Below are 60,948 nucleotides of genomic sequence, written 5' to 3'. Positions count from 1 at the left end.
CCCAGGGAGCCAGCCCCTATATCCTGCAGAGTTCAGCAGTACTTATTTCCAGTGCTTTTTTTTCTTTTAAAAAAAATGTTTAGGGGTACTCTCATTGTCACTCAAGAAAATTGCCATTTTATAGTTCAAATTGGGAAAAATAAATACAGCAAATGGACAAAAGCACAAAGATTCACAAAATGTTTAGGTGTATGTGTACGCCTGTGTCACCCCAGAAAAAAAGCTTATTTCCTAAAAAGCTTGTTTAGGATTGCACCCAGAAACCCACACTGGTGGCTGCAAGCATGGAACCAGCTGACACTGTACCTCCAAATTTGTGGTAACTGTAACATTCAGTCTGCAATTGTAACACCATGAAACAATAAGAGGCATGTAACTATGAATGGACCTTTAAGCAAATGTTCCCAGGCATGACACTAATGTGAGAAGTTAGCATTGGCTCACTTAAAAAACACCCAACTATTTTGGAGCAGTTTCAGGGCCGGATTTGGTTTGATGAGGCCCTAAGCTACTGAAGGTAATGGGGCCCTTTATAAGTCCAGCTGTCCTTTGTCAACAACAAATTGTCCCTGTTTTTTTGTGTTGAATATATGCTGTATGGTAATTTATGGACCTAATAGGTATCTATGCCTGTTGTCTTTGTCCATGGAGTTTTCTTGGCAGGGATACTGGTGTGGCTTGTCCGGATGTATGGAAGTGAGAGCTGGACCATAAAGAAGGCTGATCGCCGAAGAATTGATGCTTTTGAATTATGGTGCTGGAGGAGACTCTTGAGAGTCCCATGGACTGCAAGAAGATCAAACCTATCCATTCTGAAGGAAATCAGCCCTGAGTGCTCACTGGAAGGACAGATCCTGAAGCTGAGGCTCCAATACTTTGGCCACCTCATGAGAAGAGAAGACTCCCTGGAAAAGACCCTGATGTTGGGAAAGACTGAGGGCACAGGGAGAAGGGGACGACAGAGGACGAGATGGTTGGACAGTGTTCTCGAAGCTACCAGCATGAGTTTGACTAAACTGTGGGAGGCAGTGGAAGACAGGAGTGCCTGGTGTGCTCTGGTACATGGGGTCACAAAGAGTCGAACACGACTAAGCGACTAAACAATAGGTATCTAAAGCCATTTGCACGTAACAAATAGGAGCCTACACAACACAAAACACTGTTGCTGTATGTAGGTTTTATTTTATTTGTTTTTATCCTATATTTGGGCAATGTACATCCAGGTTTTTTTCTCTTTAATTTTTTTTGGGGCTCCCAAGAGAGAGGGGCCATAAGCTATAGCTTGTTTAGCTTATACGTATATCCGGCACTGATTGCACCCAGAAACCCACGCTGGTGGCTGCACCCACCTGACACTGTAACTCCAAATTCACTGTAATTCAGCCTGCAAATGTAACACCACGAGAGAGTAAGAGGCATGTAACTACAAAGGGTGCTTTAAACAAATGTTCCCAGGCATGACACTAACCTAAGAAGTTAGCATTGGCTCACACTAGACAAGAGTTTCAAAAAGCATGGGGGAAATGCAGAGAATACTTCACAAGACAGTGCCCTAAAATACATACCTGGACTTGTTTCGATTAATGTCTGCAGGAGACTTTGTGGATATTTAAGTTACGATTAGAAAAATCTTAATAATTATTCATAAAGGAAACAGTTTATAAGAAGTAAATAAGGAGGTCAGATACAGTATAAAGGAAGTCTTTTATTTCGTTGTTTGTATTGTTGTATGTTATGCTCAATGTATGTTATGTTCACGTTTAATGAGGGTGGGTTGTGTATTGGGGGGGGGGAATGTTATGTTGCAAATAAAATTCCAATAAAAAATATTTTTTAAAAGAGAGAGAGAGAGAGAGAAGTTAGCATTGGATCGCTTAAAAAACACCCAACTATTTTGGAGCAGTTTGGATCAGCAACCGAAGCGCGCCGAGGCTGTTTGCAGGCGACGTCTCCCAGGTTTGCTCACAAGCAAGTCCCACCGGGGGCTTAATGCTCCCAAGGAAGTTATTATGATGAGAGCTTCTTCTGCTCTGCTCGCCTGGGACACAGCAATTCCTCCACTTCCGTAGCTCCAGGTTTGCTCAAAGACTTCCAGCTCTGGGCCAGGGAGAAGCGAGCCCTCCGCCCGCGCTCCCGTTGCTAGGATGCCTGCAAAAGCGCCAGGAAGTCGCTTTGACAGCGAAGGAGGCGAAGGGCGGGAAGCGCGCCGTGTCCTTCCTCCGACTGAGAGAGCTTTTTTTTTTTTTTTTTTTTGCTTCCCCCTCGGTGCGCGTGCGCAGAACAGCAGCCGGAAGCCGGAGTACGGCCGAGTGCATGGGGTACATGAGGGTCGGCGGAGCTTCCCACCGGTGAGTGGATGGAAGGGGAGTGACGCCAGGGGCCGCAAGGGGGCGCTGTGGGCCGGGATGCTCCGGACCCCCCTGCACTTGTGGGCAAGGGGAGGCAAAACTGGGAGGTGGTGGGAGGGAGGGAAGTGAGGAAGGGGAGGGGAGAGTGGTGTGGGGCCAGGTTCTCCCTCTCCTTCTCCCTCTCCCTCTTATTCTTCCTCTCCTCCCTCTCCCTCTCCCTCTCCTCCTCCCTGTCCCTCTTCTTCTCCCCCTTCCCCTCCTTCTCCCTCTCCTTCTCCTTCTCCTCCTTCCTCTTCTTCTTCCTCTTCCTCTCCTCCTCCTTCTTCCTCTCCTTCACATCTGGGCAAGGAGAAGTCTCGCTTTCCTCCACCACCAGGGCCATCTGCAAGCCCAGTGTCCCTCACCACCACCTCATGGTCCACAGAACCATCAAACATGAACCCTTCTTCCCAAGCTTGGAGCTGGGAAGGGGTTGAGGAACACACACCCTTTTGACACTTCCATGGAGCTTGTTGGCTTGCAGTTGAGGAGATCGGCCAGGCAAGGACCTATAAAGCCCGCTTGAAGGGGTTACACTGCCTCTGAAGGAGTGGGCACGTAGCTTGAGGGTGCTTCTGGGTCATCGCTGTCCCTTGACACTCAGGTGGCCTCAGTGGTGGTGTGGAGTGCCTTCAATCAGCTTCGGCTGGTGGTTCAGCTGCTCTCCTATCGAGTGAGCCTAGCCACCAGGTTAGATTACTGCAACACATTATTTGTGGGGCTGTCTGTGAAGACAGCTGGGACACTTAAGCTGGTGCAGAATTTGTGGTTGCTCACTGGGGCATGATGGCTTGAGTATACAACACCAATCCTGGCTTGACTACACTGGCTACCAGCTAGTTTCCGAGGCCAATTCAAAGGGCTGGTTTTGACCTATAAAGCATTAGACGGCTCAGGACCGCAATATCTCAGGGACCGCCTCTCCCCATATGAGCCAACCTGGACCTTGCAATCATGACCTGAGGCCCTTCTTTGTGTGCCCCCTCTGCGAGAGGTTCGGAGGGTGCCTACACAGGAACCTGGTCTCCCCAGGGAGGTTCGGTTGGTGCCAAGCAAAAACGTTCCTCTTCTCCCAGGCCTTTGGCTAATTAAACAATCTGTGTCCATTTAAACTGGGGGGAGGTTTTTATTGTTTTCGTTTGTTGCTATGTTATATATTTTTGTGTTTCTATATTGTAAACCGCCCTGTGCTGCTTGGCTGAAGGGGAGGTATACAAATTAAATTAATAATAGTAATAGTAATAATACTGTTGTGTTCCTGGCTTCTCCGTATCACGTGTTTAAGAAAGCCCACTGTTTGCTCTCCTGGGAGGCAGGCCTGAGACTTCCTGGCTCTCTCTATTGCTTTGGAACAGAAAAAGGTGGTGGTTGGCCAACCAGTTTGGCCAATATCTTTCTATTACATCTGTGATGTGTAGGGCTGGTGCTAGGAAGCTGCCATCTCATCATGGGCGTAGCCAAGAGGGTGGGGCCTAGATCCACAAATATTATTGAAAAGCATTGCAAGTGCTCAGTTATCTAAGGTTCTGCCTCCCCCTTTGGCTGCTCCCCGCTAACAAAAATCCTGGCTACGCCCATTCATCTCATACCTCCAAAAATGCATTGCCTGTGTTGGGCATTACAGTTTGGGAGATGAATGGTGGTGGCTGCCCAATTTGCATACAAAGGCACTGCCAATGCCTAGTAAGTATGTTCATGGCGAGGGAATAACTGGCAGCACCAATACCAGGGCAGATGTCCCAGTGACTGGCAGCACCAGTTCCTGGTAGGGTCGGAGGTTGCAGTGCTTAGTGAATGAAGCAATCACCTGGGGCAGTTAAAAGGCAGTAATTATGTAATTGTTAGGGTTTTTTTAAGTAACCAAATTTATATACCGATTACTCAAATGAAAGGCTTCTGGCCCTCCTGTGGCACAGTGGGTCAGTGCGTCTGGAAGGTTGGTGGTTCGAGCCCACCCAGGGACAGTTGTGGGCAGGATTCCTGTATTGGATTTGATGATCCGTGGGATCCCTTCAAATTCTATAACTCTAATGACTTAATTTGAAATATTAATTTAAGATACTGAAAAAGAAAACACAGGTTATATACAGTGTGTTGTATAAGTTAAGTTATTTTAAAAATAAAGATCTTTACCAAAATCACAGGTTGAAAATTGCATGCTAAAATTACATGCCTGGGAAAACTTGCTGAAACAAAGGTGTCTCCAAGTTCTACTTCTTCAGGTGAATTGTGTAGTCATTTGGTGCCTGTGGTCTGTCCCATGTATGTAACTCGTTCCTTGAAGAGCTCACATTTATCACAGTTGATTCATAATCCACATTCCTTCAGCCTCTTGAAAACATGTTCCAGATTCTTCATATGATCCTCATCACTAGGTGATGTCATCCAGATTGTATCTGTAACTGGTCATAGTATCAATGTCTACCAAATTGTGAGTGAAGGTGCCGCTCCAAATACCAACTGGTTACACAGGAACAAACCCTTTTCAGTGTTGATGGTGGTCAGAAACTTGACTCTTCTTCTTCTTCCATTTGGAGATGAACCTGTGCTACATCTGGTTTACTAAACTCCTTTCCTTCAGATAACAGTAAGAAAATATCCTCAGTTTGAGTCAGGGAACCATTTTCCGCTCTTAGCAGTGGGTTAATGATCTCCATGAAGTCACCGCAGACCTGTTTCAGCTCATATTTTTTTGCCCATAATTAGATCATAAAGTTCAAGCTACCCATTGAACCAATGGCTATGAATTACTGGTTTGTGGCTGTGAAGTGCCTGGATGCCAATATAAATGTTAAGTGATTGTTATATTCCCTGGCAGAAAATTCAGAAAATTATTAGAAAATATAGTTTTAATAGTTATTTCTACCTTAACCACAGTTGTGCTCCGTGTGTAAGCTTGTACCAACTGATGTAGTAGGTCTGATGGGAATAATTTTTATTGGCTGTGTGAAAGCATGTTCTTTAGTTTTGGAGTTGGCTGAGATTAGCAATATTTGATATAGATAGTACAACTGAGGGTGTGAAATGCCTGCTAAACGTTTGTGTGGCACGCCGGGATTAGCTTTTAAAAAATAGATTATTTGTTTAATTAAATTATTTACAAATGGATACTTGTGCTAAAAGGGCTGGTTTACAGCAAGGTTACTTTGGAAACATGCATACACCAAAGAAAAAGTTAACAGCACCCTGAAGTTCCCTTGGTTTGATTGCACATAAACTTGTTGAATTCATTTGTTTTTAAATTAATGTGTTAATTGCCTCAAAGGCATTTTACAGATGTACCACAAAAATGGCTAAGAATAATTTCAAAAACAGGTTTGTTTATTTTTTTAAAAAACAATGCTAAAAGCGAATAACTAAAGACAGGTTTAAAAACACTACAAAATTAACACCTAAGGCAGCTGGAGAAGCTTGTTGAAACAAAAATGTATCCAACTGTGGCCAGAAATTACAGCTAACCAAGTATTCCTCCTGTATAGCACTTTGACAGCTATGCAAAGTTTGATAGCAGTATAGCAGTCTTTCCTCTGTAATGCTTGCATTTTTCTTGATTCTGTGGCGCTTGGTTTCACAACTCATGCTCTTTTTATTACGTTAATTATTTGTCGGCTTAATCACTCTTGCTGTCACTAGGAGGCTAATTGGCAGAGTTCTGCTGATAGACAACTTGCAGCGTGTTCCCAGCCATTCTTACTTTGAATTCAGTGGTATTTACTTTCCTGTTTAGGATCGTCACAGCCGTACAGGGGCCTACCTGAGTGTAGCTTGGGGTGGAAAACCTGTGGGTGCCCATATTCTGTTGTACTACAACTCCCATCATCATTGCCCATTGGCCATGCTGGTTGAGGGTTGATGGGAGTTGGAGTCCAGCAATATTTGGACAGCCGCAGATTTCCCATCCTTGGTATGCCTAGCTGTTATGATGTTCCTTCCAATGATTAATGGCAAAACTGCAATAATGCACCCAAGGACAGCTGTGGGCAGGATTCCTGCATTATGGGGGATTGGACTAAATGACTCTCAGGGTCCCTTCCAACTCTACAGTTCTGTGATTCTATGGTAGTAAAAACGAGAACCGATGAAGCAGTGATGCTGACCTTTCCCACAACCCCCCTAGCAACATCATTGCCATCTTACCCAAATGTAAGCAACTGCTCTTAACATGTGGAGCATCTTTGTAAATAAAACTTTTTTAACTATGGCGAAAAAGAAAACACCTGTGCCAATTTTCTGATATGGCAGATATCATAAGGGATGCAAAATCTGTTAATCTGAGCAACAACACAATATGCTAAAACAGCACCTATCATTGCACATGTTGATGAAATTCTCAGCACTTATGGCACTGTACAGGAAAATGTGTCGGGCAACCTGCTCTGTGTTTGGTTTCCTGTGCTTGATGGAGCTCACAGAATAAAAGGGGTTGCAATGGCTATTTAAAGCTAGTTGTGATGCGATGTAGAAGATTAAGAAAGGCTGTTCATGCAATCTGTGATATTCAAGGATAATATTTTTGTGTTGTTCTCCAAAATCTCAGATTGAAATCTAGAGTTTTTGTCGGCATAGCCTTTGTCTTTTACGTCTTTTCTGAACATATCATTTATTTGGTGGTAGTGTAGCCAATCGTATACTTGAGATTTGACCTGATCGTACGGCCTCATTTTCCATTTTCCTTCCTCCTTCATAAGCAATTGTTCGTAAGTTGCCCAATTGGTTCCCATATTGATCTTTTTGATGGCCATTACCTCTAATGGGGATAGCCATTGGGGGGTTCTGGGTTCTAGCATCTCCTTATATCTTTCCCAGACCTCCAACAAGGGGCCCCTGAATACATGATTCCCAAATCCTGTGTGACCCTTCTTCCGCCCATGCCACAGATAAGCGTGCCACCCATATCGATTATCGTGGCCCTCTAGATCTAACACTTCCCCATCTTCTAATTTTATCCACGTCTTTATCCAACATAGGCTGGATGCTTCGTAATAAATCCTCAGGTCGGGGAGGGCGAAACCTCCTCTTTCTTTCGTATCCGTCAAAATTTTAAATTTCACTCTTGGCTTCTTTCCTTGCCAAATAAATCTGGAGATGTCTCTGTGCCAGGCTTTAAATATCTTAATACCCTTAATAATCGGGATATTTTGAAAGAGGAACAAAACTCTTGGAAATACCGACATTTTAATTGTGGCTATTCTACCCCAAAATGACAATCTTAACCGACTCCACGTTTCCATATCCTTCTTGACTCCTTTCCATACCGCTTCGTAATTATTTTTGAAGAGATCTATATTTTTTGACGTAACCCAAATCCCTAAGTATTTCACCTTCTTAGTTACCTCTATTCCTGTTTCTCTTTGAAGTTCCTCGGTTTCGGCTGCCTGCATGTTTTTAGCTATTATTTTTGTTTTTCTCTTGTTTAATCTTAAGCCTGCAACCTCCCCAAATTGGTCAAATTCTCCGAGTACCTTTTTTATTGATTCTAATGGCTCTTCCAACGTTACAACCAAATCATCAGCGAAGGCTTTAGTTTTGTGTTCGAATTAGTTTTGTGGTAGAATTAAACTCTGGAAACAACATCTAAAATTTACGGCCTGTGTGACACTTAAGGAGAACCTAATGAAAATGTTTTATCGCTGGTACCTGACTCCGGTTAAGTTAGCCAAAATGTATGGATCCTGCAACAAATGCTGGAAATGTAAGATAAGGGAAGGTACGTTCTACCATATGTGGTGGGAATGCCCAAAGGTCACAAGGTTCTGGGAGAGTATATACGAGGAAATGAAAAAAATGTTAAGATATACCTTCAATAAAAGACCAGAGGCGTTCTTGTTAGGTCTGGTAGGGAAAGAAATTAAGAAAAAAGACCACAAATTGTTCCAATACGCAACAACGGCAGCAAGGGTCCTAATAGCAAAAAATTGGAAGCAGGAGAGTATCCCAACAACGGAGGAATGGAGAAGTAAATTATTAGAATATGTGGAGATGGACAGGATGACATGTAAAATTAGATATACAAAAGATCAGAGGTTTGTTGAAAACTGGGAAAGTTTTACGAAATATCTGAAAAGTCTAATCGATGAACAGACAACACTAGTAGGTTTCCAAGAAGCTCTGTAAGAGAAAAGGGTAAAGCTAATAGAAAATGGATAGATGAGAATGACTTATGGCTTTGCAAATATGGAAATGCGGATTTATTGTTTAATGTTATTTCGGACGATTCGTGAAACGACTGAAGGAAGTCAACTCTTTTCTTTTCTTTAAGTGACAGATACGAGTTTTGAATAAGTTTGTTATGTATTTTGACTTTTGGAAACTAATAAAAATTATGCATAAAAAAAAAAAAAAATCTGTGATATTCAAGGAAGAGAGGAATTTAGGTGGAGTTCAGTGGCAGTGTGTAGGTGTAGCAGAAGAAATGCGGTTTGACTTGTAGTATTAGTAATAATAATGTATTACCTTGCCCATCTGGTGTAGGACTTTAAATATGACTACCTGAATTCTTAATTGGATGCAGGTGCAGAATTTATATAGGAGAAGTTTGGGGTTGCTTGAGAGAGATTTGAAACACATTTGGTTGGCCTATACTTATGGTTTGGAGGCAAAGTGTGAAATTAGGAGTAGAGTAAAGCCACCGCTTAGATACACGTCTGTTTTGTTTAAAGTTTTTGATCATGTACAGCCTGTTCCTAAACACGTTGATCTGAACCTGTGGGAGTTTGATTCTATGTCACGATCAGATCATTTCCCAATGAAGTTTACACTGGCGGTCGTCTCCACAGGGATGATGGATCTATGAGTATTTGGCTGATGGAATCCGAGGGATTTTTTTTTAGTTTCCTTGCCAAGTTCTCTGTTTGGCAGAGCAAGTACTTCTGTTGAAAACCTAGTCCAGGAACGTTCATGTTTGCCTTGACTTGAATGCCTCCGTTTTTATAGCTCAGTCAAGGGAGATGTTGAGAACACCTGTTAGTCTGGTTTAGTAGAGTATAAGACTCTTAATCTTAGTGTCATAGGTTTGAGCCCCATGTTGAGCAAAAAAAGATTCCTGCACTGGAGTTGTTGACCCTTGTGGTTCTTTCCCACTCTACAGATCTATGATTCTCTGACCAGAGGATGTGGATGAGTTGCTTAGAGAGGCGCAGCAATAACACACCGTATTTTTCGCTCTATAAGACGCACCAGACCATAAGACGCACCTAGTTTTTGGAGGAGGAAAACAAGAAAAAATATATTCTGAATTTCAGAAGCCAGAACAACAAGAGGGATCGCTGCGCAGCGAAAGCAGCGATCCCTCTTGCTGTTCTGGCTTCTGGGATAGCTGTGCAGCCTGCATTCGCTCCATAAGACGTACACACATTTCCCTTCCCTTACTTTTTAGGAGGGAAAAAGTGAGTTTTATAGAGCAAAATATAAGGTATCTTGCAGACCCTTTCCTGGCATGGCTGATACCAGGATGTGGATGTGGTTAATGCCTCTTTGCAAGAGGGAGTAATTCTGGCCAGCTTGGAAAAGCTGTTTGTGATAAGATTACTAAGGAAACCTATACCAGGACCCCCCCCCCCAAGCTATAACAAGCCCTGGCCAGTTGCAAATATCTTGTTCTTAGGCAAAGTGATCAAGTAGATGGTGGCTGTGCAACTTTCACCTTTTAAAAATAAAATAAAATTGATCTGTTCTATAGGAATGTTTCTCTGTTATTTTTCTTAGGGAAATATTTGTAGAGAATGCTTTATGTCACAAAGCCCCCATCGCTAGTTGGTAGTAGAAACAGGATAATAAATCACCTAACTCTCTTTCTTTTTTAAGTCTGATTTCAGGTGAAGTTGCAGAAGTGATGAGTCAATGACTGGAATCAGTAATGGGCTTCATGAGAGCCAACAAACTGAAGCCTAATCCTGATAAGGCACAGGTTTTGTAGGTACGTAATATAGCTACGCGGGTGGCGCTGTACGTAATATAGCTACGCGGGTGGCGCTGTGGGTTAAACCACAGAGCCAATCAGAAGGTTGGCGGTTCGAATCCCTGCGACGGGGTGAGCTCCTGTTATTCGGTCCCTGCTCCTGCCAACCTAGCAGTTCGAAAGCACGTCAAAGTGCAAGTAGATAAATAGGTACCACTCCAGTGGGAAGGTAAACGGTGTTTCTGTGTGCTGCTCTGGTTCGTCAGAAGCGACTTAGTCATGCTGGCCACATGACCCGGAAGCTGTACACCGGCTCCCTTGGCCAATAAAGCGAGATGAGCACCGCAGCCCCAGAGTCGGTCACGACTGGACCTAATGGTCAGGGGTCCCTTTACCTTTAATATAGCTACCCTTCCCAGGTAGAATTGCCTGGCACCTATGTTCCTCTCTTATCAACACCAAGCAAAAAACCTTATTGTTACAATTTCCCCCCAACTTTTGAAGCTTTCAGCTGTTGCCCTCTTTTTTTTTAAAAAAAGAAGATACTGTTTTATTGTTTATTTTAATGCCGATGCTTTTCTTAGTGTGTTTTACTCTCATCTGTTTTGTAAACCACTCCAGGAACTATGTGCTGAATGCAAAGCCCCTAAAAATAAATAAGTAAAAATAATGATAAGCAATGTTTGTCCAAAAGAAATTGCTTTTGTGTTTCATGTGACTTGGTTACCCAAGAAAGTGTGTATAGGATTTCAAACTTAGTGGACAACAAGAAATAGAAGACTGGAAGCCTGTCTGGCTAAAGGTCATTCAGTGATGTGTGGAATCCTATTTGATTTACTAGTGTGAACCATGTAGTGGCATCTCTTTCATGAAAGGGCAGCTTCCCTGGCTTAACTTCTTTTTCACCTACAGCTGAAGGTTGCTTCCGTCATGTGCGGTGCCATTCATTTGTGTGTTACTGACACAGCTTGGGAACTTTCATAAAATTGTTAAACTAATTAATGTTTTTTCCCCCTCCTTAGGCTTAGTCCCCCCCCTTTCTGTGTGGAGCAAGCTGCCTTCAGATTATGTACAATGGGACTACGGATTCACTTTGTTGTTGATCCTCAGGGCTGGTTCTGTATGGGCCTGATTATCTTTGTTTGGCTTTTCAACACGCTCTTCATCCCAAAAATTATCCTCTTTCCACACTATGAAGAGGAGCATATATCACTGGTTACACTACTGTGTAAGTCACATTTCTCACTAGTTCTTTTATTTCACTCGGACTGAGTATGCCACTGCAGTCAGTTAAAAACTTTTAATTATTATCTGTTTGACTAATTGGGTAATTAGTTAAAAGCCAATCAAATGGACATATTACAGCAGTTAAATATATTGTATGCAGCTTTTTGCTTTTTTTGAGGCTTCTGAAGGAAAGAGTCAATTTCTTTTAATATCATGATTAAAGGAATAAAAAAGTTCCCAATAACTGCAGAGGGGGGAGAGGGTGATCATAGCAATATTTTCATTGACTTTCATAAACAAATCCACACTTCTTGTAACTGTGTTCAGGTAAGCTAATTTGATACTTCCATAGCTTTTTTCCCAATATGTTCTGCATTAACTTTGTGCACTGGCTATATTCTCAAGACAGGAGGCATAGAAACCGGTTTAACAGATTGTATGGAGATACAAATGGGAGAAGAGAGTGAGAAGGGAGCTGGCAGTAGGTGAGCTTGTGCAGAACAGATGGAGCAAAGAGACAAGAGAGAAGGAATAATCTGGACGGAGAGATGAATAGCTTTAAAAGTAAAGATCAGATGCTAAAGTTGCAATAAATCCGGACAGAAAAGTTGTTGAGCTTTTTTCATACGTCCACATTTTGCCAATTTCCGCCTGACTACAGTATTCCGGGAATTTCCAGGTGCATGGCAACCCTAACTAAAGGAAAGGGGTGATTGAGAGTGCTCTCCTGGTAATTCTGCCTGCAAACAAGTTTGGGAGTGCCTTCAAGAATATCGAAAGGTCACCCAAAACGTCTACATTGTACTCTTTTGCACATTTCCCCTTTCCTCTTCACAGCAACATAGTGTTTCTTGAGTGTGTGTCTCCCACTGTGCTCCATCCGCACATGAGCAGTGTTTATCCCTTCTGCTTTCCTCCCAAAAGAAGTAACTTAAAAAAAATATGTTTAGGTATTAACCCTCTAAAGATGTACCAAGTAGTACCAGGGATGTATGATTTCACAAACAAGATTAGTCTTGACTGGGGTGTTTTGAGATTACTGATCCTAGCATGAAACGTACAGGAAATATTGACTGACTCTCTGAGTAATCGATTTGCCATTTCCAATCAATGCCACTTGTATCAGTAAGATTATATTTTAACAAATATTTCACAAGTAAAAGTCCAGCGGTTGAGGTAGTACCACTCTTATTATGGGCTGCAGTACCTCTGCAGCCCTTTAATATCTTGGAGTGGTTATACCCATAGTCCACTGAGCTGGGGAGCAATATGAGGGCATAGGAGAGGAAGTTGGTAGCATAGACTAGACTCTCTGCCATGCCCATCAGTCTACTTATTCATAACCAGAAGTGCCACAAATCCTCACTGCTTCTGCCATTTGTGCGGCAGGTCAGTCCACCTGTAGGTTATATCATTGCTGTGTGTGTTGCAGCAAGACATATTCTGTATTCTCCCTATATTTTCTTTTGCTTCCAAAAAGTGGAGCAGTTTGCATTTGAACCTTCAGAGACGTGCATGTAATTCATTTTCTTCAGTAATTTGAGAAAAGCCCGTTAAAATTTCCGTTAAGAAGATTGCCGTTATATTTTACAGGTTACTACCTAGTTGCATTTTTCTGTGTTGTCTCATTACTGAGAGCCTCAGTAGCTGATCCAGGAAGACTACCTGAAAGCCCGAAGATACCAGTTACAGGTACAGTTTTGGTTCGCCTTCCTTTATGTTGCTGGTGTTGTTGTTGTTGTTTTTAAAAAAGGTGCAGTTTTGAATGTATTCCAACTAAAGGAGGTTCTGCCTAAACATCAGAAAAAACTTTCTGACAGTAGGAGCTGTCAGAATGGTCTCCCTCGGGAGATTGTGGGCTCTCCTTCCTTGGAGGTTTTTAAGCAGAAGTTGGATGGCCATCTGTCATGGATGCTTTAGCTGAGATTCCTGCATTGCAGGGGGCTGGACTAGATGACCCTTGGGATCCCTTCCAATTCTATGATTCTGTGATTTCAGTCTGAGTTTTTGCCAGGGTTTGTGGTAGATATTGCCTTGGTTACCCTTCGCAAGACATGTGCTTTGGTTGACTCTCCTAGATTTCTCAGCAGCTTCCAATGTGTTCATAGAATCATAGAGTTGGAAGAGACCACAAGGGCCATCGAGTCCAACCCCCTGCCAAGCAGGAAACACCATCAGAGCACTCCTGACATATGGTTGTCAAGCCTCTGCTTAAAGACCTCCAAAGTAGGAGACTCCACCACACTCCTTGGCAGCAAATTCCACTGCCGAACAGCTCTTACTGTCAGGAAGTTCTTCCTAATGTTTAGGTGGAATCTTCTTTCTTGTAGTTTGGATCCATTGCTCCGTGTCCGCTTCTCTGGAGCAGCAGAAAACAACCTTTCTCCCTCCTCTATGTGACATCCTTTTATATATTTGAACATGGCTATCATATCACCCCTTAACCTCCTCTTCTCCAGGCTAAACATGCCCAGCTCCCTTAGCCGTTCCTCATAAGGAATCGTTTCCAGGCCTTTGACCATTTTGGTTGCCCTCCTCTGGACACGTTCCAGTCTGTCAGTGTCCTTCTTGACCACAATATCCATCCAGTTTTTGAGCTGCCTTCATGGACTGAGATCAGACAGTGCATTGGTGTGGTTCTGCTTTATCTTACAGCGAGGTTCCAGAATGCGGTGAAAGGAGAATTAAATGTTACCCAGCGGGTGTGAAGTTGTATGCAACCAAGTTTTACTCATAGCAAACCCATTGAAATTAATGGCCCTAAGATAGCCATGTTATTTTCAATGGGTCTACTTTGAGTAGAACGTACATCCATGGTGGTTGGAGTCTGTCTTATCTCCCCTGCTCTTTAATCTCGACATGAAACCACTTGATGTGATTTGTCAAGGGATTTCAGTCATGGCGCTATCATTACGCTAATGGCATCAAGTTCTATTGCTCCTTTCTGTCTCTACCAGGTGTGATGGTGACATTTATTTAGCTGTGATAATATAAAGTTTAATATAGTTTTTAAATGAAATAGTGGTCATAGTTTTTGTATCTTATATGCTACTTAAACTACTTGGAGCAAAAAAGGGGTTCATACATCAAAAGATAAATTTTTAAAAATTGCAGCACACTAAACAACCAGTGTCCTGGATCTTTATCAGGGAGATAGAAATGTGTGCTTTGATAAGATATTTAAAGGAATGAAGGGCATTAGAACTGTCATTTTTGGGGGCGTTTGGTCTTAATTGAATGAAAATTCAAAAATAGAATTGTCCTGTGTGTTTTTAAACTACTCAGTTATAGCGACAACACCAGGAAGTGTTATTGTAGTCATAGATATATGTTACTTCTACCCATTGCTATTTTTCTAGAAAAAGAACTTCATAACTCAGCATAAAACACTTCTATTAGTGTCTTAGAATGGCAATGGCACCCACCTGAGAGGTGCCAAAACTGAGTTCCAGCTGAAAAAAACCCTGTTCCTACCTAGGGGTAGGGGCCGTGCATTGCCCAAGTGTAGAGTTAAAATGCGTGGCTTGAGCTGATTGGGAGATGACTAATTAAGCAGCAAACTGTGTGTCTGTTCATTGGGTTGGGGGGAAGGATAGGAAGGGCAAAGGCTCTGGGGTGGGTTAAGAGTCACAGGCTAAAAGCAACAATAATGCAAGACAGACAGAAAGGCGAGATAGGTGGGTGTTCAGTGTAGGCCCTATCTGAAGGAAACAGATTCTAAAATTGGGATACAATTATATAATTGCTAGAATTGCTGTAGACAGGAGCAAAGTGTATTAGTCAGTAAGCTACTACAGTGGTACCTCGGGTTACATACGCTTCAGGTTACATACGCTTCAGGTTACATACGCTTCAGGTTACAGACTCCGCTAACCCAGCAATAGTGCTTCAGGTTAAGAACTTTGCTTCAGGATGAGTACAGAAATCGTGCTCCGGTGGCGCGGCGGCAGCAGGAGGCCCCATTAGCTAAAGTGGCGCTTCAGGTTAAGAACAATTTCAGGTTAAGAATGGACCTCTGGAACGAATTAAGTACTTAACCCAAGGTACCACTGTATATATTTCTTTTAGGGGTTTAGCAGAAGCAAATAAATGTTTTTGAAGTCACTAGTCTTGCATCAGTACCACTAGAAATGGTTCCAAGAAACTTTGCACCAACATATTTAAATCTATCAGATTTGCTTTCTGATAAAATGTAATGTACTTCATGACTTCTTCTTTCTGGTATGCACATTCCTTTGGATTTTGCTGAATTAAAAGCTTTAGGTACATACATACATACATCATTTTACTTGTATGCCACTTTCCCACAGTTCAAACCTTGCTCAAGGCAGCCAACTTTGGGGTGGGGGGGGAAGCATAACTACAACCTAACAAAAGTGGTCCTAAACGGTATACAAGACATACACAACAATTAAAAATACACAACCAAACTGAACAATTGCTACATAAATCATGAGATCTATAATAAAGATACAAAAAAACCAAACAAACAGCAAGAGCAACAATCCCCTCCAATGAAACCCAACCGACTCCACAAACTTTGTTGCAAAATAAAACTAAAGGAGCTTTGATTATTTTGTTATTTTGTATCTGTTAATTCAGACTGTTTTGTACCATTTCAGAGATAATTTTATCTTTGTTTCTGTATTATTGCACAAACTGGTATGGTCAGATTCATTTGTTGCCTGTTTTAAATCACATTGGAAAACTTGCCTTCTGTTAATGGTAACTCTCTTATTAAAGAGTAACACCTTTGTGACATTGGCTTTATGGGAACAGATTGAAAATCAGTTTCCCATCTGGCATTATTACTAGTTTAATGATCTTGAATATTGGGTTTCCATACTGCCAATGTGCAAATGATGTCATTTTTCAACAAGATGAGAAACATGGCAGCTCTCCGACTTAAAATTGAGCCTACATAAATAAATATATAAATGTTTCCGTATAAGCAAATTCAATAAGAAATGGTTGAAAAACCCTATAAAATAATTCTATATATGACTTGTGTATTAGTGAGAAGCATACGACCATGCAAATGTCACCTCGCCTAATTCCATTTCCATTTCAGGGGTCACCTTTCCTTTTGTCTTCCTCAAATATGAAAATCTAATTGTGTCTCCTCTTCACTTAAAGCAAATAATCAGGCTTGTGGGTTGTCTCCTTCCAGAGGGGGAAGTCTTTGGATGCAAATCCCTTTCACTGCAAATGCACCTTTCCAAAACTAAATGCATTATCAGAAGCCAAAGTAATTTAAAAATAGCTGTACATATAATGTATTTTTCGCTCTATAGGACACACCCGACCATAGGACGCACCTCGTTTTAGAGGGGGAGAACAAGAAAAAAATATCCCCCCCTCTCTGCTCAGCGCCCCTTCAGCGAAGCAGCAGGAGAAACGGAGCCCCTTCCATTTCTCCTCCCGCTTGGCTGAAGGGGCGCTGCACAGTTCTCCTACTCTGCTGAAGCCAGGAGAGTCTTGCTCTCCTGGCTTCAGCAAAAGGAACCCGAAGCCTCCGGAATGCAGCGGGACCTCCTGCTGCGCTCCGGAGGCTTCAGGCGGCTTCAGCGAAAGCAACGCGAACCCAAGGAGTGCGGAGGGAGCGCTCCCTCTGTGCTTCGGAGGCTTCGCGTTGCTATCGCTGAAGCCAAGGAGCCTGCATTCGCTCTATAGGATGCACAAACATTTCCCCTTAATTTTGGGAGGGGAAAAGTGTGTCCTATAGAGCGAAAAATACGGTGCTATTCAGATAGTGTTAGGTGCACCTTAGTTAATTTGAAATAAATGGGACTTAACAGTTTGCAATTCCGTTCTAGTGACCTAATGTACACTAAGAACACCATTTAGAGGTTATTTCCATTGTAGTCACTGCATTAGTTTAATGAAGGCAGGTAGTTTGATCATGGCAGGTGTCACTATCCTTTTCACAAACCAGAGAAACTATCATAGGCACCTCTCAAACAAGCACCCACCACAAAATATTGTATTGGACGCAACAGATTGCTTGATGGACGATTGGTCTGACTTAGTATAAGACATCTTCTGATGTTTGTAAAATCTATAGTCGCATTACCTAAAATTCTGTGAGCATTCCATTTTGCATGATGAAGAGTTCTGTGAAACTGAAAGCTTGTATATGCTTTGATTAAATTAAAAGGGGGCGGGTTTACTTTTTATCTTTTGTAGCCATCACAGTGGTCTTCTAAAACACCTGGAGTGTTTTGGCTTATCGGGATGCAAACGAGGGACATTTTTGTACGTTCGTTTCTTTTCCTGTAAAATCATCAACTACACTAAGACTTTATGGGTCTTAAAGAAGCAAAAACATAATGGCAATTCTGGGAAAGGGGAGAGTTTGTAATAACCGACTGTGCATTTTCTTTCTTTAGAAAGAGACTTTTGGGAATTATGTAATAAATGTAATATGATGAGACCAAAGCGTTCCCACCACTGCAGTCGATGTGGACACTGTGTTAGGAAAATGGATCATCATTGCCCGTGGTAAGTTTATTGCCTCGCCACATCCTACATAGGCACACTGACTGCTAATGTAATCATTGTTTGACATTGTTTCCCAATAGTTGTGTATTTCACAGTAATGATATCACCATAAACATCAGGTCCCCCCCCAAAAAAAGTGACTTTAGGATTCAAGGTGTAAATGTTGGTTTTCAAAATTAAGCCTTGGAAATGGATTATTAATACTAGAATATAATTTTGTTTCAAAATACTGTGCCAAGATCCATATAAGCATTTGCTCATGCACTCAACCTTTTCTCTTCTCCCTTTACGTTAAACCAGCAACGAAACCCAGATGTTTCCAGTTAACCATGGCTTCCCATTTCATAGAGTCATAGAATTGTAGAATTGGAACTGAAATCGCTTGTAGGGTTACAAGAAGTTTTGTGAGGAGAATTATATAAATTACTGCAAAAGGGATTAAGTATGAGTTTATTTAGGATTTGGATCTATAGCAAGAATTATAGTAATGCAGAATTAGAAATGATTTTAGAAAACCATTAGACGGTTGAAGGAAGTCTTAGGCTGTGATACCCAAAGATTTGATTTGATGTTCATGAGATGTTATGCTGGAAAATATGTGTAAAGACCAATAAAATATTATAAAAAAAAAGAATTGTAGAGTTTGAAAGGACCACAAGGGTCATCTAGTCCAACCCCCTGCAATGCAGGAATCTTTTCGCCCATCATGGGGCATGAACCCACCACCCTGAGATGCTCTACTGACCGAGCTATAATCTAAACAGGAAAACTATGCTTACGAGCCAAGATTTTGAAATATGGTTTGAGGTTGAGTTAAGATGGCAGGTTGTTCTGAGCCTGTAAATCATTGTTCACCGGTAGGGTAACTGTGGTTAATTGGAGACTTCCATGTTTAATCGGGGATTTCCATGTTTAAAAGGGACGCGGGTGGCGCTGTGGGTTAAACCACAGAGCTTAGGACTTGCCGATCAGAAGGTCGGCGGTGAGCTTCTGTTGCTTGGTCCCTGCTCCTGCCAACCTAGCAGTTCGAAAGCACATCAAAGTGCAAGTAGATAAATAGGTCCCGCTCCAGCGGGAAGGTAAACGGCGTTTCCGTGCGCTGCTCTGGTTCACCAGAAGCAGCTTAGTCATGCTGGCCATATGACCCGGAAGCTCTACGCCAGCTCCCTCGGCCAATAAAGCGAGATGAGCGCCGCAACCCCAGAGTCAGTCACAACTGGACCTAATGATCAGGGGTCCCTTTACCTTTACCTTTTATGTTTAATCACTGCATGCTATGAAAAGGAGGAGAGAAGAGGTTGCAAGAGCAGGCAAAAGGCTTGTTCATATCTTATTGAGTCAATATATGATCATCTAAACCCATCTAAGCCCATGGTATGACTATTTTCCACCTTCCCATTTCGACTCTCTGGCACCCTATCTGCATAACGTAACAATTCTAAAATATAGACGCCCCTTTACTCTCGCAAGATTGAATGTATTGCCCTTGGCTGTACTTGAGGGACGATTCCAACAGATTCCACACGAAAAACGCTTATGTCCCTGTGGAGATGGCAGCACCAAATCAGGGGCGCATGCCCTTCTGGCTTGCACTCTTTATAAAGACTTGAGGAATGAGATTATCACCCCTCTGTTATTGTCCATTCTGGGTTGCCCAACCACTGCCACAGTGTCCTTTCTCTTGGCAGATCAAGATGAGCAGGTGACAGCAAAGGTTGCAAGGTTTTTAGCTGGGGCAATCAGAACAAAATCCACTATTGGACTATTGATTCAAAACCATAAAATATATTTTATATAACAGACTTTTAATTTCTATTCTTTGTAGATCGTATTGTTTTATTGCTATGGCCGATGGCTGTCGCAAATAAAGATTCACTCATTCATTCAACCTGTCCTATGTGGTGATTCTAGTTACAAAAGCCAAGCAAAATTTAGTACAGAATCTTCACCCCCTACTTTTATACTAAGAATGTTAGATAAAGAGTGGAAGAATGTGTCTCCCTCAAATTCCCCTGTTTACTAAAAGCCACATTGCCTTGGTGTATAAAAAGCCAAGATGACTAATAGAACCGTACAGCTGAAGACTGTGGACAGAGATAGATGAGGAATGAAAGTACAAAGAGATAAGTGGTGAACATTTTCCCTTCTGCCCTGTCCCCAACTGGTAGGTCATTGGTTTGGCTTGAAAGGCTTATTTCATTGTTAAAATTTAGAAAGCGACTAATGCTCCATTGTGTGTGTTTACACTTGTTTTCTGCAGGATTAATAACTGCGTTGGTGAAGATAATCACTGGCTGTTTTTGCAGCTGTGCTTCTACACAGAACTTCTCAGTTCTTATACGCTGCTACTTGATTTCTGCCACTGTTATTACTTTGAACCACTAAAAAAAGTTAATTGGGTAAGAAAAAAAATTATGCTTGCAAGGTGTGGATCAATGTTAACATAATCACAGTTTATTATTCGTAGTTAACTGTATGATGAATTATTTTAAGGTAGGTGTGTGTGTGTGTGTTTGTTTGTGTTTTACCTGTTCTTGCATTGTAGGGCAGAGATGTGAATTTGGTTTGACATATGTAAATGTATGGATTTGTTTCCATTGATCTAGCAAATAGGAAAATAAGGAGGGGGCCAAGCGCCCGAAAATAGCTCTTACAAAACCAGAAAGTTGCTGCAAAATGCAAAGGCTCTTAAAGGAATCTATAGTGAATCTATAGGGAGAAAATAAAGCAATGTGGACCCTTGACATTGATTCCAATGCCTGACAATTCTTAACTGAATTTAAACACAACAGTTTTGTTTGTTTGTTTGTTTATTTATTTATTTATTTATTTATTTATTTATATTTATATATGGTTATTTATATGCATTTCTGGTGCCACTCAGGGCACCTTACAACAGTTCAAAACCACAATACAATGTTAAAATACAAATGCACAACAAATAAAATACACAACATTAGTGTTGGGCCAACTATCACATGCTATGCAGGAAATACGATGGTTACATGTACACCAATGGTACAAGTTGTTGTTCTTTTCCATACCAGCTTGGAGATATACTTGAGCACCTTTAAATGCCTAGGTAACATAACATCAGGGCATACCAATGGTCAAGCTCTCCAGATGTGGCAACCTGGGTGTTTACACAGATGTAAGCAAGTCTGTTTTGGGGGGGGGGCGGGTTGGCAGAATCTGAGTGTTAACACCTTCCTTCACATGTGTAATGTTCATAGTGTCCTACTGAATTAGGACCTCTTCAGAAGACATGTACTTGCTCAGAGGTATATCAAGTATTAAGAGCCAAATGCTGAACCACCCTGATGTAGGATGTCTTATACATGAAGAACCATGAACGTATATTCTCCCAGGAACGTACAGTCTTTGGGGTTGTTATATTCCCCAGATAAAAAGTGGTCTAGAAGTCAGACATGCAGTGCTAGATTTACGTTTAAGTTAAACAAGCTATAGCTTAGGGCCCCACTCTCTTGTGGGCTCCAAAAAAATTTAAAGGAAAGAAAACCCTGGATGTACATTTCTAAAATATAAGATTAAAAACAAATAAAATAAAACCTTCATACAGCAACAGTGTTTTAATATACTTTTTCTTAATTGTATTTCAGTTCAACAATTACTTTGATAAAATACAGATTTTGTTATGTGCAAATGGCTTTAGATACTCATTAGGTCCGTAAATAACCATATAGCATATCTTCAACACAGAAAACAGGGACAATTTGTTGTTGACAAAGGACAGCTGGACATATAAAGGGCCCCATTACCTTCAGTAGCTTAGGGCCTCATCAAACCTAAATCTGGCCCTGCAGAAATGTATTTTTACAGGACCTCGGGCTCTGTCATAAAGGACCTCACAGTTAAGGTGTAGGCATTGTGTACAAAATCGATAGAGAGGTGCAATATTAAATAATGGAATATATCAGCTTTTGAAAACAATTTTTTATGTATAAGGAAAATGATCAAGGGAGAAATGTCATCTTTTAGAGATGGGAACACAGATAAGGGCCTCAGGTGATTAATGTGGTATATATCTGCAGGAGCGTCTCCACCCCCATCGTTCTACCCAGACACTGAGGTCCAGCACCGAGGGCCTTCTGGCGGTTCCCTCACTGCGAGAAGCCAAGTTACAGGGAACCAGGCAGAGAGCCTTCTCGGTGGTGGCGCCCTCCCTGTGGAATGCTCTCCCACCAGATGTCAAAGAGAACAACAACTACCAGACTTTTAGAAGACATCTGAAGGCAGCCCTGTTTAGGGAAGCTTTGGATGTTTGATGTATTACAGTATTTTAATTTTGGGGGGGAAGCCGCCAAGAGTGGCTGGGGAAGCCCTGCCAGATGGGTGGGGTATAAATAATAAATTATTATTATTATTATTATTATTATTATTATTATTATTATTAATCATCAGTTTTTGGGCAAACCAGGATTTTAAACCAACTTAAAACCATGGTTTAAGATCCTGACTGTTTCCAAAGCTGGTGGCCACACTTTTGCAGTTCAGAGTCTTGGGAAACTATGGTTTATTATATATTTTTTGGTTTAATCATTGATCGCACAAAGGGAGAAACAGAGGGTCTGTATATGTGGGCGAAACTTGTTGATATCTCAACTTATTAAACTGATTATAGGTCCCAAATTATAGATTTTGATGTTTTGAGAGCCTCTTGCTTCAAAAAAAAAAATCACGCCTTTGGCATTCAGTGTTGTTTGCATATTGCAAATGATTTGGTTCAGATGATTTGATAGCCGCAATAAAAAAAAAATCTGCAGAATTGGTAGCTGAGTGAAAAATATATGGGAATTCAGCCAGATCTGCAGCTTCAGTAATGACATGAGTGTACTATTTGGCTCATTTCTGACTGTGTAGCTGAGGATTTGATATCCCCCATAAATGTGTGCCACCCAATCACTCATTCTACTGTTTGATACTAAGGGACACAAACAGCAAGCAAAATCCATTTAACTGTCCTATAAAAATTACGTACAGTTTAAGACAATAGCTTAGTACGGTCAACGTTTTGCAGTAGAATATGTCCACTGCATTGAATAGATGTTTCTAAGAATTTGATCCAAAGCAACTGCACTGGCGCAACTGCTTCTTGTGAATGTTTAGCTTCTCCATAATGCTAATGATGACAGGAAGATGCACAGTGTACAAGGGTTGTCACAGATCCACATACTTACTCCAAGTTGTAGGATCACACTGTTAATGACTTATCTGCCTTCTGCTCATTTTAAAAAAAACCTGAATGAAACTAGCATTTACCTGTATTGCAATTTGTAAAACCGCACTTAAATTAAATCTAAGATTAAGCATTTACAGTGGTACCTCGGGTTACATACGCTTCAGGTTACATACACTTCAGGTTACAGACTCCGCTAACCCAGAAATAGTGCTTCAGGTTAAGAACTTTGCTTCAGGATGAGAACAGAAATCGTGCTCCGGCAGCGCGGCAGCAGCAGGAGGCCCCATTAGCTAAAGTGGTGCTTCAGGTTAAGAACAGTTTCAGGTTAAGTACGGACCTCCGGAACGAATTAAGTACTTAACCCGAGGTACCACTGTATTTTTATCCACCCCATCTTCTCTGACTGATACCCACAAGGCATTTCAGTTCCTTAGACTTCTGTTATCTTTGTAAGCTACTGAATAAGATTTAATTTAATGAAAGAGATTGTTATTTGCATGACCCACAGGAACCATTTTTTTTTTTTGCAGGATAAAAACTTAAGTATTTAAAAATTGAAGTCCTTAAAAGTATAGTATGTACTCTCATTCGTTTAGTAGGTTGCAGATAATGTACTTTTCCCTCCAGTAGGAGGAGCAGTGTTACTACAAGAACTAAAAAGAAACTGCACAAAGCTATTAAGGGACTGTTGGTTTTTGTATCCTGGCCACTGTCAGAAAGGATTGCTTATTCATATCTGACAGGTATAACTTTTCCCAGGGAGTGCTGTACTTTCCAGAAAGTATGAAAACAACATCTTGTACTTGACCAGCTTACAGCAAGAGTGGCTAGCATGGGTCTCCATCTCTGTACATTTTGTGTCTTGTTAAATCTGCTGGAATGATAATATGCCAAGTGGAGTCAGACCACTGTCTCATTTAGCTCTGGCAGAAGATTTCCAAGGTCTTGTTCAAAGCAGGATCTGCTACTTTGGATCCTCTACATTGTAACTTGGGTTGTGCCCTGATGCTGGCCAGTTGAAGCAACTTTTAACTGTGCAGAAAAGCAAGTTGCGCCTGCACTCTTTCCCAAATATTTTTTGGTTTAGATCCATCAGTTCAGCGGGAGATGGCAGCACTGCATGGATGAGCAGGAAAGAACCTCTGAAATCCTTGGGCTCACACAGCCAGGAGGAGAGCTTCAGGAGAGTTTAGTGTAGATCAGGGACCCATGCTGACACTGGTTAGCCGAACAAGGCAACTTCCTGACCCCTGGTTTGAATCTGACTTGCTGAGAAACTGACCGGATCTGGTTGTAAACCACAGCGTCTGGTTTGTAGGTTAAGACAAGCAGTGTCAAGCAGATCATCCTGACTGATGGGAGGAAAATACGTTGATTTGGTTTGAGGAAGGAAATCTCTAATCCAGTGGTTCCTAACCTTCACAAATAAGAGGACCCCTTCTTAACTTCAGAAAATTTCAAGGCTCTCCTTATGCTACTTGTCAGGGCTGGTGGAAGCCATAGTCCACACCAGGTCTACTCCTTTTCCAAATCCATTTAGACCAATCAACTAGATCATGTGAAAACATCATGGGTGTGCACATGAGTGTTGTTCTTAAGCACCCTTCAAAGGGAAGTGTTCAATCTGGGATTTCAAGTGGTAACAGTTCAGAGCCCGTGACTGTGGTCAGCTTCTTGTATTATATTTTAAGGACATGTTGCATGTTTTTGAATTATTCCTTGGTTTGAATGTAGGTGATTCCACCACCACCCTTTTTTGAATGTTCACATGAGCAAACATATCTTGGAATATGTGCAGCCATATGTTAGGGAAGATACATGAGTGCTTACACTCCCTTGTGACTGTATTTAGGAATTAGGGCATGTTTCTTATTGTTAAATATCTAATAAATTAATGGTTCATATTGCAATCCTTTTGGGTTAGGATGTACTGAGGAATCTAGATAACATTTATTTATAATCCACTTGTCTGCTTAAAAGTACTCAGACTGGGGTGTGTGGCATCATCATGGAGCTATATAGTACTAATAGAAGCACAACTGCAACGATTTTTAATGTGATATAGCCAATGCTTAGAAATCTAAATGGTATGAAGAGTGTGCCTCCTGTTTTGACAATGCATGGGAGCTAAGGTGTGGCTTGGGGGTTTATGAATCTTGTACTGCAAGAGAGCAGGAGCATAGGTGGATTTAGGGCAGAGGGACCAGTTCTATGATGTCACAACTATGATGTAGTAGGTTGATCAGAAGGCAAGAGGCAGGGGAGTACAGAATTTTGGCCTTGGAAAGGGCACTGCTGAAATTTGCAAAGTCTTCCTCTGGCAGGAGCAAGTGGTTGAGTAGGAGTGCATTATACTTACTCATAGTAGTAGTAGTGGTATTTATTATTTATTGAATTCATACACCGCCCTATACCCGGGGGTCTCAGAGCGTTTCACAGAATAGTAGTAGTAGCAGCAGTAGCAGTAGCAGTAGTATTACCAGCCTACCTTCACCAGTAGGTCCCAGGTTTAGTTGCAACAATTTAAAATTCAGAAACAGTAAAGTCACAGGAATAGGCTGAGTCCTGAAAATACACACCTCAGATGTCAAAGGCCAGGAGGTGTGCCTTCATTAGTACGTCTGACAGTGTGTCCACATGACAGGGTTTTAAGACTCTGGTATTAGCTTTGCAGTCCAAACAGTGACCATTTTGGGTGGGGGTTCCATTCCTGACCCCCGTGTGCATTGGTGGAACATGCATAACTCTGCCCCATTTGGGGGCCACTTCCGAGTCGGCAGTGCCAAGCATGCATGTGATCACTCATTAGTCAGACCAGCGCAAATCGGTCACTCCCTGTATTCAGCCTGGGCAAATGTATTCTCATTGACTTGTACAGTGGTACCTCGGTTTAAGTACTTAATTCGTTCCGGAGGTCTGTTCTTAACCTGAAACTGTTCTTAACCTTAAGCACCACTTTAACTAATGGGGCTTCCCACTGCTGCCGCGCCGTCACGACGCAATTTCTGTTCTTATCCTGAAGCAAAGTTCTTAACCCGAGGTACTATTTCTGGGTTAGCAGAGTCTGTAACCTGAAGCGTCTGTAACATGAAGCGTCTGTAAACCGAGGTACCACTGTACTTTGCTGTGGCAGATGAAGAGCAGTCAAGGTGGCCTGGTACATCTGATTGATCTTGCCCTTAAGCTCTCAGCGATGTGCCACTTTTGGCTTGCTCCAATTTCTCTTTGTGGAATACTGTTCATCCAAAACTTTTCTTCTGCTATTTGCTACCTAGTTTCCCTTTAAACACAAAGCTGTATGGTGTGCATAAATTTTTGCTCATTCTCTGTAGGCATCGGGGGGGGGGTGAGTCTTTCAGTGAGAATGAATTGGGAATATAGAATCTGGAAGTGTAGAGCAGGTTGTACTTAACTGACATTCTGTAGCTTGAGAAGAGCTGTTCAACAGCTGGTCTCCCTCGGGAGGTGGTGGACTCCCCTTCCTTGGAGATTTGTAAGCAGAAGTTGGATGGCCATCTGCAATTGATGCTTTAGCTGATATTCTTGCATTGCAGGGGGTTGGACCTTGGGGTGGCTCTGTGGTCTAAACCACTGAGCCTTTTGGGCTTGCCAATCAGAAAGTTGGCGGTTCGAATCCCCACAACGGGGTGAGCTCCCATTGCTCTGTCCCAGCTCCAGCGAACCAAGCAGTTTGAAAGCATGCCAGTGCAAGTAGATAAATAGGTACCGCTGCAGTGGGAAGGTAAACAGCATGTCCATGCATTCTGGCTTCTGTTACGGTGTGCCATTGAAGCGGGTTAGTCATGCTGGCCACATGACTCGGAAAGCTGCCTGTGGACAAACACCTGCTCCCTTGGCCTGAAAGCGAGATGAGCGCTGCAACCCCATAGTCACCTTTGACTGTACTTAACAATCCAAGGGTCCTTTACCTTTACCTTCCAACTCTACAACTCTATGATTCTATAAGTGCCTCTTCCGGTGCCTGATTTTAACTGCAGCTTTTGGCCGCAGTAGTTTTCTTAGGAAATTTGTTTTCCATCACCAGTCCACAAGCTAGTCGAGATTTATGCTCTTGATGTGAGGGACAGTCTGTTCTCTGCATTCTTATAAACACAGCTCTCCATTATTCCATAAGTAAAAAAAGCATGAGTCTGTCTGCATGGACCCTTTCAAAAGTGCATGTTTAGTACATATAGTTTAGTACACCTAGCTCATTCAAAGAGAAATACTCCCAGGTGATCATGCCCTACATATTGACATGACCTTTGCTTGCACAGCTGTGTATACTGGGCTTTTTAAATCTACCATTTCCTTTCCACACCAGTAGTACCTGACTGGCAAATGTGGCTCTAGAAGGGCTTTGTTGAGAAATTTAAATAGAATAACAATTTGAACCTGAAGAGGACAGAACCCTTTTTTTTAACCCATCCAGTTCTAACTTGCTAATCGTTTGATAGGCTATAAATTTTGTGGAACGAATATGAGATCTGTTGTTTCAGATTTGAGATTGGGTGCCAATTCAAAGACTTCCTCTTTCATTAAGAGGCCAGACATTGTTATCCTTCATTGGTCTGTATATATTTAAAAAGTTTGATGCTGAGCGAAACAGTACCCAACAAAAAAAGTAAATTTCACTTTAATTGTATTTCCTAGATCTAATTGTCTTTTTTCTTTCCTTTTCATGTTTTAGAGAGCCTGTCTTATATGCAAAAGACAACTAAAAATGGTTTCCATTTTTCTTTATTTACAGGATATATTTGTATTTAGACATGAACTTGCCCTGATAAGAATATCTACCTTCATGGGTTTAATAATGCTGATTGGAATTACGGGACTCTTTTATACTCAGTTGACTGGTATATTCAATGTAAGTATTTTATTCTTTCCTTCAGAATAACATTTTCCCCCTGTGCATGTTGTTGTGTAAGTGCTTAAAAGTATGCTAAGCTGTATATTGAATAAAAACATGTAATTCTTTACCAGGCACAATCTATAATGCAAAATATCAACAAATATGAGAACTTGAGGTACACTCAAGACACAACCAGACAAGATCATCGGAGATTTGCAACTGGGTTTTTCTTTTTCTTTTTTCCATATGGCAAATGGAGGCACAGAGTGGGATAGTGGAGATGATTTGGATCAGAATTGTAGCATTGGGGAGTTGGGGGAAATTATGGTGTGGGGAGGGTGGGCAGTTTCAGCCAGGAAAGTGGTATGAAGAGAAATGGCTTATGCCATTCTGCAGTGACACAAGCCTGGTATATAAAATTGGCATTATTATTATTTTATTTTATTTTATTTTTTATTTTTTTATACCCCCTCAACTGGCTGGGTTGCCCCAGCCACTCTGGGCAGCTTCCAACACACACACACACACAAATAATAATTAAACATCAAACATTCATAGCAACAATCAGATCCTAGATAAAAAGTCACAATGACTTTAAAATAAACAACCTATACCTAATAAAACAACAAGCAATAATGCATTAGAATTCAATAGTAAACAGATGTATGTGCATCTGCCACTAAAATGGAACTCAGTAAATTTAAGCCGGGATCTCCCTTCATCTCATTTCATTGTCCTATCAGTTCTCCCTCAAATAGTCGTGAAAGTAAAATAAAAATGGTAATTGTGTGATTTTTAATGTTTGTATAAGAAATGGGAAAGCTGCTCTTAAAAAAAAGATGTAGAAGAAAAAATAACTGGGGCCTAAATTTTAAAATATTATTATTTATTGAATTTATATAACGCCTTATACCCAGCGATTTCAGGGCAGTTTACCCAATAAAATCAAGATATAAAACCACAAAATATATAATAAAAATAAAAACAACAACCCAATAGCTGCCCCCCCCAAAAAAAACCATTTTAAAAGGGCATAGGATGTAAATCAGACGAACCAAAGGCCTGGTTTAAAAGGAACATTTTTGCCTGGCGCCTAAAGGTGTGTAATGAAGGCACCAGGTGAACTTCCCTGGGGAGAGCATTCCACAGACGGGGAGCCACTGCAGAGAACAGGGGGTGGGAGAAGACTGATGGAAAGTACCGAGGAATGGAACTAGAAAGGAGCATGACTGCAAGGAATAGTTTAAGGTGAGAACAGGGAGATAAAGAGCAGCAAAGTTTAGAATCAGTGTCAGAAAACCTTATTGTGAGGAGATGTCATAACTGTTGTGACACAGGCGTTAAATCAACGTTACATTTCGAACAAAAATTAAAGCTGGGAAAAGTAGCAATATATATTGCAACGATCCAAGTGGGAAAATGGCCTGATCCACATGTCACACCAAGCCAACATGTGTTCCAGGAGAGGAGATCTAAACCACTTTTCTCCATCCTGTTCTTTCTGCTGCTAAGCTCAGCCAGTGACTTGGCTTAATGCAGGCATAGGCAAACTCGGCCCTCCAGATGTTTTGTTAGCTAGGGGTGATGGGAGTTTTAGTCCCAAAACATCTGGAGGGCCGAGTTTGCCTATGCCTGGCTTAGTGTGTCTTCTGAACAACAGGCTCATGGTTTTAGCTCTCTTGAGATTTGGCATGAGCTGTGTAAACCAGAGGACAAACTTGTATACAGCTTGTGGTAAGCCTGGATAGAGAGATAAACCACAAGCTTGCATTTGGACAACGTGCTAAGCAAAGTCACAGCTTAGCACAGTGCAGAAGCAGAAAGATTTGGGAGGAGCAAAAGTGACTGCAATCTCCTCCGGAGTAGCCTTTGCAGTAAGCCATGGTTTGCTTTAGAACAACTAGCCGACTTGTTTGCTTTGCACTAAGCCATGGTTTGGCTTAGCATGACAAGCCTCCTATTTTGAGGAGCTGGACCAGTGCCCTGGTAGGACAACAGGAAATAGACTTCTTTGTCTTAGATTTCACACAGAGAGATTTTGGAATAGAATGGTACTGAAAGAATTACACATAGGTGTCAAAGGTGACACAAAGACTCAGTATTTCGTTGAAAAAATGGAAATACTTGATTTAACATATAAAAAGAATGATATTTAAACATAATAGGAATATGTCTTAGGAAAATTCCAAATCCATACTCCTATTATCCATGTCCTGAAAAGATTTTGGAAACTACTATCAACCAAAGTGCATGGGTTGCTATATGGGAATTTTGATGCATTCCCAAGACCCCAGTAACTGCCTTATGGTTCCCGTCCTTTTATTTCCATGCTTGTTTTGTTGGTTTGGTTAGATCCCTTGATCTGTATCTGGCAAACCTCATGCAGGCGGGTCAGTGAGAAACTTTCAAATGGAGTACACTTGCTTCTGATTTTAGGCATTTACGGCTGGTGAAATAATTTCCCAGTATGCTAACTTTCAGTTCTTGTTCTAAGCTCATCAGTATGTGTTACCATCATTCATCTGTGTTGAATTATTGTTTTGTATGAATATGTACTTGCATCCATCATGTCATTAATTACTGACACACCTTCTAGTAACTTGAATTAAGTGAGTGATAATTTAGAATGATGAACATGTACTATATTATGCAATCACAGAATGTGAGTTGTGCAAGATAACCTTTTTCTTTCAGGTGGCTGGAATTTAGGGTAATGCTCTTACTGTTTGATTTGCCAGTGGTTTGCAAACAGAATGGTTTTTTACCAAACTCTGGGTCTTGATTTGGACACACCACTTGTCTGGAGCATTTTGCCATTTCTCCGTGTGTACAAATGGAAAATCCAGCTTCCCAGTGGCTGCTGGAAGGTAACAGGATAATCACTTAAGCAGTGATCCTCTGATGTCATTGTGGGAGGCCAGTAAAAGCGGATTATCTGTGACCCAGATAAAATAATTAGAAATTACTTGGACACTTACAAATAACTGATCTACTAATCTCATTTCCAAAGTTAAAAAGGTCTGTCTCTCAACATAACACTACCAGATGTTTCAGTTGAACTGCATCCTTTGAAGAGACTAATCTGAAGCCTAATTTTAAGGATTACCTTTGATTGTTTTTTATTTAAAATTCTAAACAGGATGCATTTTCATTTTTCCATATGCTCTTGCAAATGATTAATAGAGTTAAAGGATTTTTATAAAGAAATTTAGCTCATACCCCGACATATTATTCAGTGAAAGACACAAACATAAATATGTCATTATGCAGGTGACATATTTTGCTTTTTGTACTGTTTACAATGTAATTTTCATTTCTCCATCTGCTAAGAAAAAAATTCCGAATACATTCTCATAGTTTTGTTTAATAGGTATTTTGCTATACCCTTAACTGATTGTGCACTGACATTAGTAATTTGATTAATGCTGCCGGGGCTCCTTGTTAATTAATTGTTTTAACTGTATATGATAATGTGATGGCACCATTGGAACATAAATACTGAACAGTTGGGTGGGAAGATAGAAAAGTTCACTTTGTTTATAATGGCTTGAGAAGGAAAACAATAACAGTTAGTGGATGTAGAGGGCTCGTGTTTATATTGTGCATTGGTTATTTTTGTACATTATTGTTTGCATTTGACACAGTACTATATATCATTCTCCTTTTTTAATTTTGCATTGTTAATTTACACTTGCCTTAAAGCAAAATTGGTTAACAATTGTAGGGTTCTTTTTCAAATGCTCAGGCTGAAATAAAACATGATACATTATCTGAATGTAACTCTCCTACATGTTGCATATTCCAGTTTGCTGCTCCAGTGTCTGTTACTTACATATGCAGATTGCCATACATTTAAATAATATGCTGTATATAACTTATTTAAATTTTTGGAAAACCATAGGTAGGGATGTGGCTGTGTGGAAGAAGCAAAGCCACTATATATTAGAAAGGTTAGTAACCATCAAAACCATGTGATGCAATTGGGTTGCCCATACAGCAACTGCAACATTAACAAAAGAAAATAAATATTCACATATTGTAGCAAACAATCCAGAATTCAACATTCTTTGTTACATATGCCGTAGAGGAAGTATGTGAAGAACACCATTTGGAAAGCTACCATATGGCTAATGAAATCAAATACATGGTCGCTTTCATGGAGAAGGGTGACTCTAGGTTTTGGGTTCAACTGGAGTCTGTCTTTCTAAGGAGGGCTCCACATATAGAATCATAGAATTGCAGAGTAGGAAGGGACAACAAGGGTCCAACCCTTGCAATGGGGCTTGAACCCATGAACCATGCTCTACTGACTTAGCCAGCAAGGAAGGTCATATGTTTGTCCCTTTTGGAAACACAGATTCAAGTCCTTGGATTGGATAGCAAAACATTTAATACTGACCATTTTCAAAGGTTGGAAAATATGGACTGGAATACTTACTCTCACTCTGTCACCTTTAATTTCTATAGCGTAAAGGTAAAGGGACCCCTGACACTGCCGACCTTCTGACCAGCAAGCCCTAGGCTCTGTGGTTTAGACCACAGTGAAACCTGAGCAGCGCACGGAAATGCCGTTTGCCTTCCCGCTTGGAGCGGTACATATTTATCTACGTGCACTTTGACGTGCTTTTGAACTGCTAGGTTGGCAGGAGCAGGGACTGAGCAATGGGAGCTCACCCCATCGCGGGGATTCGAACCGCCGACCTTCTGATCGGCAGGCACTAGGCTCTGTGGTTTAACCCACAGCACCACCCGTGTCCCTGTATCATATCGCCCTGCTAAATCTGGAGAGTTTACTTCTGTTCTCCAAATATATTTATAGGCTTCACTTGATGCTCCAAAGGTCTTTATAGACTTTGGGATTTCTGCAAGCATAGTAGATTGCTCATTGTTGATGCATTGAAAAGAATATAGGACATAGTTTCTTCTACTTGGTTTTTCTGGGCTCAAGTACATTAATTTACATCAAAGCCAGCAATAAAGTAGGCTGCTACCAGACAATTAACACAGTTTGAAAAAGAAATCCTGGATTACACTGGGATAACTGGGGGTCTGGCTTTCAGCATTTATAGCTGGGTCTAGGAATCAGTGACAGGCCCTAAAGATTTCACAAGACCTATGTGAGGAAAGGAATGGGATATTACACTTGAAATAGAGAACCGGAACAACATTATAAAAATATAAAGTGAAAGAGCAGTCCATAAATTTGATATACAAGGAAATTGTCCCTAATGTGCCCTGGAATATCTCCTGCATGTTGGCAGGGCTGGTAATAGACTGCGATGTAGATATGCATGTATTGGACATTTCCCGAGTTCACACTTTTTGGGTACTGATGTTTCAAGAAGCCAGTTTCAGTAGACCCACCCTTCTCCACAATTGATGCTCATGCACACATACACACACACCTTGATTCAGACTTGAATAATAGACACTGAGTCCACTAACAGCAGCCACAAGGTCTGTGATAGTATGCAACGGGGGGAAATCAAGAAGTGAATGTAGATCAGTGATACCAGAGGGTATGACAGATAGTGAAAAGCAAACAGAAAAGTTGCCTTTGGGCAGAAAAGAACACTTTTGAATCAGTTTCCTATATGTTTATTAATTTAGTTAGCAGAGCAGAGCATTGACAATCTCCACCACCAGCATGCACCCAACTCTGGACACAGTGAGTTGGTTTTTGAGGTCTGCTCTGGAAAGAAAAAAGCAGATTGTGACTGGAACTTTATGTCCTTTTTTCAGAGGCACTTAGCCTTTGGTATGGACAAATTTACCTTGGCCTTCCAATTTGTCACGGAAATGTGCTTTGTTTAATGATCTAAACTGATGGAAAGGGGTTAAGTAAACTTTGTTAAAATTATACATGCTCAGGGCTGTCTTAAGTAAATGCTGCGCCGGGGTGCAGAGATCCGCCCGGTGCCCCCCCCCCCCCAGTTGCCCATTCCCAGGCATGCAGGAGGGCGGAGCCAGCTGGCTGCCTCAGCGTCTCACTGGCTCAGTTGCCCCTGAACTCACGGTGCAGAGCCGCTCGTAGCAGAAGAACCCGCCACGGCGCTCTGACCGATGGGCGGGCTCTTCCTTGGACTCAACTCTCGGGCCCCGGACTCACAGCCTGGCATCCCTGAGAGCCTGGCGCCCTGGGTGCCCTGCACCCCTCGCGCCTATGGGTAAGACGGCCCTGTACATGCTTAAAATTTTAGCTATATATATTTCTATCTATCATCTATCTATCATCTATCATCTATCATCTATCTATCTATCTATCATCTATCATCTATCTATCTATCTATCTATCTATCTATCTATCTATCTATCTATCTATCATCTATATCTATCTATCTATCTATCTATCTATCTATCTATCTATCTATCTATCTATCTATCTATCTATCCATCATCTGTCTGTCTATTTATCTATGCTAATATACATGGAACATTTACTAAACTGCTCTTGCACAACTTGCGTCCCCTTCAAAATCCAAAATCCTTTATTTCTGCTAATCTATCTATCATCTCTATCTATCTATCTATCTATCTATCTATCTATCTATCTATCTATCTATCGATCATCTATCTATCTATCATCTATCCATCATCTGTCTGTCTATTTATCTATGCTAATATACATGGAACATTTACTAAACTGCTCTTGCACAACTTGCGTCCCCTTCAAATTTGCAAAGGATTCTGTCCTGTGTACCAAATGGCAAACCATTTACATTTTTGTTCTTTGCAGTATTTCTCTCATTGCCCACTCCCATTTCAGTGAACGATGGCGGTGAACGATGACTTGGTGCTTTCATTGTAATCAGCAGGACTACCTCTGCACAGAGAAGCTTGGTGTGGATTGTAGTGTTTACTTTTAGGGCAACTGGGAAACTCTACTCCAGCTACAATCATAAAACAAGTTACACATATAGTATTACTGGAAGGTGTGGTTTCAAAACAACTGCTTAAGTAGCCTTTTCCTAAAAATCTCTCTTGCTAGATGCCTAATTGATTACTATCATAATTGTTGCTATTTATTAAATCACAAGACCGTCTGCAATATAAAAACTCAAAAATACATACCACAGTTGCAAACAAAAGTAATACCTCTCCCACTGTTTGTTTAATTAGTCAAAGGCCTGGGAAAAGAGGAATGTTTTTGCCCGGCACCTGAAGATATGAAAAAAGGCACCAGGCAAAATATAAATTACGAATACAAAAATTGTCCTTAGAATATTTAAAATTGTATCATGTTTGGCTCAGTAAAATTTCTTTAAAGGAAAGATTGTGAAGAACAACTATTTAACATAAAACAAGTGACTTATCTGTAATTGGAAATAATATTCTGATCCCTGTTACATACAGTGTTGATTTCTTGGTCTGTAATAGATACAAAACATTTTCATATAACAACATCAGACCAGAGCCTGGAACAGCCATATTGTAAAATACTTATTTATGGAGATGAAAAGCATCTTATTATAATTAAGCAAAATATTTTAATCATATGCTCAATCTGATAATCTATTAAATACTGTTTTGATTAGTTTAATAATTAGGGCTTTACTTGTTTTTTCAAACATGCTAGAAATGTAATCAAAGGCAGTATTAATCCTTATAATTAAGTTTTAGTAGAGCAACAATCAGGATCAGGGTAGGATGTCAGCATTCTTCTAAGACAATAATGGTCTACATATACTGAAATATAAAACAATTAAGTCATGTATGGTTTGTGTCAGATTTGCCCTATATTTTTCTTCATCGTGGAATTATAAGGCCTTTTTTTTTTTTACCCTATTAGCTTTCTCAGCCTACTCTTGTTTGGCTCTTTTGAATTACAGTAGTTGATTATTTATTTACAGGCATATATACTACCCAATAAGCAATAATTTATCATTTGATAATTTAATTTAATCATTTATGTATTAACATTCTTTTACACCACTTTCCCAGCAAAGTGGGTAAGATAAAAAAACAATTTTTAACAGTTTTTTTATTTGGCTTGGGTGTTGTACCATATCAGAGGCACAGCTGTTTAAATTTCCCATTGAACTGAATGGGCATTGTGGAGGGCTAAATGATTTTCTAAATTAAATTGTCAACTGGAATCACATGGTAGCCTTGAAATGGAATTGAGACATATTTGTTCCAACGTGGGAAACTGATGTAAACCTACTAATTTTTTGCTTTGCATGAAAATAATGCTTGGCTTCAAATAGCTGAATATCTAAGAAATCTTAGTGATTTCAGACATCATGGAAGGCACGTACTGTACCTTTATTACTAAAATCTCGATGCCCTATGTTGTCTGTCCAGTCTGTGCTACAGCGCATTTGTGGAACTCTTTTATGAATGAGGGGTTCCCTGTTGCTTTTAATGTTAGATGCAGCTTTACTCATGAGAAGGGCCCAAGCTTCAACTGGGAACATGCATTTGCATCTATCGGTGTGCAAAGCAAACAGTTTTCAGACGCAACACTGCCATTCTTGATATGAGATTAATCATGCATGTCTACTCAGAAATAAGCCTCATTGAAGTTCAGTGGACCTTAAAGGTAACCATTAGGTCCAGTTGTGGCCGATTCTGGGGTTGCGGCGCTCATCTCGCTTTATTGGCCATGGGAGCCGGCATACAGCTTCTGGGTCATGTGGCCAGCATGACTAAGCCGCTTCTGACAAACCAGAGCAGTGCACAGAAACGCCGTTTACCTTCCCACTGGAGCTGTCCCTATTTATCTACTTGCACTTTGACGTGCTTTCGAACTGCTAGGTTGGCAGGAGCTGGGACCGAGCAACGGGAGCTCACCCCATCACGGGGATTCGAACCGCCGGCCTTCTGATCAGCAAGTCCTAGGCTTTGTGGTTTAACCCACAGCGCCACCAGTGACCCTTCAGTGGGACCTACACCTAGGTAAATGGCTATAGCTCTAAAGAAGCTGTAGCTCTAAAAAACAACCACCCAAAGAATAACTTTGGCTCCTGTTGTTATTATTAATTAAATTTGTATACCATCCAAACATGCAGATGTCAGAGGTTTGATGTCAAACCGCAACATAAAATCACGGTATAAAGAGAACACAAAATATATAATAAAAACAAAGACAACTCAACAATCCCCCCTTCCACAACACATTTTAAAAGGGAATAGGATGTAAATCAGATCAGTCAAAGGCCTGGTTAAAGAGGAACATTTTTGCCTGGCACCTAAAGGTGTATAATGAAGGTGCCAGGTGAACCACCCTGGGGAGAACATTTCACAGACGGGAAGCCACTGCAGAGAAGGCTCTGTTCTTGTGTTGCCACCATCCAGACATCACACAGAGGAGGCACATGAAGAAAGGCTGATCTCCGGGTCTGCGTAGATTCATATGAAGAGAGGCGGTCCTCTTCACAGCTCTTTGTTAGAAGGTACTGTATTTTTCGCCCCATAGGATGCACTTTTTCCCCTCCAAAAATGAAGGGGAAATGTGTGTGCGTCCCATGGGGCGAATGCAGGCTTTCGCTGAAGCCTGGAGAGCGAGAGGCTTCCTGCACCTCTCCGCAAGGCGTGGGAGCCCTGCGCTGGGCTCCTGCTGCTTGCGGAGAGTTGCCTGCATGATGAAGGCTGGGCGCGCTGAGCCCAGCGCTCCCAGACTTCGCGCACCTCTCCACAAGCCGCAGGAGCCCTGCGCTGGGCTCCCGCAGCTTGCAGAGAGTTGCCTGTTCTGAGGCCTGGGGTCGGGGGAAGCTCGGGCTTCCCCCGCCCCAGCCCCATGCCTGGGGGGGGGGGGGAATAATTTTTCCCCCTTTATTCCCCCCCCCAAAAAAACTAGGTGCGCCTTATGGGACGGTGCGTCCTATAGGGCGAAAAATACGGTATCTTATGAGGTGGCAGGTTTTCATTTTGTTTTAGCTTTTCAGTCCAATAGAAGCTACAGATTCAGATACATATCGGGGTTTGGGTTCCCTCCCCCCCCTTAAACTTACATTGCAATGGAGGGAGAAGGCAAGGGACTCGTCCGTACTCTCCTCGTCATGCAGTGGTAATTGGGACTTGTAAATTGAGCTAGAAATTCTAGAAATATATTCTAGAATACATTTGGTTCAATGTGCATATTATTTTTCAAAAGTCAAGAAAATAAAAAAAAACAGAACGCAATATTCCTCTGTTGGCTTGGACATATTTTGAACTTTAAGATGTGCACTGCTAAACAAAGCTACAATGTTGTTGCTGTTTGCTCCTAAATTATTGTAGCAGTGTATGAAGCAAAGCTAACATTGTACTTCTATCAGTGTGCAGAACCTTTGGCCCTCCAGATATTGCAGAAATGCAGCCACTATGTTCCCCGGCCATTGGCCGTGCTTGCTGTGATTGATGGGAGTTGTAATATAAGTCTGGAATATAAGGCTAAAATCCAATACAGTTACTTCCGTGAGCTATATCAAAGTTTATTCCACCTAGAATGTGCCTGCAAAGCTGTTTTAAGTTATAGCTCTTCTCCATTTTTTTCTACCTTGTGAATATTTTTCTGTTGCCCAGAAATATGCTGGATGGGGCTTAAAAGTGCTAAGCTTGTATTTATTCAATGATTATTTCTTATAGGAATATCCACCCTGGAACCCAAATCATATCCATGTGGGTTTCTTGGGTAGTTATTCATGCAGGCACTGATCAGACTCAGATCTGCTTGGTGGCCTCAGTCTAGCAGTACAGTCGTACCTCGGAAGTCGAACGCCTTGCGAGTCGAACGTTTTGGCTCCTGAATGCTGCAAACCCAGAAGTAAGTGTTCCAGTTCGTGAACATTCTTTGGAACCCGAACGTCAATCGCGGCTCCTGATTGGCTGCAGGAGCTTCCTGCAGCCAATCAGAAGCCATGCATTGGTTCCTGAGCGTTTTGGAAGTCAAACGGACTTCCGGAACGAATTCCATTCGACTTCTGAGGTATGACTGTTCTCAATCTAGAGTACTGAAAGCAGAGTTGTTAAAAAAAACATAATTTGATCTATATAGCTCTATAAAGTACATGGAACTTTAGAGTTCCAGTCTCTGCTCATTATCCAGCATAATCTTTACATCTTTCTTGCTGGCACCCAGTTATTCCTCATTTCTCACTTGTGCATTTATGAGCTCTTTTTTAAAAAAATGGAGTATTTTGTTTGCCAAGTACTCCTCTTCTAGTACCCTGTTATCTGGGCTCTCCATTTTCCATTTTCGTCAGTCGTAGATCTGAGTTTCCTCTTGACTCATTTGTAGAATACATTAAACAGCACTGGGCCCAGCACTGGTCCTTGAGGAAACCTGGTGGATGGCTCCTTCCTCTCTGGCAGTTCATTCATTGCCATCTGGAGCTATTGAACCAACTTGGATCCATCCCATGAAATCTCTTCGGGTTCAGAATCCTCAAGCAAGCTGATGAGTCAGTCACTTGAACTTTTTTCAAAGCAGTTTTTGATAGTTGCCTGCTACCATATCCAGTGCTTCATCTGGGAAAATCGGGCGGTAATGTTTTAGTCTTAACGATTCCTACTTTCAAATATTCCAGATTCATTGGTATAAGAGGTTCATTTAACAAGCCTTGAAGATCTAGGATTAATCAAGAATGTTTAAGTATTTAACTACTGACATTAAGATGAAAAGCAACTCGTCTACGAGGAAGTGCTCTTATTAAGTGAAACAACAAGAATTCCCATTTGCCCACTTCAAGCTGTGATCTCCTGAGATGTACTGAGCTAAGCAGGGTCATTCTGGGTCACTATTTAGATACAAGACTGCTAGAGAAAGCTGAAACGCCACGGGAAATATTGGCAATTCAGAAAGTGAAACATACCTTCTGAGCTCGTATTGAACCAATCAATATTGTTAAGGGCTGCTGAATAGCTGGGATGGGAGATATAAATGTAACATAGGCTTTGCCCATCTGTACCTTCTTACAAGTAGAGCTAAGCATCTAGACATTTCCTCTTGTTCAGAATAATTGTTTAATTCTTACCTACATTTTCCATTTATTTTTCCCACGTTGTCCGAATTAACTTCACTTCCTGCCTTTAAGATGCCTTTATGTCATATCGCTTCCAAAATGTTAAATGGCGAATGCTGGAGGAAAAATTTTCTTTTGGCAGGGATCTAAACATCCTAGGCATAAGCAGAAGCCATTTCTGTGCATGTGTTAGTGGCCATTGTTTCTCCTAAGCCTATACTTGTTGCTGTTATTTATTAAATGTTCCCTCTGGAATGTCTCTGTCATCAAGAACAGCTTGTGGAAGGAAGAGTGAGGAGCTAAAGGATGAAAACTGGGTGGATTCTGGCATTCTGTATGCAACTGTTAGGATCCCAGTCTTTTTTTAAAAAAATTACTGGACATTTAAACCTATATATTCCCTTTGACTCAGTCTGTGTGTAAATATATATTTCCTTTTTCACATACATAGGGTTTTTTAAATAATACTTTTTATTAGTTTTCAATCACAAACCAATAATAGCCTCATTATAACAATACCAATTTATAATACAATTATTAATAACAATTGTTCAAATACCAAATTCTATAATTTTGGTAAAGTGGCCTCCCACGTGCTAGATTTGATGATTTGATTATTTGCTTTATTTCTGCATTCCAAAATCTTACTGATTTCCTTTGCATTCCAGTCATAATAACAATCCCTCATACAACAACTGCAATATTAATAACTTCTATTCGTGTTGACATATTAAATGATTCATAAAATTGCAAGTGAGGAACTCAAACTATATCCTTGTTCTTCCTGCGTGTGGCAATTATTCTGTCTGTGGTGTTTCTTCCTGTCCTTGTAAGATATTATGTCTTTCTTTCCCATGGTTGTTGCTGTTATCCACCAGAAATTTATCCATTGCTCCATGCTTCATTGTTTTCCAACTTTAACAACAGCTGCAAAAGTCACTCTGTCCCCAATGTGTATAAATATATATTTCAACCGCTCTCCCCATGCCATATTTATAATATATGCAGACAAAATTAAATCTTCCCATATCTGATTTCCAAGCCTTAGGATGACTGAGGATTGAAACTTGCCGTATTTTTCTGTGTATAAGACAAGGGTTTTTTATTTTAAAATATTGTTAAAAATTTGGGGTTGTCTTATACAGGGTAATTGCATGGGGGGCGGGTGATTGTTGGCAGCCACGAGTAGGAGATATACAGCGGCAATTTGGTGGGTGACTGGTGTATGCACCAAGGGCTGTTTGGGATTGGCTGTTGTTGCGGCAATTGGGCAGGCGATTTCTGGCTGTTGTTGGTGATTGGGCAGACAGTTGTTGTCTTTCGTGAGGCATGCGATTGGCAGCTGCGTTCAGGCGGGTGACCAATTGCCGGCAATCACCCCCCCAAAAAAACAAACAAGTCTGGGCATTCCCCCCCCAAACTTAAGAACTCTGTGAAGTAGTCCCCCAAAAATTTCTGTGTTATACACAGAAAAATACGGTATTTCTTTTTTCCTTGAAAGCAACTTGAAAGGAATTGTGGTTGAACATTAAGCGGTGTTTCCCGCAGCTGATTTTTAAAAGTTAACCCTGGTTAGCTATGGCTAGTAAACTATGACCTAGAGTTTGGATCAAAGAACAAGCTGCTTTTAAGGGAAAACAAAAAGTGCCATTTCTATCTGCAGAGGAAGGGGAAGCACATGTTACCATGGTTTGCTGTGGCTTGTGCTAAACCATGGTTTAGTGTGACAAATGAAGACTGCATGCAGAGTGCACTAGAGAACACCCTTTACTGTTAATGGTATCTGTTATGAAAATATAGGGCAGGAGAAATTTTAGCGCAGTTGCAAGTTTTACACTTTATATAAAAGAAGACTACACAAATTAAAACTAAACTGACACCATATTCTGCACTTGCTGCTGAATTTTTCTCGAATACTTACACATGGTCATAAACAAAACTGTGAATGGCAAAATCTTGCTATGATTTAGACTGTTTTACAAATCTAACTTTAAACAGCCCCTGTATTTTCATTGCAGCCCCCTCATCCCACAGTGATCCTGGACTTAAGGTCCCAAATGATCAGGGCCTTCATATGGGTAAAAGCAACTTAAAAAGGGGACACCCTTTTAAGTTACCCATCCTTTGTGATGAGACACAAATGGGGAGGGGGGGGAGACATTTCACATGGAGGGGGCTGTTTTAGGAATGATATTTCAATCCTTTTACTTCCAAATTACTGGCTTGACTTTCAGTTGCAGTCCCAAAAAATCACATAAGGTAAATTAGTTCGCTCCGCATTGAAAGTAGATTTCACCCATCTGCTTGGTAGGAGAACTTTGCAGGTGGACGAGAGACAAACTTGCTTTCATGTGTTCAGCTGTCTCCATATTTAACTTTCAAAGGGCAGTAGTTTCTTTTCTCCATTCCTCTATTCATGGTGTTCAGCTGAGGTTGCTGAGCAGCCTTTTTGAATATCAAATAGGCTATTGATAGTCCCATTCAGATTCCGAAAAAAAAAAAAAGATATTACTGGAATAGGGAGGTATTTTAAAATAGAAGAAGTTCTGAATTAGCAAAATACAGCAGCGTATCAGTTTGGCTTTGAAAATACGGGCATGTTTTATTGCAATTTATTGCAATTTGGTTTAATTCTGCCCACCCTAGCAATGTGGTCAAGCTTTTTTTCCCCGCTCTTTGTACACATACCTCTTTATTTACAGTAGGAACACAATAGGATTATTGCAGTTATATTATTGAAATTATACTATCATGTATTGTTCTTTTTATCCATTTGGCTATCTACCCTGTTGTCTCCTTGGGGCTCATGGAAGACCAAAATCTTCACAGTACAATATCTGCTAGAAAGAGCATGTGGACAATTGCACAATTAGCTCTCTAATACAGAGGGTGGGCAGACTTTGGGTCTGTCAATCTATTTTTTACTAGAACCCCAAGATCTACCAGTGAGAGTCAGGTGCAAAAGTTACATAGTTAGGATGGGAGAACAAGGTGTCTTTGAAGACTTCTTGAGCTTAGGAATTTCTTTTCAATACCAGAGCTGAACTGACCTTGCAATCTTTGCACACAAACATCCGCTCCTGGTGTGCTTTCTGTTCATTTGAGCAGCCTAATTTTGGTGGGGAAGTAATTTTGTTACCTTTTTTGCTTAAAAAGAAAAATGATCAGATGGGAGTCAGAAATCCTTGCTTCTTTACTACAAATCATCTAAAGATCTACAGGTAGATTCCAATTTACGGGTAACTTCTGCAACACCCCTGTATTTCTAAACTTCTTCGTGCCACATTACCAAATAAGTGATAAAATTCACTTGGGCTGTAATCCTAGACAGCCTTATACAGAGACCGGGGAAGCGCAAATGCAGACGGAAGTTTTTGCTTATGTTTATACGGTGTTTAATCTTCACCCACCTGAGCGGGCAAACAATAAATGCTGATTTCTACTGGGTGATTGACATTCAAAACCACTTTAAGACTGTGACCTTTGCTATGGGAAACTTGTCCTACCTCTGGTTTTAAGTGGTGCTATTCATATATCTGTTCTATAGGGGATGATGAGTTACATTCTTCAGGGGAGCAAGCTCTTATCTGACGGAATGCCTGGTTTTAATAATTATTTTAACTGCATGTTGAATCTAGTGAGGGTAAACACCCGTCTGTATTTAGGTATTTGTAATTTTGAGAGACATATTGCTGAGGTGAACCCTCTCCCATTGTCCTTTATTGCTAGGTGTTTATTCATCTCACTCACATGACATTCATTTTATGTTTTTTTTGCACTGGCTTTGGCTACAGAATAATATCCATATTCATTCTATAAGATGTGTTAAATATCTCTAATGCAATTAGAACAGGGGTCAGCAAACTTTTTCAGCAGGAGGCCGGTCCCCTGTCCCTCAGACCTTGTGGAGGGCTGGACTATATTCTGAAAGGAAAAAAAGAACGAATTCCTATGCCCCACAAATAACCCAGAGATGCATTTTAAATAAAAGGACACATTCTACTCATGTAAAAACACGCTGATTCCCGGACTGTCTGAGGGCTGGATTTAGAAGGCGATTGGGCCGGATCCGGCCCCCAGGCCTTAGTTTGCCTACCCATGAATTAGAACATTGTATGTATGTTCTTTTATATATGCATTTGCAGGAATAATTATTTTGCAATCTTCATTGTGCGAGGGAATACTTAAGAATGTCTTCTCTATAACAGGACACTACAAGCATAGAAAAACTGGCAAACTGTTGCGAAGACATGTAAGTATCTCTGTTTTGATGTGCTAAAGGCTTAATGGGGGGGCCTATACAGTTAAAGGTTGTCTTTTTAGGAAACTCTGAAGGCACCGATGAAAGCCTTGCATGCCCTGTTTTGCCGTGATTCGTATGACCTTTTAGCGAAAAACAACACCAGACTATTCTTTCCTATCTAAAGCCATCAAAACTCCCTTTTCAAAGGACGGGCTCTAGAGAAAGTTTCTGTTTTGTTGGCAAACACTGTGCGGATCACGAGGGCTGCCGTAGCTTTAAGGCTGCCTTTGGTTGATACAGATGCAGTGCGTGCTTCTCATAGTTAAATCTCATCTGCATGCTGCAGTGAAAGGAAAGCTGCTCTTGTAGTGGCTGGGATGCAATTCATCAGAGTCAAGTAATGGCTCCCCAGCCAACCTGCATTGTTCTCTTTGACTGAAGTGCACCATGGGAATGCTGTCTTTCACTAATAATGCTGTCGTCTGTAGATCGAGACCCCGAAAGCCATGGCAGCAGACCTTCTCAGAAGTTTTTGGCACTCGCTGGAAGATCCTGTGGTTTATTCCTTTCAGGCAAAGGCGACCACTGAGAGTTCCCCACCACTTTGCCAATCACGTCTAAACAGATGGATGGTGGGCACAGATGGGTCCTCCATGCTGGAAGTGTGTTGCAGGTTTTGTGATAATAGAACCATGACAGTCCTCAAGCCAATTAAAATCTACCCACCAATCTTAGACGTCACAATGTGCCCCAGGCTTTATTTAATAATAATGATCTTGATTCCGTATTGGGATTAAATGCACATTTCTCTGTTTACTTTTAAAGTGTACTTACTTTCAAATTAGCTTTTTAGAGGAATTACTTTAATATTTGAGGTTAATAACAAACACAGCTGATGTACAAAGTTATGACCAAAATTGTTTTTATATTGGACAGTGTGATATGTTTTACATAGATGAATAGGTTTCAAAAGTGTCTTGCCTGCCTTGAATTTTTTCATTCTTTTTTTTTTTAAAAAAATCAATAATACTTACTAGTTTATGTGGCGAGACCCGTTTCCTGCTTACCTGGCTTAAAATCCACAAAGTTGTCTTTTATTTATGATGCATGATATCAATCGAACAGTTCATCTCTAGAAAAGGGTGGCGTTTTAACACTGGGGTTTTTTTTAAAGCAAGGGCAATTTTGTGTCTTATGTCCTCAGTTTTATATATTTAAAAAGTGTCTTTTGTTCCTGTGTAAAAGCAAAGCAGAAGAGTTCAGCCCACTGTTAAGTCTAAAAGGAAGAAAAAGATTCTTTTCCTGTTTTTTGTAAATGCAATAATTAGCCCTTTGTGGTAGATGTGTATTTTTAAAAATTAGGCATGATCGAGTCAAAGTTACGCATCTCTTAAATCCTAATTGGGCGGGGGGGGGCATGTGAGCCACCTGCCCATCAGTTTCCTGAATGGTAGCTGTGCTAGTCTGTTGCAGCAAAAATATCCAAAGGTCTTATAGCACCTTAATGACTAACGAATTTATTATGACATGTGTTTTTGTGGGTTTTGGCTGCAATCCTCCACACATTTACCTGGGGGGGTAAGTCCCATTGAACTCAATAGGACTTACTTCCAAGCAGACTTGCAGAAGACTGCACTGCTTAATTTTGGCTGGATCATACCTATAGGTTTTACTGATCGGTATAAAATATAGCTAATATAAACATATAAAATACTGTGTTGTCACTGAAATAATACTTGTTTTGTATAGTCACTGCTAGAAGTATATAGAATTTAAATCACAAGCGTGCATAGGTTGGGTAATATATGTGGGAGATATTTTTAAAAATAGTATTTATATATAGCAAATATGGATGTTAAAAAGATAAACAATAGTTAAGTGTGTATGAGATGGTAGTAATTTATTAAACTGCAGTTGGTGATTAAAAGCGAGATGAAGCGGGCATACCTATCCGGTAATATTAGACCTGATCAAATGGTAATCCGAGTCAAATATCTATGTTGGTGTTGATTTCAGGTTTATGTCAAGTACTAATCAGCAGGATGGGTGAATTCTTTAAAATAAAATAAAAATTAGCAAGATAGTTCCCCATTAAAAGCATGCTCCCTATTCAGAAGGCTGATCCAGAGAAACAGTTCTGAGAAATGTTGTGTAGATAGCAGCAGTGCACTAAATCAAGGACAGCATCACAGTTTGCAGCAAGAACCCTGGCTTAACCCCAGTTGTACTGCTGGTAAAGAAGCATTGCTGTCCTGGTGCTTTTCCGCCTTATCGTATCTATTTCCTTTCGAGTGCTGTTGTCAAGCAGTTCAAACGTTGTGTCGGAACCGTCCCGAAGTACAGCGTGTGTGCAGCTCTCCCTTCGGTGGCGCGCTTTTGAGCCTTTGTGCTGCTGATTGCTGCATGGCCAGCCCTATTCAGACAGGTGGCATTGGCAAAGGAAGCAAACCCCTTCTGGTTCTTCAAAAGTTGCCGCATGCCCAGATTTCAGCATAAGCGCTTTGCCCATGGAAGCATGATCTGTGCTCCCACTTTTGCATATAAAAGGTGCTCACCTGTGCAAGCAGATTTTGCACCCCAGCAATCTTCAGCCTAGGTGGTCCTGGGCAGGCAAATACTGCATGTGGTTAAAGTGACCCATGTCGGATAGGAGATCTGTCCTACAAAATCAGAACCAGACATCCTAAACTGTATCTCGCAGAGATGTAACTTGATTATAAACTTGATTACATTGTGGCTGCTAGCAGATACTTCCAAGTAAGTAAGTAAGAAAGAAAGTGCAGTTTTAGTGCAAGCGAAGAAATGGCCAGTCCTTTCCTCGGCCCCCTTCCCCAGCTTCCATCCTCTTCTAAAAATGGGATATTCTGGTAATTCTGCACGAATCGCCGTAAAAATGACAGCAATTATTTCATGTTTTGAAATGTCCCTCTGGTCTTTTCATTTTGAGAAAGCCTGCTGTTGGGCTTTTAGGAAAGTTTTAATAAGTGACTTAATATAAATGTTCCATGCAAATTGATTAAGAAAAGAGATGAGCTACCAGTCTTCCAAAAGTCACAAAAGCCATTCAGATTTTTGACAGAATCAGGGTACACATTTCCCTTTTAAGGAACACAGTTCTTAATTTCCTTTTTTCCTAAGATTGTTTGTGCACTGGCTTCCGTAACTCCATTTTTAGCGCGTTTTAATATCAATTGGAACAGTTGCTCTATGCAGTTATGCTATTGCTATTATTTATTTTGAAAATCAAATTCGGGACAGAAGCAGTAATGACATCTATTAAATGCCTGTTTCATTCTACTGCCTAAGGTACTGTTATGAATGCATGCCTTTTGTGCAAAGTCCAAATCTAAGATAATTTTGAATGCATCAGAAAAACAGTCCCAGTCGTTCTAAAAGTTTCTATACATACTATTCGAGGTTGAGATATCCTTATTTCTCTTGTTCTCAAAGTGCCCTCTCTTGGTTGAATTATGTAATGACAATGGTATTCCACCCTCGAATAAAAATAATGTTCTAACTTCAGAAAACAAGATTCAGGGTATTTTTATGTGTCTCTTTTTCATACTTGAGTATTGAGATTTGTGCCAGAAAGTATGTTTAGATTCTGATGCATGATGGTGCAATAAATGTCTTATATTACTTGACTTGGAAAAGCAGTCCCTGTGTATCCAGAAAAGAAAAGAAAAAACAAAGAGCTCATTCTGGCACTCAGATATTTGCAGGTTTTTTCGCTGACATATCTAGTAATAAACCTGTCTGGAGTAGTCAATATCTGCCCTTGCAACATCAACTGATGTGTTAGGGATTTAGCCTTTGTCAATTCTCAGGTGGTTAACTCCTGCCAGCTCTGCATATACTGCTACAAAATCCAAGCAGACCATGAAAATGCTAAAAGTTCAATGAAATGTTGTAAGCTCTCTCTCTCTCTCTCTATCTAATATTTAGTGTCCACCCCCTAGTAAAATGCTGTGAAATTATCAGTTCAAAGGAACTGGACTGGCTATCTGCTCTGTGATATTACCTCCCATTTCATAATGATAGATAGTTCTGTGGAGTCACCTCATAACCACTAAACCCCAGATTTAAATCCTAGGAAATGCTTTTCCTGGTGGATCTGAAACATAACATTAGGATAATAAATTGAGAGATTAGTTGGAAATAAATGTGTTTTAATATGACAAGGGCAGCTGCTTAGCTTTCTACTCTTATTTTGCATCTGTGCCGTTTGTTTATAATCTCTTAATTTTTGGATGTCTGAATTGAAGTAGTTGAAAAGTGCATAATGTTCATGCAATGCTAAGCATTAATAATTGTAAATGAGGCAGTTGGCGGGGGTGGGGGGGGAATGCCTGCGATCTGGCACCTAAAATAATTAATGACTGTATAAATGTATTTAATATAAGAATCAGACTTTAGGCAGAATTTATTCATTTATTTGATTAGGAAATATATATATATATATATTAACACCTTCAATTTATCATTCCATTCCGATATCATTAGGGTAGTTACCAACTAGATTTCGCGATGATATGTCCTGTAATTTTAACTCTTTGTTCCCTGACTGAAGCACACTTTTGCTTACAAAGGGTGATCCTAGGATGCCATACAATCACAGAATTGTAGAGATGGAAGGGGGCACGAGGGTCATCTAGATCAACCCCCTGCAATTTAGGAATCTTTTGCGTGTTATGGGGCTTGAACCCATAACCCTGAGAGTAAGATTCTCAGGCTTTACTGACTGAGCTATCCCTAGGTTAATCAATGAGTGAGGAGACTCAGGGAGGCCTAGTTCAGTTATGGGCAGCTGCCTAAAGGTGGGTGGGAAGGCTCACTGGGCGGATGTAATGACAATGTTCAGCTGCAATGATTGCTGAGATTCCTGACCAGCATATTCATTAGGACCAAGTAAGAGAACAAAGGCTACAAACCTCACCTGTCGATGGAGACTGGACACTGCAGCCATACCATCTGGGCCACAGCTCACAGTCAAGCCTAGAGATCTGCATGGGCCTCTGTTTCCCTTCTGGGCAGCCTGCAAGTTAGGCAACGCTTTGGAGTAGGGTTCCAAATGTGTACTGCACATGCCTGTTGAATCAGGGATGCATGTAGCAGCTCCTACACGTGTGATTTGGTACACATGCACCCTGCGCAACATGCTTTCTGCACACATTTCACGGGGTGGGACAATCCTATTGTACTCCGTGTTTACCTCACCATATCAGTGTGATAAATCACAAGAGGTTCCTCCCTGAATTTTTAAGAGATCTGATCTGGAAATGCCCTATCATGTGCACTGATTGAACGATAATATTTCCCCCCCTTCTCCTATTCTAAGCTATAAAATTAAAAGAAAAATGTTTTACCATAATGGCAAAATGGAGGACAGTTTAAAATTTATACAAAAAGTTATACTTAACTTTCTGCATCAGTAGAATGAAAACCACCCTTCTATTATTTCTTATATGTATAGTCGGTGCCATGGGGCATATTTGCAACTAGAAATAGCACCCCAGTCTTGAAAAAGATTTAATGCTCTACACTTAGTGCTGAGAGATGTACAGTGTGCTATAAGAGCTAACGGTGCTCTGGTGTAAGTCTAGCTTTATGGCCATGTTCCCATATACATCCATTTCATTAAAGGGATGTCAATGGTATGTAAAGTGAAGAATTCACAACTAGACTTCCTCCATTTGTTTTCATCAGCTTGGGAGCTTTATACAGCCTTAGAACTGGACTTGTCATGTCAGTGTATGAGGATAAATATATTTACAGTTCTATAACGTGCAAGTTAGGTTTCAGAGCATATTTTCAAAAAACCCAGAACTCCCTGTAAATTCTCTTGCTCTGGAAATAGACCAGGTGCAGCTTTGCGTAGACTCCATAGACTAGGGGGATGTTCTGTTTCTTGGACATAAGGAGTCTTCTCCCTATGGCCCCTTTTAAAAATACTGTACAGCTTGGGTTGGGTTGTTAGACATCGAGATCTTGATGGTATTGGGAGCTACTGTAGACCACTGGATTTGAAAGGTAATTCCATTCCAAACATAGGTCATGGACTTATGGGACACTTAGCCTAATGCAGGGAAACCAAAATGCTTGTTTACAAAGCTATTGTACTACCACCCTTACTGTATGCTTGTAAAACATGGACCACTTACAAACGCCATCTCCAGCTTCTCGAAAGATTCCATTAACGGTGTCTCCAAAAAATCTTACTCATCACTTGGGAAGACAGGCGAACCAATATCAGTGTACTGGATGAAGCAAAGATCACCGGTGTTGAAGCAATGATTCTTTAACATCAATTTTGTTGGACCGGTCATGTTGTGCGGATGCCTGATTATTGTCTTCCAAAGCAACTACTCTATTCCGAACTTAAAAATGGAAAGCGTAATGCTGGTGGGCAACGAAAGAGGTTTAAAGACAAGGCAAATCTTTAAAAATGCAGTATAAACACTGACAACTGGGAAACACTGGCCTGCGAGCGCTCCAGTTGGAGAACAGCCTTTACCAAAGGTGTCATGGACTTTGAAGACACTCTGACTCAGAATGAAAGGGAGAAACGTGTTAGGAGGAAGGCACGCTTGGCAAATCCACACCGTGATCAACTCCCACCTGGGAACCAATGTCCCCACTGTAGAAGGACATGTGGGTCCAGAATTGGCCTCCACAGTCCCTTATAGACTCATTGTTAAAATCGTGTTTATGGAAGACAATCTTATTTGGCTATGAGTGATCGCCAGAGAAGAAGAATCCAGGTTTAGGTGGAAGTAAACCCTGTTGATGTAAGCATTGGCACCCACCATACTTGAGAAACTTTTTAAGGGACCCAGCAATTCCCACACCTGGCACCATGTCCCGGGGGGCTCCATCCCAGTGCTTCAGGGCATTGTGAAAAATGGAAAGGGTAGCTCGAGCCAATCACTCAGCACTGCTTAGAATGCATTTCCTACCATCGCCACTCCCCATGGCTAGGTCAGCCTAATAGGACCCACTGATGGAGGAGCAGACTCACCAGAGGGCGCTTTGCTCCAGGCCTATGACAAACCTGAGACCAGCCCATTTTGGGGTTTGCCCCCCAGCAAGTGTGTTTCATTTTTCATATACAGTATACATACTCCTCTCTACCTCACACAAAACAAGTTAAAGATTGGAAAATAATTTACCCAGTAAGAGTGCTGTGTCCATTTTTTGTTTAATCATCACACGGTATCTCAGCAAAGAGGTTAATGGCAAGATAGGTTGAAATGGCAAAGAAGACTTGATTGTGCAAAAGGCATGCCCAAAATAATGCAAACAGCATTTGATGGTACCATTGATAATGGTATTGACAGTGCAAATTCCTAACACGCCCCAAAGCTACTCAAATGGTTTAGTACAAACCAGGAACAATATGTTTATTCTATAATATACAAAAATATATGCTGCAATTCTAATGCAAAATGGGATGTTTTGCTATAGTAAATCAGATAACCTATTCTCATGCTAGCAATATTAATTTCAATTTCTGGGAATCAACAAATGTTTGCATACAGAGGCACCACACAGATGACCAAAGCAAGCTTAATGAAAGATCTGTAGAGTTTTGCAGTTAGAAAGTATTAGATAATGAAAAAACGCAGCATTAAAACTTTTTGCTTCCAGTGATTTAAAATTGCACAATCAGAAATGAAATGATTAAAAGTTTTCACTTTTATAGCTAATAGCTTTGTATTGTGGATCAGCATTAAAATATGCCTCTGTTGTAGTTCAGGAGGAAATAACTGTAATCTATGCTAGGAGTAGCAGAAAGCCGCTCTAAAGAGAAAATAACGTAGAATAAAAACTGGGTGTAGTTCAGCATCATTAAAACCAATCGGAGTTTGGCTATGTGAGCTGTATCTTTTGGGCTCAACCTTTGAACAAGTTATTTACTGTGCAATCCTATACACAGGGAGACTTATTCCCAGGTAAGTAAGAGAAATAAACAGTGCTGCAGTACAGGGCAAATAAAAGAGAGCTTACCGTATATCTAGCAAGAGATACTGGTTGCCCACACCATTCCCCCATATATTTTTGGGGATGAGATTTCAACAAATTGAATTATACTTCTGTTTAGCCAACATCTGCCTCTGGCTGCTAAAATCCTATAGCAGGAGGGACAAAAGCTGTTTCCTCTGACCTGACATACCCAAACTTAGAGGGGATAGCTAAGATTTCCAGGTAAAGCAACTTTCTAAAGGGAATGTGTATAGTATTAGTAATTGTGGAACTTAAAGCAGCCAGCACCTGCTGGTCAAGGATTTGAGTGGATCTGAAGGTCTAAAGTTTTGGTCTGGTTTATGGAAATGTGGTTATAGGTTCAAACCAAAAAATTCTCTGAGAAGAAGTAGCAGATGTTTTGGATCTTCAGAAGAATAATGTCTTTACTTCCCTGTGTCAGTGAATATGAGAAACATGTGTGACGGCTTGATTTCTCATGAGCTGCTATGTTGTAGCTTAGAAAAGTAATGTGTTAAGAATTCCTTAGGATACTTCCAAATAATGTTTTTCCTCTAGGACTGCTACAGATCTATGATCCAACATTAATGGCCATTTATTGCTGTGTTGTAGTTTCACACTGAAGCTTGATAAATCATTTTACAGTGGTACCTTGGTTTTCAAACTTAATCCGTTCCGGAAGTTCGTTCCAAAACCAAAGCATTCCAAAACCAAGGCGCACTTTCCTATAGAAATTAATGCAAAATGGATTAATCCGTTCCAGACTTTTAAAAACAACCCCTAAAGCAGCAATTTAACATGAATTTTACTATCTAACAAGACCATTGATCCATAAAATGAAAGCAATAAACAATGTACTGCAGTCACACAATCAATCAATTAATCAGTAGCTGAACTGGGTTCCACTCAGTCACAAAAACAAAAACACAAAGTAAGTAGCAAAAACAGACAGAAAAAAGTTCACAAACCAGAACACTTACTTCCAGGTTTGCAGTGTTTAGGTTCCAAGTTGTTTGAGTACCAAGGCGTTTGAGAACCAAGGTACCATTGTATCTATATCTAGAAGTATCTATGAAGTGGTTCTTCAGCAATAACTGCTCTTAACAGAAATGTAGAATGGAGCTGAAAACTGCTTGAAGGTACCCTAGGTATGGGATTTCCTACAACCTAGCCCTGTTAAAACTCAAATCATTTCCTTGTTGTGTCTAGCACAATCTCATTGCCTGCCATAGAGTCCAACACATGTAATTGTATACACATTATCAGGACACAATGTGAAAATGTTACGCCTGAGGTTTCCAGAGGGTTGGTATTGTGATAGCTGCTTGCTTGTTTTTTTTTGGCGGGGGGGGGGGAGGGTAAAACAAACTTAGTACTTTCTGAATATACTTGAAGCAGCTTTTCATTCTCTGTTGTACTAAAAGTCATATGGTATATCTCTTCTGACCAACTTTCAACCAAAGTGCCATAATAAAGTATATTCTATTGTGGCGCATATAATGTTTTGTAACAAGGAATTCAGCATTTTAGAGCATATCTGAGTGCCATCTTGGTGGTTGTTGTTTTATCTGTTGTACCAAGACTGCTACAAAACAACACTGAAAAATTATTTACATTTGGCCTTGTGAAGCTGTCTAGTACTTGAATTCGACTAATAAAAGATTACTGGAGAATCATATTGTGCTATTACTGTATAGTGATATATGTGTCTTCTTTATAAACAACATTTTTGTATTTGTTTTCCTTCATGTAACATCCCCGTTTTTCTTTACAAATTATGTTAGCAATTATTATTATTTACTTTTGTTAAGATGTCTTATGTACTGTATTTTGGGAAATCTTATTTTTTAAATAAACATAAACAATTGTATGTTAAATTTCTCTTTTAAAATCAGGACACTGCCTGTAGAAAAACACACACTATTTAGCTGATTTTTCAGTACTTTGATATGTTCAGATTTATGAATCTCTTGAGGAAATAATTAAGCAAGCATCCCAGATTCCTTCAAGAGTCACATCTACAGTGCACACATTGCTAATTATTTGCTGTATTTTTGTATAATTCTTATATATACAAAATAACGCATTTGTGGTTTCATTTGCAAAATATAATGGTGAAATAAACATGATGTAGTAGGTTTTTTTGTCACTCAGGTTTTTCTTTGTCAGAACCAGAGTGTATAATAAATAAAAGAGGGATGTCACACATAAATATTGTTTCCAAAGCACATAGGGCTGACTGCTGCTGGGGACTAAAGACTAGATTAGATCGTTTTAGTAAGGCACTTTTTATGTTCCTGTATTCCAATGTACTCTGCCATCACAATGACAATGTACACAGCAGTTCCCATGGCATATGTGAAATGTGTGATGATGTACAGAAGTTATTGGGATTATGTTTAGGAATCCTATTTCATGTAAACAAGCTATGGAGCTGGCCTATAGAGTACACATATTTGCCTTTGGTACTTTGGAATCCAAAATATATTTTGCTAGGAATATGTTCCATATTCCCACTTGTCTGCCTACTGCATGGCTTCCATGGAAATCATTTGCAAGCTTCCTCTTCTTTTCATGTATTCCAACAGTATCTGGAGGTTGAAAATTCATTTTGAGAAGCTGCCAGGTAATACAGATGAACAAATGCATGCTAGCACTGCTGTAGGCTGACCAATTACCCATATGAGCAGCAATTATATTAGCGTGCAAGGGCAATTGGAAGGAAAATTGGACCCTCTGGACATCCAGCTGAGTAAACAGACTTGAGGAAGGATGGAGGATGTGTTCGTTTGGAATAAAACACAGCTAAGCAAATTTTGAAACGGAAAGACTTCAACATATAAAAGACAGCGAGTTCTCTGAAAACTCATTTTTGAACATTCTCTGTTTAGCCGTTTTTTCCTCAAAACATCCCCTTTGCTAAAGCTTTGGTTTGTGATCAGTCATGGTCTCAACCCCAAAGTCACAAATGCAGATCTCCTTGTATATATTTGGACCCCAGTGGCCAGCAATTGTGCAGCGTTTTGTGACCCTGGTACTAGTTCCCATTGTGAGCCTGACATGTACTTCACCTTCACAATTCCCCCCCCCCTTAAAATTAAAGAAACACTGTCTTTTCCGAACTGTATGTGCAGTTCCCTGAGCATGGAGAACAACGGTGGTTTGTGTAGCTTCAGTGATTTGACCAGAACATATACTGTGTTTTGGCATGAGGAGTATGCAAGTTGAAATATAAATGTGCAGGTGCTGCAGGAAAATGAGCTCTCCAAGAAAAAGAAATAACAACTTGCCCCTTGATGTGGGATAGTTGTTTGATACTAACAATGATGTGCTAGGGTGAACAGAATGTCATCCCTGTACAATATCCAACCATTTATTGCCGTCCAGGACTTGTCCCATAGGATATGGAAGAGCTGGCTTTTTTAAAGGAAGAAGACGACGACAAAATGTTAGAATATCACAGAGAAGCTACAGAGCAGGAGAATCACATGTTACAGCTCTTGCCAGATATTATCACTTCAGCTTTGCTTCCGCAAAGTTTAAATGCAAACATAGTGAAACTTAACTTCTAGGAAATATGTATAATAGGATTACATTATGATGTAGAAAATATTCTGTAATTTACAAGACCCCCCCCCCCAGCAAATTTCATCAGGCCAACTCCCTTTCCAGGGAGCCACTGCATAGCTTAACACTACTGATCGTTCTGGCATTCTTCACTCTACTTGCATCATCGATCTGTGAGTTTGCAGGGCATAGCTGTCAACCGTCCCTTATTTGGCGGGAAACTCCCTTATCCCAGCGCCATGTCCCGCTGCTGTCCCTTACTGATGATGTCCCTTAAATTTCCCGGCTTTCAAAGGAAGCAGCTCCTCTCCCTCCCTCCCTGCTGGCCAGGGAGGAGGGAGGCTCCAACTGTGTTGCTTGGCTGCGTTGCTCACCCAGTAAGGGGTCTAAGAACGACTGGGGGGTGGAGCTTGCATGCCTTGTGCCGATCAAATCGACCACGTTGCCTGGGGACTTGCCTTTGCTCAGTGCTTCCCAGCGGAGAGGTGATGGTGGTTTTCCTTGCTGCACCCCTTTTGCCTTTGCTGCGCTGTGGGAACCACCGCTTGAGGCTTCGTTTGGCTGCTGCGCTGGCTGGGCTTTCTGCCTTTGGCTTGGGAGCTGGTTGACTAAAATCCCTTATTTTGGCTGCTGGTCCCTTATTTTCAAATCTGTAAGTTGACAGCTATGTTGCAGGGTGGGTAACTTTTCTCGTTCCGAGGATGTGTATGGTGGGGTAATAAATCGAGGACCACACACACATATGTGCCCACAGACCTTCCGTCTCTCTTTCACACATATGCACACCCTCTGCTTTTTAACACCGTTCAATACCCTCACATACATTCTGTTGGCTTTTGGGATATCATGGAATCATAGAATTGTATATTTGGAAGGGACCCTGAGAGTCACCTAGTCCAAGCCCCTGCAATGCAGGAATCTCAGCTAAAGCATCCATGGCAGATGGCCACCCAACTTCTGCCTAAAAACTGCCAAGGAAGGAGAGTCCACAACCTCTCGAGGGAGACAGTTCCGCTGTCGAACAGCTCTTACTGTTAGAAAGTTCTTCCTGATGTTTGGTCAGAATCTCCTTTCTTGTAATTTGAAGGCACTGGTTCAAGTCCTACCCTCCAGAGCAGGAGAAAACAAGCTTGCGGCATCTTCCATGTGACAGCCCTTGAGATATTGGAAGATGGCTATCACATCTCTTCTCAGTCTCCTCTTCTCCAGGCTCCTCCAACTCATCCTCATATAACCCTTGATCATCTGGGTTGCCCTCCTCTGCACACGTTCCAGCTTGGCATCATCCTTCCTAAATTGTGGTGAATTGGATACAGCACGTACCCCTTTGTAATAAACTTTTGGCAAAGCTCCCCTTCCCCTCAAACTTATGCCTAGCATAAAACATGATAACCAGACTTGTCTGTCATACTAAACTTTATAGACACATTAATATAGTTCACCCTCATTTATACTAACTTAACCTATTAGCAGGTGGCACTGTGGTCTAAATCACAGAGCCTAGGGCTTGCTGATCAGAAGGTCGTCGGTTTGAATCCCCGCAATGGGATGATCTCCCATTACTCCTGCCCACCTAGCAGTTCAAAAGCACATCAAAGTGCAAGTAGATAAATAGGTATCGCTCCAGCGGGAAGGTAAACGGTGTTTCCATGCGCTGATCTGGTGCGCCAGAAGCAGCTTAGGCATGCTGGCCACATGACCTGGAAGCTGTCTGCGGACAAACGCCGGCTCCCTCGGCCAGTAAAGTGAGGTGAGCACCGCAACCTCAGAGTCATCCGTGACTGGACCTAATGGTCAGGGGTCCGTTTAGCTTTTAACCCATTAGTCACTGATGTGCTTATGAAGTGCAGGCTCCAATTCAGCCCCAACTATATCGGGATAATCTCTGTGACATTCTATTGCAGCAACAGAACCGAAAACATAGATAAGAGCAGCCTTGATTTTGGCTGGACTCAGTAGATGGTAAGGAGCAAATTTTTCTCCACTCAGTACTGCGCCTGGGCATGTCACGATGTAGGTGAGTGGTTGCTATTTGTTTGTATGATGAAAAGTACTGCTTTTGGACCAAACCCAGTCTCTATCATTGCTACTGGAGTGCATGACATATGCTGACACACTCTGTTTCCTTCCTGCCTACCTATTATAATGAAATTCATTCCGATTAAGATTTTTCAGTCAATGGTCAATGTTTGGACATTACCCTTCGATGCCATGTCAATGTTCGAAGAGAATCTCTAGCTTAAATGTTTTATGGCTTATTTCCTTTACTGAGGAATGCATGAGCACTGCAAAATCCATGGGAATTTACTCTCTCAAAGCGCGTCTAACTTAATTCAAACCATAGCCTTTCCCCCTTTATCCTGCTCTGTTATTCTGTCCTAATATATTCATGCACATAAGCAATGTAAACTATTTTTAGAACCCTTAGAAGCCATGAATATAAGGTTTTTAAAGAAAAGACATATATGCTTAGTGCAGTAGCTCTGTCACTAGATCCTAAGCTTTTTTAAAAAAAATAAAAAAGACATGATATTCAGAAGTAAACATGTGTGCATACTATATTCTGACTGATGGCTATATTGATTGCAAAGGAAAGGAGGGGGAAAGTGACCGGGTGGGGGGGAGATAAATGTTGCTTTGATGAGGAGAAAGGCAAGATTTTTTTATCTAAAGAAGGGGCATTGTGCTCCTGCAAACATGAAAACAATGGAAGCCTTATGCACTTCACCCCATCAGCAGCTCTAATACTAAAGCTTCAGTAAAAGGAGTAGAGGGGAAAGCCTTTGTACAAGAGAAAATAAAGAACAATTCATAAGTACAAGGAGTGGGAAGGTTTGCTGGCTGACAGGTATTTGCATTTCATTAAAGGAAAGGCAACCTGTTGGAAAGGAGGACCTCAGGGAGATTAAGGTTTACATTTGATGTGGAGTACCCAGGGATATCGTAGAGAACTGTGCATATAACTTGAAAGCACTAGACAGGTGTGTGCCCAATATGCATCACACCAGGAAATGGTGCCTCTGTGTGTGTGCAACATACTGTATTCCATAGCTTAACAAGCAAGCTTTTTGAGAAATGAATGAGCAATACAAAAGTCGCTGGAAAAGAAATAGTTGAAATACTTTATTTTTTTGAGACTGAAAGTGCACTTCCTGTAGCACACTGATAACCTTGGCTTCCCATGCTAATCTTTGCTTAGTGGTGGGACCATGTATCAAGTCAGAACATTGCTTCATTTCTTGACACAGCTGCACTGGCTCCCAGTGCCTGTGGATCTCTGAGCCCCTTTCCATCGGCTGGTTTTGATCTAAAAAGAACCCTCATACCTTTTGGAATGCAGCTGCAATTGGGACCCTTAGATCTTCATCTGCATCCCTTGGCTAGGTCCTACCCATCCACCCCAAAGGAGTTTTGGAGGGTGGGGGCAAAGAAGAGGGCCTTTTCAGTTGTGGCTCCCCATTTGTGGAATGCTCTCCTAGGCCTCCTTGCACCCTTAGCAATGAGATAAATTGGTGCCTCCAAAGCCGGGGAGACCATGGAGCAGAAACTCAAAAAGTTTGCTTTTCGTTGCCCTTTGCACTCTGCCAATGACTTCCTTTGCAGCCATCGGCGTTGGGTCTGCTCTGCTCCACCTCTCCACTGCCGCCTGTCCACCTGCTTTCTTCCCTCCACTTGCTGCTTCCCCTTCTGCCTCCCCCCCTCGTTCTCCTCCTGCAACTCTTGCACCACCATCCGACTGGGGAGGCGACCCCACAGGGCTGCTGTGATTGCCCATGCCAGCAACCAGATTCCAATGCTGAGGCAACCAAAGGGAGCCTGCAAGCCATGCCCGTGCTCCCAGAGCAGCGGAGGAGCAGCCTAGGGGGTGCACGGTTAGGTGCACAGGCTCCTAGCCACTTCAAGCCAGAGTGGAGAGGGGGGAATTTTTGCACCTTCCTAGGCCTGCACCGTTGGTGGGGGCCAAGCCCTACTCCCTAGTGAGGTCCAGCAGGCACCATCATTAATACGCTTTGTGACCAGGTAAAAACCTCTTCTGATATTCTGATATTCACTCAAGGGTGGCACTCAGGGGTTTAAGGCAGGAGTCTTTGCCTTTCCTACATGGACACCCCAGGGATTCAGGGCCGTCTTACCCATAGGCGCTAGGGGTGCGGGGCACCTGGGCGCTGGGCTCTCAGGGGCACCAGGCCAAAAATCCAGGGCCCGAGAGCTGAGTCTGGGGAAGAGTCTGCCCGTCGGTCGGAGCGCTGCGGCAGGCTCTTCTGCTGTGGGCGACTCTGCGCCACAAGTTCAGGGGCGACCGAGCCAGCAAGACGCTGAGGCAGCTGGCCGGCTCCATCCTCCTGTGCGCCTGGGACTGGACAACTTGGGGGATGGGTTGCCAGGCAGATCTTTGCACTCCAGTGCTGCATTCGCTTAAGACAGCCCTGCAGGGATTGCTGCCATTCTTATTCTGCAATCTGTGTGGCAGCTGTGATCCGCTTTCCTTTCAAATTCCCTGCAATAACCCAGAACAATACTAGGTTGTGGGCAACTGAAAGTGAAGCAGCTCCCAGACATTTGTGCCAGGTGGGCACTACCAAGATGATGAAGCATCAACAGCTGCTCAAAGATGCACCCCCGAAAGTGCTCCACATCCTTATCTCTTTCTGAGATTATTTATACCCATATTACAGATGAGAAGTGAGGCCCTGAGAAAAGCACTGCATTCATGGTAGTGCTGAGACGTGAACCAGGGACTTTCTTTAATGTAGCTCAAGTCATTCAGCCATTACAGCTCATTGTTACATTGTCATGTGATTGGTGCCCCTACCCACCTACAGTTTGAAGCAGGGATTGTGGGCATGTGCCATGTTCCCTACCTTCCCTGGGAGCACAAGTGGTGCTGTGGTCTAAACCACTGAGCCTCTTGAGCTTGCCAAATCCCGTTCAAATCCATGCAACAGGGTGAGCTCCCATTGTTTTGTCCCAGCTCCTACCAACCTAGCAGTTCAAAAGCATACCAGTGCAAGTGGATAAATAGGTACTGCTGTGGCGGGAAGGTAAACACCGTTTCCATGTGCTCTGGCACTCTTCACAGTGTCCGGTTGCACCAGAAGCGGTTTAGTCATGCTGGCCACATGACCAAGAAAATCTGTCTTGGTGG

The 60,948-nt window shown here is 41.3% G+C and overlaps 1 protein-coding gene across 2 annotated transcripts; it reads left to right on the top strand.

Annotated features, from left to right (window-relative positions):
- Nucleotides 1-2,184: 2,184 nt before the first annotated feature.
- Nucleotides 2,185-47,779, top strand: ZDHHC21 (zDHHC palmitoyltransferase 21). Of its 2 annotated transcripts, XM_083482354.1 has the most exons (9): nucleotides 2,185-2,348; nucleotides 10,191-10,302; nucleotides 11,307-11,512; nucleotides 13,105-13,203; nucleotides 17,901-18,012; nucleotides 20,273-20,411; nucleotides 27,963-28,079; nucleotides 44,218-44,261; nucleotides 44,741-47,779. In XM_083482354.1, the coding sequence occupies exons 3-9, from the start codon at nucleotides 11,359-11,361 to the stop codon at nucleotides 44,871-44,873; spliced, it is 798 nt and encodes a 265-aa protein (XP_083338480.1). In that variant the 5' UTR covers nucleotides 2,185-2,348; nucleotides 10,191-10,302; nucleotides 11,307-11,358; the 3' UTR covers nucleotides 44,874-47,779. The 2 variants fall into 2 exon arrangements, with proteins under 2 accessions (XP_083338480.1, XP_083338479.1); XM_083482353.1 differs by lacking the exon at nucleotides 10,191-10,302 and having other exon boundaries at nucleotides 2,256-2,348.
- Nucleotides 47,780-60,948: the final 13,169 nt, after the last annotated feature.

Source organism: Podarcis liolepis (genome assembly GCF_965112155.1).
Source record: "Podarcis liolepis genome assembly, chromosome: 17".
Taxonomy (NCBI): Eukaryota; Metazoa; Chordata; class Lepidosauria; order Squamata; family Lacertidae; genus Podarcis; species Podarcis liolepis.
This window is presented reverse-complemented; position numbering and strand designations above follow the sequence as displayed.

Bases quoted from the DNA above. Each gene is read 5' to 3' on its own strand.
- ZDHHC21 (XM_083482353.1), top strand. From the start codon at position 2,314: ATGGGGTACATGAGGGTCGGCGGAGCTTCCCACCG. The intron at 2,349-11,306 runs GTGAGTGGATGG...CCCCCTCCTTAG, and splicing joins GTCGGCGGAGCTTCCCACCG to GCTTAGTCCCCCCCCTTTCT. The intron at 18,013-20,272 runs GTAAGTTTATTG...TGTTTTCTGCAG, and splicing joins ATGGATCATCATTGCCCGTG to GATTAATAACTGCGTTGGTG.